This window comes from Borostomias antarcticus (assembly GCF_949987555.1).
Source record: "Borostomias antarcticus genome assembly, chromosome: 11".
NCBI lineage: Eukaryota > Metazoa > Chordata > Actinopteri > Stomiiformes > Stomiidae > Borostomias > Borostomias antarcticus.
In genome coordinates, this window is record NC_140244.1 from 8,444,705 (window position 1) to 8,516,793 (window position 72,089).

The 72,089-nt window shown below is 43.8% G+C and overlaps 3 protein-coding genes across 3 annotated transcripts; 2 read left to right on the forward strand and 1 right to left on the reverse strand.

The window, feature by feature from the left end:
- Positions 1-1,165: 1,165 nt before the first annotated feature.
- LOC311315180 (odorant receptor 131-2-like) lies at positions 1,166-4,623 on the forward strand (the record flags this gene model as incomplete). Its single annotated transcript, XM_084445780.1, has 2 exons — positions 1,166-1,321; positions 3,820-4,623. The coding sequence occupies 2 exons, from the start codon at positions 1,166-1,168 to the stop codon at positions 4,621-4,623; spliced, it is 960 nt and encodes a 319-aa protein (XP_084301906.1).
- Positions 4,624-5,942: 1,319 nt separating this feature from the next.
- LOC311315181 (odorant receptor 131-2-like) lies at positions 5,943-13,954 on the forward strand (the record flags this gene model as incomplete). Its single annotated transcript, XM_084445781.1, has 4 exons — positions 5,943-6,125; positions 6,222-6,430; positions 10,668-10,848; positions 13,139-13,954. The coding sequence occupies 4 exons, from the start codon at positions 5,943-5,945 to the stop codon at positions 13,952-13,954; spliced, it is 1,389 nt and encodes a 462-aa protein (XP_084301907.1).
- Positions 13,955-15,719: 1,765 nt separating this feature from the next.
- Positions 15,720-19,046, reverse strand: LOC311315182 (odorant receptor 131-2-like; the record flags this gene model as incomplete). The annotated part of the gene is made up of 2 exons (XM_084445782.1): positions 15,720-16,544; positions 18,891-19,046. 2 exons carry the CDS (start codon positions 19,044-19,046, stop codon positions 15,720-15,722), a joined length of 981 nt encoding a protein of 326 aa, XP_084301908.1.
- Between the last annotated feature and the right edge of the window lie 53,043 nt (positions 19,047-72,089).

The following is a 72,089-nucleotide window of genomic DNA, read 5'->3' on the forward strand; positions in this document are numbered from 1 at the left end:
AGAGGGACGTTCAGGCAACACATTCAGATCACAGAACTGGTACATTATTCCTCCAGACACAACCCCCTCACCTGCATGAGCAATATGTGCTGAGTACATTCCCCCCCATCCCCTTACACACACACACACACACACACACACACACACACACACACACACACACACACACACACACACACACACACACACACTGTGCTGAGTACATTCCCCCCCATCCCCTTACACGCACACACACACAGGCACACACACAAACACACATGCACACACACACATGCACAAACACACACACGCCCACGCACACACACACACACACACACACACACACACACACACACACACACACACACAGACACACACACAATGAATCTCAGGAGTGATATCAAGGTATACAGTATAAACTCATGACAGATAGAGGTTGGCCTCCATAGCCTGTCGTATGACCAGAGGTGAGTACTGTATACTGGCTGCTTCAACACGCATGGTGCTGTTACCTGTAGCACTGTAGACTTAGATTTGATTGATTCTACAGGTATTGCACTCTTATACTCTATCTATCTATCTATCTTTCTATCTATCTATCTATTTACATGTATCTAGATATCTGTTTACATATCTATCTCCTGTACATGCATCTATCTAGATATATATCTCCTGGAGCAGATGAATAAAACAGTATCATGAGACACTAGGAAACAGAGCCCAGTTCTAGACTAAAAAACCCTTCAATAGAGAATGTCCATGACTTTTCTAAAATACTTACAGTAATTTATTTTTTATTAGTTTCAGTATTAGTTTTAGTCTTTCTTCTGTGCAAGACCTTTTCTCTATAATTTTGACGAAAGCAGACATTTCAAAGAATGTGCAGACTTTCAAGTTATACAGTAGCAATGGCAGCTGGGTTGACAGTATGTATGATCTGCAATGAGAAATTCTCTCATAAAAAGAAGAGCAATAAGATAGTCTAAGCTTGCCACACAGTGTTTTTCATCTTTCCAACTCCTAGTTTTCATCCATTGTGGTGAGATACAAATTATTTTCTCAACAGTGAAATAGTGGTTCGTGCTGTCATAAAAGATCCCAGCCCCTGGGCTAACTGAACCATACGAGATTTCATTCAACCCATGTATCGATCACCTCTTTGCATCTAGATCGTGGTAAAGGAGAGATGAATTTCTCAGTGGGCAGCAGCAACCTGACCGTGGTAGTGAAAAAACGTGACACATTTGAAACAGCCCTGACCAAGAACATCATCGTGGTGGCGCTCTGCATCTCCATCAACTACATCAACGGCACCCTGGTGCACACCTTCTCCAAACACCAAGTGAACTATCTCACCCTCCTGTTGTCCTTTATGTCCTGTTGTGTTGTTCATTTGTTTTTTTTACCTTTGTTTGTGAAGCCTAGTGAGACCTTGCTGAATGAAACCTCTCCAATGCCCAGGTGGGGATTTAGCGCTGGCTTTAGTCGGTGTATAGTTACTGATCTGTAGAACTATATAATCAATGTGCTCTTTGGCAGAACAGAAACTAATACCATAGGGATATGGGTTCTACACGTACACTCTCCTTAATTTAACACCTTCACATGGTCTGCCCCTCCTCCAAGCTCGAGACAGACATATAGCTGGCCCTCATGTGAACATTGAATTTCCCTGTGCATTAGTGACCTTAATAAGAGCACTAGTATAGATACACATACATTATTCCTTTTCTGTGTCCTTTTAGAGTGAACAATTCACTCTCCTTCAGTATGTCTTTACTGTATTCAGACAGGGGACCTGGAGGACTGGGATAAGAACATTGGTCCTCATTCCTGAACATTTTCTTAAGTGTCTTCTTAAATGTCTTCTTACGAAATTCGTAAGACCAATCCTAAGAAAGATCCCCGCCGGATTCATGAACGGGTGGAAATGTGTTCCTACATTAAACCGCCAAAGTGTTCTCAGCTGTGCTCCCCTTATTAAGTTGAATACGCGTTCTCGTACACCTGAATTTGCATACATAAACGCCCCGCCAGCTCCTTACTACAGGGTCGTGTGCACACAAAATCCCCAGACAGCGCGGAAAAAGTTGAGACGTTCCCAATTGACATGCTTGATGTTCAAGGTCACGTGCAAATTCGACGTTTTATTCGTCACATGCAACATACCAGTAAAATGAGCAGTAAGATGTTTCTCTGCTGGCTCTTAACGGGCACATTAAGCTTAAGCAAGGTGAAACAAACTAATACAAAATAACAAAAGAAAACAAGACGGTATAAATGGACTTTTAATACAATATGCAAAATATATAGCCTACATGAAAGGGATGGGATGTGCTGAGAGCAGATTGAATTGTAGCCTACAGTTTAGTTAAATGCATGAGTAGGCTACTTATGGATCTTGATAGGCCCTTTATCTATATTATGTAGGATCATATGATATATTTTAGTTAGGGATATCCACGTTTACAGTATTTACAGAATGTAGATGTGTCCATTCTGACTATGGAATATAAGGTGCTGTTGTGCTGAGTCTGAGTATAGCGACTGAGTTTAGTGCTTATTTATTAATTCACTGCCATTTGCAGTGTTTGTGTAGTGCCTTTATTTATTTTAGGACACCGCTATGCCTTGTAGAATCATGAATGTGAAACGTAATTGGAAATGATACAAATATCCTCGTATTTATGATTATGATTGTTATTCAAGCCTAGGATGTCGGTAGAATTGATGTGAACGCAATCACCTCGGATTTCTCATAAATTCAGCCCTTGCGAACGGACGCACTCCAATCTGGCCTACCTACGACTGCATTTCCGCGTTCTTAAATCCTGTTCTTAGATAAGAACAAATCCGAGATAAGAAACCATTCAGGAATGCCAGAATTGTCCCGGGAACGTTGTAAGTGGAGTTAAGAAGACATTTCTTCTTAACTTCTTCTTAACTGCATTCAGGAATGAGGTCCATTGTCTTAAAGGGTATGCATACAGTATGTGGTGGCAGACTAAGCCACACTTCACACAACTAAGCAGAATCTGATGTCTCTCCTGCGCTTGTATCTCTAAGATCAACCCTCACTACATCCTGTTGAAACCCTGTCTAATCCATATCTAAAACATCTACATGTGTGTACAAAATCCCCTGATTCCCTGCTAGTATGTTTCAATGTTTCTCCTGCCTCTAAACTAAACCGGGCTGAGCTCTCAAACTTGAAAGCAAGCCGCACTACGGTCTATATAAAAGACCAAAATCTCAAAAATCTCTGCTGACACTGCTGAAAGTAAGCAGGCAGTCCATTATGCAATTGTTGCCGCCATGTTGCTGTCTCCACCACCCCGACCTTGCTACCATTCTTACTAGGTAGCTACTGTTCTTTAGCTAGTGTTAGCAAGCAAGCATTACAGCTAGTATACCAGCTAACTATTCACAGTGTACACAAGCATCATCCACGTCAACACGGGTCAGATGTGGACCAAGGGGTCAGGCTGACTTACGAAATTGGACCCAGTATTGGAGCAACTCGGATGGCGCTGAGTAGGTGCACTTTGCATATCGCAATACCCCGTATCGGGCACGCTTGTCTGGAGCCTTGCAGGGCAGCAGGGGAATTGCTCAATGCTCGCTGACCGAGCGGCTCCTAGCGGTAGTACAGTATACCTTTGGTGTATGGATTGGGATTTTTTCAGTTGGATTTTCAAAATCTAGCTTAGGCTTCTCTTCCTGGTCTCTCCTAAATCACCTAGCCTACCTTTAATGCTAAGATGAAATGTATTACATTTGATCTAAAAAATCGTTGAACCAATTCTTGAGTTTGCATATTTCTATTCTTTCTCTCCCCAGATCTTCAACATCAACCCTCGTTACATCCTCTTCATCCACCTGGTGGTGAACGACATGCTCCAGCTGACCCTGGCTTGCCTGCTTTTTGTCATTAGTTACATCCTCTTCACCATCAACGTGTCCTTCTGCTGCCTCCTGCTGGCCCTCACTACCTTCACCACCTTCAACACGCCTGTCAACCTGGCCAGCATGGCCATTGAGCGCTACATTGCTGTCTGCATTCCGCTTCGCCACACTCAGATCTGCACCGTCCGCCGCACCCACATCCTGATTGGCCTGATCTGGGTGCTGAGCGCCTTCTTTATCCTACCCGACATCTTTACTGTACTGGCCACGGAGCCCCTGTCCTTCTTCAGTTCCAGGATCTTCTGCAGCGCTGACACGCTGATGCGGAGCACGTCCATGATCAAGAAGAGGAACATCTCCCTCTATGTCTTCCTGTTCCTGGTGTGGATAACGCTCCTCTACACCTACTTCAGCATCCTGTTTGCCGCGCGGGCCGCCAGTGCTGACGCCAGGAAGGCCCGGAACACCATCCTGCTGCACGGCCTGCAGCTCCTCTTGTGCATGTTCACCTACCTGCGCCCCATTCTGAAGACCCTGCTACTCTACATGTTCCCCAGCAACCTGGTGGAGATCCGCTTCACCAACTATGTTTTCATCCAGATCCTGCCACGCTTCATCAGCCCTGTGGTGTATGGGCTGAGGGACCAGACCTTCCGCAGGTATCTGAGGAGGTACCTGCTTTGCAGAATGGGCACCAGCACTCATCCACAGAGCGGCAGAGCGGAAAAGACGTGGTAGTTGAGAGGACAGACTGTAGAACTGTTCACCTGCAGAGTTGGGGTTGAATTCTTAGATACAGTCAACACCAGGTCAATTTGGTCTATGTACAAGCCTTCCATTGTTTTATCTGTTCAGAATCAGTGTATCTATTAAACAATATTTTTCAGTTATTGAACCTTCATTTTGATGTATGAGTGGGTGAGGATGAACTGACCACAACCCTGCTGCTTCCCTCCTGTTGATGCACAGCTACAGTGTGGCCCCTCTATCATTGTTAATATAAAACCTCAAGTACTGAATCACTCTCAATGTCCCCTTATAAATGATCCAACGTCTCAACACTTTGGTCATTGGTCATCTGCGCAAGTGTTTGTGTGTTTGTTAGCAAGATTACACAAAAACTGATTTTCACGTAACTCGGTGGAAGGGTGTAGCATGGTACACCTTACCCAATAAATTTTCCGAAGCACGGGTCGGGTTCACGGGCCGCCCAAATATGGTTGACCATTCACCTCCATTCATGTTTTAAACCAGGATTAAGCAAAAACGATGGTTACGTATTGCAATTGTAGTTCTATGAGGGGTGCGAAGCCCCACAGAGCAAGCTCTTATTGGCTTGCGAAACCTAGCCAGCTACAATTAACTGAAGAAAAAAATACACACACGCACCTGTGTCCAATTGAGTCCGATGCACCACTTGACCAGGGGATGCCCATAAACCGTAGTTTTGGCAAACCCCTCATGACATGCGGAAATAGCGCATGCATGCACTTTAATATTGGGTGCCGCTAAACTGTCCCCACCATGGAAAAATACCCAAAGCGTCTCGACCGATCAAGACTTGGGAGCGACATCTCTCTCACCACACCAGGAGAGGGCATCCACATTGGCATGGTCCCTGCCGGGCCGGTGCTGGACCTGGAAGTGAAACTCCTGCAGGCTGAGGAACCATCAGATTAAACGGGCATTAGTGTATTTTGCCGCGCTAAGCCAGCGGAGGGGAGCATGGTCCGTTATCAGTGTGAAACGCCTACCTAGAAGGTAATACCTCAACTGCTGAAGGGCCCATTTAATGGCAAGCACCTCCTTCTCAATAGTAGAATAGTCTGGTGGCGATCAGGGCCAAGATGGATTACGGCAGATTCCTCGATCTGATGCCACGATCTCTGGCACAGCCTCTCTTGACCTGCTTCACAGTCTGGCAGGAGAAGTGCCTCCTGGACAGCTGGCTACAGCACGTTCAGAAGGAAGGTTATTCAGTTCACTTTCACTGTTCCCCTCCACCCTTCACAGGCATTGTGGAGATAGTGATGCCGTGTCCTGATCAAGCCGCAGCTATGTCAGCAGAGATTGCGGAGCTTTTATCAAAGGGAGCGGTGAATGTGGTCCTGTTGGAACAGAGGAACAAGGGATATTATTCCTGCTACTTCCTCGTGCCAAAGATGGGAGGCATGAGACCAATTTTGGACCTCCACCTTTTCAACAAGGCGGTGGCGAAATTGAAGTTCCACATGCTTACAGTGCGACGGATGTGACCTGAAAGTGACCTGAAAGACGTTTACTTCCACGGGCCAATAACTCCTCGGCTTCGGATGTATCTGCGCTTTGCCTTCCAGGGAGTGGTGTACGAGTATGCCAGACTCCTGTTTGGATATGCGCTTTCCCCCAGGACTTTCTCCATTTGTGTGGAGACGGCGTTGAGACCGCTGCACCGGCAGGGCATCAGGATCCTTGCATACTTGGATGACCAACTGGTTCTGGCTCCATCGCCTCTTCTAGGTTTGATGCACGCCACCGTGGTGGCGAATCATTTCACTGACCTGGGGTTTGCTGTCAATTGAGAAAAGAGCGCTCTGTGGCCGGCCCGTCAGATTGTCTACCCGTCAGATTGTCTATACCTAGTATCAATCTGGACACGGGCACCATGAGAGCGAGTACACTATATTGCCAAAAGTATTCGCTCATCTGCCTTTACACGCATATGAACTTAAGTGACATCCCATTCTTAATCCATAGGGTTTAATATGATGTCGGCCCACCCTTTGCAGGTATAACAGCTTCACCTCTTCTGGGAAGGCTTTCCACAAGGTTCGGAATGTGTTTATGGGAATTTTTGACCATTCTTCCAGAAGCGCATTTGTGTGGTCAGACACTGATGTTGGACGAGAAGGCCTGGCTCGCAATCTCTGCTCTAATTCATCCCAAAGGTGTTCTATCGGGTTGATGTCAGGACTCTGTGCAGGCCAGTCAAGTTCTTCCACACCAAACTCGCTCATCCATGTCTTTATGGACCTTGCTTTGTGCAGTGGTGCGCAGTCATGTTGGAACAGGAAGGGGCCATCCCCAAACTGTTCCCACAAAGTTGGGAGCATGGAATTGTCCAGAATCACTTGGTATGTTGAAGCATTCAGAGTTCCTTTCACTGGAACTAAGGGGCCAAGCCCAGCTCCTGAAAAACAAAGCCACACCATAATCCCCCCTCCACCAAACTTCACACTTGGCACAATGCAGTCAGACAAGAACACCAAACCCAGACTCATCCATCAGATTGGCAGATGGAGAAGCGTGATTCGTCACTCCAGAGAACGCGTTTCCACTGCTCTAGAGTCCAGTGGCGGCGTGCTTTACACCACTGCATCCGACATTTTGCATTGCACTTGGTGATGTAGGGCTTGGATGCAGCTGCTCAGCCATGGGAACCCATTCCATGAAGCTCTCTACGCACTGTTCTTGAGCTAATCTGGCAGCCATATGAAGTTTGGAGGTCTGTAGTGATTGACTCTGCAGAAAGTTGGTGACCTCAGCATCCGCTGACCCCACTCTGTCATCTGTTGGATGGGTGAGTGAATACTTTTGGCAATATAGTGTATGTCCGAACCGAGGAAACGGTCTGTCCGAACCGAGGAGAGAAATGCTGGAGAATTTCAGAGTTTTCCATCCTTCTATGAAGGTCTCAGTTCTATCAGTTGTGAAAGCTGAATTTAATTTGCTAGAAAAGTCTAGAAGTGAATAAAGATTAAAACGTTTTGCAGAGGTTTGATCTGAAAGTTCAAAGACTGGTTTTTATTCCCAAAATACATTCAGTTGCAACTGGGCTCTTGGCAAGAACACAAAAAGAGAGATTCACCCAAGAACTGAAATTTTCCTCTTGGGCACAGCTCTATATTCAAAGCTAGGCCTGGATATGGCATTCCTAGAATCTGATTGGCTAACACATCCTTTACACGTCATTAGCAATGGCGACACATCATCAACAATGGCGAACGAACAGGGTTAAAAGTTCAACACCTCGTACAGCAGAGTGATATGACCAGGTGGTTCTGCAAAAACAATGACACAATAGGAGACCACAGTTTAGTAAACACTAAGATCATGAACTTGGCCTGGAGATGTCATTTTAATCTACCCCCTAGAGAGGTTATCCTGCCATCAACCATGAAATGCCCAGTCGGACAACCAGACCGCAGTGGCTCACATCAACCGGCAGGTCACCGAAACTTCACCAATTGGTGGTGGAGCTGTGGCAAAGGGCTCATGTCAACCTCCGGTCTCACTTCGAGAGCACAAAGTGTCCCCTCTGATTCTCTCCCAATACTAGATCTGCGTGTCCTAAACTCTTATATAGTTACCCATCCCGTCCGCATGCTCACGGTCAAGAGACTTCTACGGGCAGTCTGAGAGGGCAACTTCTGTTCAAGTAATTTGAAGGACGCCTACTTTCATGTAGACATCGTTCCAAGGCACTGGAGATTTCTTTGTTTTGCTTTCGAGGGGGTGGCGAGGCCTACCAGTACTGCAGGGTGCTGTTCGGCCACAACCTAAGCCTACACGTGTTTTACCGTCAAGCTAGCCCTCCGACCCTTGCGCCTCAGAGGAGTCAGAGTCCTGGCCTACCTAGACCATCTTTTGATCCTAACCCTGTCTATGGCAAGGGCAGCAGCTCACACCAAGCTGGTGATTATGCACCTCCCAGACTTAGGGTTCACCATCAGATGGATGACTGGATGAAGAACACGTCCATGCCTTGCCAGCAAGTGACCTATAGTTAGCATATAATGATAATTTTCCCAAAATGCAAGCACTCTGGGTTGGGGTTGCACCTGCTCTGTGTTAGTCACTGCAGTCACTGCCCTGTTTTGTGAAAGACTAATTGGAAATCAGTGCAACAAGGATGTGCATTATGGCACTACCAGTTCCTATTTGCGCATGCTTGGAACTGCACTTTACAGGGTCATTATTTGCAGAGTAGGCACCAAAATAAAATGACAATAATCGTTCCAAAAGGTCACCCCAAAAAAGCAACTGCTGATTGGACTCAGCCAATCACCAATATATTCGTCCAATCACCCAAGCCTAATCTCCACCCCTTTTAAACCAATAGGAGGGAAGGGGAGGGAGCCTCCCGAAATACAATACCAGTTATTATCGTACAGTAAATGTAATTCTATGAAGGAGGTGGACCCTTCTCAATGAATCCCAGGACTCATATCAAGCTCTATAAATTCAGAAGTAAACCTGAAGATGAAGGTTAGTCTCCAGATCCTGACGTACAGTATCACTAGAGGTGAGGACTACTCTATACAGGGTGCTGTATCACACATGGTTCTGTTAGCACTGTATGGAGGCAGTAGAGAGGTTAGATGAAGAAGAACAATACAGTAACATCAGACACAGCCCAGACAGACTAAACACAGATCTAGACTAAAGAACTGTCAATGTTGAGCAGCTAAATGAAACAATCTAGATTTCATTCAACCCATACCTGACAGGTAGGGCAGCCACTGTTGACTTCAATTGTGATGAGGGATTTGTGTAGGGGGGTCGCGTTCACCACCTTTTGAACAACTTAGTGATTACCTTTGATTCTGTAGGCCAGCCTATAATATGGTATAATACAGTATATATTTATTTCTATTTTTTTTTCCATTTTTATATTCTCATTAACCTTTATTTATACAGGTGAAATAACCCATTGAGACCCAGGGTCTCATTTTCAAGGGGGACCTGTTTCGGGGTAGGCAGCAACACAAAGTTACAGACATACAAGACATGCAGGACAATATAAAAACACAGTATACATTAAAACACAGTCGATATAAAAGTGACAGAAAACAGGATCCAAACTAATTACAAGTGCAATTAGTTTTGATCCTGTTTCTCTCTCTCTCTCTATATATATATTATTATTATTATTATTTTTATTATTATTATGCACACAGGTTATATTATAACCTGTGTGCGTAGCCTGTGTGCACCTATTCTTCTACTCTTTTGTCACCACCAAAACTTGCTGTCCCACAAGTTCGCCTCAATAACTGTTTTTGCTTTTAGTGTAGTTGTTTAGGTGTAGGTTAGGTTGTATATTATGAACAGTAACACTTGAATTCCAGTAGTCTCACCCTGTTTTTCCTGTTTTTAACGTACCTCTCTGATAAACCAACTGGTCTCTTTTTATTTCACCTTTTGCATGTGTGAGCGTGATGATGTTAATTGCACTGTGATTTTTCCCTTTCTGCACTGGTTTGCTGTGTTTCATAGTTAGTGTACTGTAGCGTGTGTATCCCTCTATAAGAACTACAAGATAAATATAAGGTAATCTAGCTGTCAGCATTTGGACAGACAGTAATAATGTATGCTGATGTGTGAGGTGCAATATTCAGTATTTAGGTAGCCTATTTTCTACTTAGAGCAATCATTAATTGCAATTAAATAAAATGTATTCATGCCTGTCTTTCCCCAGTTTCATTTGCAGCTTTCTTTATTAGATAACCAACTGACCACTTTTCCCCACAGCTGCTTCCAGCAATACCTTTTAAAACATTTTTTATAAATATAACCTTTTTGGATTCTGAATTATTCTGATTCTGATCTCTGTCTTCCTTACACTTAAAGAATACCGTTTTGTAACCTTTAAGGTTTTTAAATAATCCTCTGCTTGAACTATTCTTGGGGCTTGTACAATTCTCAAAGTGGCATTGCCTGGCTAAATGTTGGGTGCTCAACCACACACATCCTAATGTTACAGATGTACTGGTCACCCCATTGTTCCTCTGTGTCTCCAGATTTCTAGAACCCGGTAACGGAAAGATGAATTTCTCAGCAGGCAGCAGCAACATAACCATGGTAGTGCTAAAACCAGACACGCTTGAAACATCCCTGACCAAGAACATCATCGTGGTGGCGCTGTGCATCTCCATCAACTACATCAACGGCACCCTGGTGCACACCTTCTCCAAACACCAAGTGAATCATCTCCCCCTCTTATTTTCCTTTACGAAGTCTGGGGCCATTCACTTTGCATTTTGCATCCGGGTGAGGTTGCATCTGCCCGATGACATTTTGGAGTAGGCCGACTCTAGATAGTCTGAGGCATTTTACCTGTCTAAGGTGATAGTCTGGGGCCAATGGCTTTCCACTGGAGTAGACGGGCTCTAGACAGGATCTGAATCTGATAGTGAATGGAAACCAGGCTGTGCGCCCCTGAGGAGAGCCTAGTGCCGTGAGGTTACCTTGATGTCCTGTTGTTTCTTTATGAAGCCTAGTCTGGTCTACAAACTCCTCCAAGGCCCAGGCTTTAGTAGGTGCACAGTTCCTGATTTGTAGAACTGCGTTATCAATGTGCTCTTTGACAGATTTGAAAATATTAGGACTATCAGCTCTTGCGTGGAAGCCTCTCTATAATTTATCATCTTCACTATAGTCCGCACTTTCTCCAAGATGTAGGTGGAGATAGATATACACCTGGCCCTCGTATTAACTTGTAATGCATGTGTATTTTTGTGACCTTGATAAGAACTACTTTTGACAAAGTCTAATGAGTCCCTCTTCTTTTTTCTATTAAGAGTGGGCAGTTCACTGTCCTTTAGCCTGTCTTTACTGTATTCACACAGAGGGAAGTTCACTGTCCTTTATTGTCTTTACTGTATTCAGACAAAGGGAAGTTCACTCTCCTTTATTATGTCTTTACTGTATTCAGACAGAGGGAAGTTCACTCTCCTTTAGTCTTTACTGTATGCACAGAAGGAAGTTCACTCTCCTTTATTATGTCTTTACTGTATTTAGACAGAGGGAAGGCTGAGAGGGACCAGGAGGAGAGAGGAGAGCAGTAGACTGGGATTAGAACATTGTCTTAAAGGGCGCACATGTGGTGGAGATAGAGAGAGCCTTGACAGACTGAGCTACACCCTAACTGTGCTGGAGCTGTAATCTCTCCTGTACTGCACCTCTGCAGGTGTTCAATATCAACCCTCCCTACATCCTGTTCAAACCCTGTCTGTCATCTATATCTAAAACATCTCTATATATAAACTCTCCAGCTACCATGTGTCTAATGTATCTCCTGTCTCTAAACTGAACCGGCTAAAGCTGGTTCAGGCGGTAGACTCTCAAAGCTACAGTAACAGTAAGCCAGGGTGGTGTACTGTATCTAAAAGGCCCAAAACTCAAACAACTCTGCTGACACCGCTGATAGTAGCAGCAGTCTATTATCCAATTGTTGTTGCTATTTTGTTGCCTCTACCATCCACCCTCCATATTTTGGTCTATTGGTTTGCTCTGTTAAGTCTAATGATGGATATTATCTATCTCTCTGATATTAGACTTTAGATTGTTGTTCACGCTGCCAGCTTATGCATTCTCGGTAGAGAGCTTTCTGAAGTGGAAGCTTAAAGGAGTAGTAAAGGGAAAAATCATGTTTAGCCCTGTTTTAAGGTTACTTATGATCATATACAATGGTTCAGATCAAAACGCTGACAAAACTAGCACTTTTGAGAAAGTCTGATAATTGCTCTACCACCGTTTAGGTCATACAATGGATGTGGTTGGGCACCGTGAAAAATCTTTCAAAAACATGTTAAACTCTCGATTTCAAAGACAAGAAACTCACTGAGGGGGTAATTGGTGTCTGTTGGTGTTCTGGCATCAAATTCGCCGCAAAGTATGAATCCTGTAGGGTTTTATTGATCATTTTATGAAATCCATTGACTTGTATTAAAGCGACCGTTGTAGATGTGTAGATCAATCCGCAGAGGGGATTCAAGAAGCGGAACTACTTCAAGGCATTGCGCGAGATCGGAATCAGTTCAAGCGGAAGTTTACACACGTACAGTATGTGCTGCGACTAAATAGTTCTATGCTAAATATTTTAAAAAGCCTTTCCAGATGAACTAGAATCCTACTTACGAATTATATGTCAGAACGCCAACTAATACCTCGGTGAGTTTCTTGTCTTTGAAATTGAGAGTTTAACATGTTTTTTGAATGATTTTTCACGGTGCCCACCCACATCCATTGTATGACTATCAGACTTTCTCAAAAGTGCTAGTTTTGTCAATGTTTTGATCTGAACCATTGTATATGATCATAAGTAACCTTAAAACAGGGCTGAACATGCATTTTCCCTTTACTACTCCTTTAATGCTGAAATGAAATGCTAAATATTTGATCTATTAAATACTTCCAAAATACCAATTCTTGAGTGTGCCTGACTGAACTTCTTGTACTAACATATGTCTACTGTACTGTCTCTCCACAGGTCTTCAACATCAACCCTCGTTACATCCTCTTCATCCACCTGGTGGTGAACGACATGCTCCAGCTGATGTTGGCCTGCCTGCTTCATGTTATCTACCACATCTTCTTCACCATCAATGTGTCCTTCTGCTGCTTCCTGCTGTTCATCACCCTCGCCACCACCTTCAACACTCCTGTCAACCTAGCCAGCATGGCCATCGAGCGTTACATCGCTGTCTGCATCCCGCTTCGACACGCCCAGATCTGCACCGTCCGCCGCACCCACATCCTGATTGGCCTGATCTGGGTCCTGAGCTCCTTCGTTATCCTCCCCGACATCTTTATCTTATTGGCCATGGATCCTCTGTCGTTCTTCAGCTCCAGAGTCGTCTGCAGCCAAATCTATGTGTTCCGGAGCCCGATTATGATCAAGAAGAGAAACATCTCCCACTATGTCTTCTTGTCCCTGGTGTGGATAACGCTCCTCTACACCTACTTCAGCATCCTGTTTGCTGCTTGGGCCGCCAGTGCTGACGCCAGGAAGGCCCGGAACACCATCCTGCTGCATGGCCTGCAGCTCCTCTTGTGCATGATGACCTACGTGCACGCCCTTCTGGAGACCCTGCTATTCTACATGTTCCCCAGCCACCTGGTGCAGTGGGTCCGCTTCACAGTCTACATCTTCATCCAGATCCTGCCACGCTTAATTAGCCCTGTGGTGTATGGGCTGAGGGACCAGACCTTCCGCAGGTATCTGAGGAGGTACCTGCTGTGCGGGCTGAGCATCAGCATTCCTCCACCTCTCCTGAGAACGGCTCCCCTGCAGAGCTGTGGTTAAATCCTTACATGGGGTCAAAACCACTTCAATTTGATCTATGGAGAAGCATTCCATTGTTTAATGTGTTCAGAAATCATTTTATGTATTAAAGTATATATTTTCAGTAATTCAGAACCTTCATTTTGATCTGATTTGAGTCCCTGAGTGGGTTATGTTGAACTGACCACAACCCTGCTGCTTCCATTATCATTGGTGATCAGTCAAAGTTGAGGATGATGATCCCCCTGGAAGAGGATCCTTATTTTGGGACTTCAAAGGGGTGAAATTGTGGAGCCACATACTTTAATGCATTGGGCACTGATGTGAGGTGCTGGAAGTGGAGTGTGGGACAGCCTTTTTGGTGGAGACTCCTTACTTATCATGGGGAAGTTTTGCAGATCATATGTACTCAAATTTGGACTTTGGCTTAAGCATTGCACGCCATTTGAAAGTGTGTTATTTGTAGGTAAGAGATGGGGGTTGCATGGAACACGATCGTAGCACATCTTGTATATTTATCAGCATCAGCCAGCCCGGAAAAAAAAACATTACCCAGCATGCATTCCGATTACTGACACATAAACAATAGCCTTTTAGCCTATTATCCGCTCTCATTTTGTCTCACTGTAGCCCGTCTATTTTTGGGAGTGGCTGGCCACACCCCTAGAAATGTCTTTGTCTGGTTATCCTTCCATTCCTCCTTCCATCCCTGGGTCGGGAAGTAAATGTTGGCCCGCATCTCTCTGTTGGCACCACAAGAGGCCGTAGTCCCTCCACAGATTAGTTCTGTCAAAGAGTATGGAATGCCAAGAGGGGACACTCCATTGATTCTGCTATGGAACCAATACACCTAGCTGCTGAGCCAGACCGCTGCTATTTTGGACTGTCAAGTTGATTGCGCAACCTGTGCTGCACTGTTGCTGACATGCACTCACTTTTTCATGTTGACACTTCAGTTTACTAAATGATAAATTATCAGGAATTCCCATTATTACGATCTCACTCTTTATTTTATCTTCATGAAAATATTGAATTATTCTGCACAAATACTATACAAGTCACTCATTCAATATAGACAGAAATTGTTTTCATATTGACATTCATGTTCATATACACATATTTACATAAAAATTACCTGACAGTGCTCCATGATGTGGGCTACGGCTACCATACGTAGGCTATGATATCCAAGTAGAAATTGCACAAATTGTCTTTTTACCCCTATGTATGACCAATAATAAAACAACATTTCCTGACCGTGTCCTCGGTGTGTCCTGTAAACATGCTAACATGATAGAATGGCTGTGTTCGTTGCTACTGTATTACAGACTGTAGTTTCATTGGTTGTTCACAACACTACACAGTGGTAGTAGTTCTACACTACACAGATGAAACATCACCGGCCCCAATATCATGTTATTCATTATGATGATATGGGATTATAGCATAACCAGATTCAAAAAGAGTTGGTCTTTCCTAACCAAGGCCTGAGTGCTGAGACCTTGGTTCATTTATGAAGGAATGTTGAGGGATTCATTGTTTTGAGATTTTATATTAACTATGATAGAAGGGCCACACCGTACCTGTACATCAACAGGAGGGAAGCTGCAGGGTTGTGGTTGGTTCATCCTCACCCACTCAAGGACTAGCCTAAATCTAAATGAATGAAACAGATTTCTTTATTATTATTAGATAAAATGATTTCGGAATGAACAGATATATGATCAAAGAATTATCCATTGATCAAAATGACATGGAACTGACTCAATGAAGGGTTTCCTCTCACCTACCGAGTCTTCTCCCCTCTGCTCGTGGTCTTAAAGAGAGAGATGTTCTGTGGATGAGTGCTGGTGCCCATTCTGCACAGCAGGTACCTCCTCAGATACCTGCGGAAGGTCTGGTCCCTCAACCCATACACCACAGGGCTGATGAAGCGTGGCAGGATCTGGATGAAGATGTAGGAGGTGAAGCGGATCTCCAGCCGGTGGCTGGGGAACATGTAGAGTACCAAGGTCTCCAGAAGGGGGCGCACATAGGTGAACATGCACAAGAGGAGCTGCAGGCCGTGCAGCAGGATGGTGTTCCGGGCCTTCCTGGCGTCAGCACTAGCGGCCCGAGCGGCAAACAGGATGCTGAAGTAGGTGTAGAGGAGAGTGATCCACACCAGGGACAGGAAGACATAGTGGAAGATGTTCTTCCTCTTGAGCGTGGACGGGCTCCGGAACACATAGTCTCGGCTGCAGAAGATCCTGGAGCTGAAGAAGGACAGGGGCTCTGTGGCCAATAAGGTGAAGACATCTGGTAGGATGGGGATGGCACTCAGCACCCAGATCAGGCCAATCAGGATGTGGGTGCGGTGAACGGTGCAAATCTGGGAATGGCGAAGCGGGATGCAGACGGCAATGTATCGCTCAATGGCCATGCTGGCCAGGTTGACAGGTGTGTTGAGGGTGGTGAAGATTGTGAGGACCAGCAGGAAGCAGCAGAAGGGCACGTTGATGGTGAAGAAGATGTAACTGATGACATGAAGCAGACAGGTCAAGGTCAGCTGGAGCATGTCATTCACCACCAGGTGGATGAAGAGGATGTAACGAGGGTTGATTTTGAAGATCTGGGGAGAGACAGTAGACATACTGTATATTAGTACAATAGGTTCAGTCAGGCACACTGAACACTTACTTAACACACACTTAACAGATATACATCTATTTTTGAGGTTAATTCTTGTCTTGTTTTTAAACAAATTATAACAACTCTCTTGAGGCCTGAATAATTCTTGAATGCGGCGTTGAAGTAAATGATAGTTGGCCTTATAGATTACAATTAAAGTGCTTTTAAAGTCAACAATATCTTCTAGTTTTAAAGTGCGTAAGTTAATGAACAGTGGGTTTGATGGTTCATGGTAGTCGTTTTGACTAACAATTTTTATGTCTTTCTTCTGTAATAAGAAAATTGGATTTGTATTAGTTTTCTATGTGTTCCCCCATACTTCCACACAGTAATTAATGTACAGTATGGAAGCACGAGGGAGCAGTATAAAATATAGTATAGCGTTTTACACATTATGGCAATAGCTGTTGATAATTTTGTTTGCAAGACAGTGTGGTTTCCAGTTGAGTTTATTATCAATTATGATGCCCCAAAATGTGTTTTCATACACACGCTCAATTACAGCAACATTGACCTTGATTTTGACTGGTATATTGATTATTCTATTGCCAAAGATGATGTATTTTGTTTTGCTTAGGTTCAGTGACAGTTTGTTAGTGTCAAACCATATTTTTAGTGTCGCTACTGTAACTCCTGTTCTACTCTGCAGAAGTTGTTGTAGATCAAATGCATTGCATATCATCTCAGCATAAACGTTCTGCTCCAGAAAGCTCTCTGCCTGAGAATGCATAAGTTGGCAACGTGAACAAACTAATACCAGAGGGATGGGTAATACCCATCTCTACCCCTCACAGAGAGCAAGGCAGAACCCAAAGGTGGAGAGGGGTGGTGGAGGCAGAAAGATAGCAGAAGCTACTGCATATACTGTAGACAGCATGTGTACTATTGGTGGTGTAAGTAGAGATTTTGGTCTTTTAGATAGACAACCCTGGTAGGATGGTTTACTTTCAGGTTTGAAAGCTCTGCTCGGTTCATTTCAAGAACAGGAAAGACAAAAGAAACATATTAGCTGGGGATTTCAGGGGAGCCTTAAAGGACCATACCGGTCTAAATAGGATTTGATCTGCTTAAACTAGTCACACAACGTTTATCACATTACCGCAATCCATTTTCCGAAGTAAAGCTGAACATATTTTGAAACTAACCGGGACGAGTTTGTCAGCACAACAAGGGGACAATTTAAAGATATGTTTTGAAGCTATCATGTTCAACTTTTGAAATGTAAGTAAAACGTGAAAATACAAATATCTTTTAGCGTGAGCTTTACTTCGGAAAATGGATTGCGGTAATGTGATAAACGTTGGGTGGGTAGTTTTAGGAGATCACATCATATTTAGACCGGTATGGTCCTTTAAGGTCTGCTGACCAACTGCTGTTGGAGGCGCCTAAAACTAGACTTGAGTCTAGAGGCGACAGGGCCTTTACGGCAGCTGCCCCCAAACTATGGAACAGCCTGCCCCTCCATATTAGATCCTCCCAGACCCTTGAGTTTTTTTTAATCCTCCCTAAAAACCTCCTTTTCTCCCTGGCCTTTTAACCAGTCTGTGCTCAAACCTTGTTCATGTTCAATGTCTGTATTGTTTGCTGTAATTTCCTTGCTTTGTTGATAAATGTTTTTACCTAAGACCAACCTTTGTACAGCACTTTGGTCGACTGCTGTCTTTTTTAACATGCTTTATAAATACATTTTGATATTAGCTGTGGAGTTTGCATGTTTTAGATAAAGATGACAGGGTTTGAAGAGGATGTAGTAAGGGTTGATTTTGCAGATACAGTATATGCAGAGATACAGGTGCAGGAGAGGCATCACACCCAGCTTAGTTGTATGTAGTGTAGCTCAGTCTGTCAAGGCTCTCTCTCTCTCCACCACATGTGCGCCCTTTAAGACAATGTTCTAATCCCAGTCTACTGCTCTCCTCTCTCCTCCCTCTCGGCCTTCCCTCTGTCTGAATACAAGGAGAGTGAAATTCCCTCTGTCTGAATACCTGAAGACTAAAGGAGAGTGAACTGCCACTCTAATAGCAAGAAAAGAGGAACATGTTAGAGTCTGTCTAGAGTTCTTATCAAGGTCTATGTCCTATTCATTTCTGTTTTGTCAAAGAGCACATTGATTATGCCGTTCTCAAACTCAGTAACTACCTACAGTACAGTACACCTAATATGAAAGCCAGCTGTGAATCTCCACCTGGGCCTTGGAGAAGCTTCACTGAGCCTTTACAAAGAAAGGTTAATAAACACAGCAAATACACAACAGGCGATAACGGACAATAAGAGAGAAATGGTTCACTTGGTGTTTGGAGAAGGTGTGCACCAGGGTGCCGTTGATGTAGTTGATGGAGATGCAGAGCGCCACCACGATGATGTTCTTGGTCAGGGCTGTTTCAAACGTGTTACGTTGTCTCACGACCATGGTCAGGTTGCTGCTGCCCACTGAGAAATTCATCTCTACATTACCAGGTTCTAGAAAGCTGCATACGCAAACAGGTGAATACATTGAATGAAATCTAGATTTAGCAGTTCAACATGTACTGAAGTTTCTTTAGTCTAGAACTGGGTCTAATTCTGGCTCCCAGTGTTTCTACTGTTACTCTATTGTTCATCTTCTTCCTCTAACGGCACTGCTGCCTCCATAGAGAGCTGAAAGCACCATGTGTGATACAGCACCCTGTATAGAGTAGTACTCACCTCTAGTGATACGGCAGGATCTGGAGACTAACCTTCATCTTCATGTTTACTTCTGAATTTATAGTTTGATATGAGTCCTGGATTTCATTGGGTGTGTGTGTGTGTGTGTGTGTATCTGTGTGTGTGAAAGCACATTGGGAGGCAGTGTTGAAGAGTGTCCATGCAACATCAGTAGGTATTGACCAGTATCTGTTATTGGTGATGTCATAGGAAAGCCTGTCTGCATGATGATGCCTGAACCTCCCTTGACTCCAGCCTCACATTGAGGCTGCTTCACACAGCCTTAATTCCAGAGGCCAAAGTCAATAATTTACAGTACAACTTCACCTCCAGTGCTGAACCCCTGCCTTGTTCTTTGTAAAGTCTTTATTCTGATTCTGAACACTAGAAATGGTGCTCGGAGACCACAGACCTTCACCCATGACTGCATTTCATAGATCTGTGTGCACGTGCATGCGAGGATATGTTGGGTTCTACTAATCACCATAAAGTACCACAAAGAACCCCAAAGTATCACAAACTACCCCAAAGTATACCGCAACATACCACAAAGTACCACTGAATACCCCAAAGTGCCCCAAAGTATACCCCAAAATACCACAACGTACCACAAAATACCCCAAAGGGCCTGGAAATATACCACAAAGTACACAAAGTAGAATAGAAAGTTTATTCGCCAAGTCCAGGTACATTTGAATTCTTGTAATCGCTTGTCCTTACAGTATCAGTGATACTATCAGTGCTAATCAGTTCCAGTCCTAGGTATGCAGAGATGCTGCAGTGTATTGGAGAGCTGCAGTGTATGCAAGACTACCACATAACACCAGTAGCACAGCATGCTTCAAACTGCGACTAGTAATGTTATAGCACCATCTGCAGTCTAGAAAGAAAATAGCATTTGATTTCTCTCTCCTACCTCTCTCTCTCTGTCTCTCTCTCTCTAACTTCTTGGTCTTGTATAAAGACAGCCCAGTCAGATGTATTCCCCTTATATTTGGTTACTTGGACTTTTTGTATATTTTCTATTCAATAACCATTGTTCTGAGGAGTCTGTATTCTGGCACAGGAAGCAATAAAGACTGAAATTTAGGTTGTTACCATTAAAAGTAGGGATGCGCCGATGTTGGCCTTGTTGACTGCCATCGGCCCATCGGCAAATAAAATGACATTCACCGATGGTAGTGGCCGATGTTATGTCGCAACAATTACGTCTTTTTTTATTGCAAGTAGCCTACTAAGCTGCAGATTCGGAGAAGATCTGTGACGTAACGCCACAAACGCACATGTGTAGTTTGCTTTCAAATTAAAGTGAAATAAAAATCACCGTTTTGGAACCAAACACTTCATTTCTTTGTTTCCCTGGCACAAAAGGGGGAATAAAAATTAAATAAAATAAACATCGGCCATTGGCATCGGCCATCGGCTGGATTGTTATTCTAAACATCGGCATCGGCCCAGAATTTTGCAATCGATGCATCCCTAATTAAAAGGGGCCTCTTTGCCTGAACACACACACACACACACACACACACACACATCTCCCATGGTGGACCTGTAGATAAGAGTAGAGAGGCACTACTCATGTATCGTTAGTCTGCCAGCTAAGTGGCCATGTGGCTCTGTAGAGGCCTGCTCTCTCCTCAGTGTGTTGTTGTCAAACTCAGAGCTCCAAGTTGGTGCTGAACTTTAGCTCTCCTCTCCACTGAGGGCCTAATAAGTTCCCATGATGCCGTGTGTTCCTTCAGTAATGAGCGGCCCGCCGTGCCTGACCTTTACCTCCACCTCCTAATGAGGGCTGATGGGAGACGGTGTCTCTGTCCTCCTACCACCCTCCACTTCCTGACTACACTCTACGGGTCCTGAGAAAGGTCAAACAGCCCCTCAAGCATTGTGTCTAACCTTTACCCGGGCCCAGAGGTTTATATCTCTCAGAGGTTTACATCTTTCTCTCTCTCTCAGGGAGAAGTGTAAAAAATAATGGGGTTTTACGATATGATACGATATACTTTATTGTCCCCTTAGGGAAATTTGTCCAAGTTTGAGTTTTCAAGTTAACCAGACTGATGATGTAACACCACAGAGGGCTGAGAGAATCTGTCACACACTAACATGCAAGCAATGCACATTTGTAGTTTCCATGCACCACACACTTTAGGCACTATTGCATTGTACTGCTTGTATTATTATTGTTATTATTATTCTGTTGTGGCTGCAAGATGGAGGTGCCATAACTTAAGAATTTTACTCCCTTATACTTGTATAATGGATTTAATAATACATAATCTTGAAATCTTAAGAGGATAGACAGGAAGTAGAGATCAGACCAGGATGTCCTATTGTCTGTAGCTGATAATGAACTGTACTGTGGAGAGACAGAACCTAGACACCACCCTGGTCCTGGAGAAAGACAGAATATGAACACCATCAACACCATCCTGCCCCTCCAGAGAAGCTCCCAGCCATGTACTGTAGGTAGACCAAGACATGGTGGCCTAGATCACGGACCTCACCGGCTTACCACAGTAGGTCCGGCTGCAGGGCTGCCTGTCCGATGTTGTGATGAGCAACACTGGTGCCCCCCAAGGAACCGCACTGTCACCTTTCCTGTTCACCCTCTACACCTCTGACTTCAGCCACAACTCTGGAATCTGCCACCTCCAGAAGTTCTCAGATGACTCTATCATGGGCTGCATCAGTGAGGACGAGGAAGAGGAGTACAGAGAAGTGGTCAGAATATTTGTTAGATGGTTTGAGGAGAACCAGCTCCAACTCAACATCAGCAAGACCAAGGAGCTGGTGGTGGACTTCCAATAGAACAGGAGGCTCTCCAATCCCTATTACCATCCAGAGAGAGGAAATTGAGATGGCGGACTCATACAAGTTGCTGCCTGGGAGTGCACGAACAACAAACTGGACTGGACAGACAACACTGAGGCCCTCTATAGTATCATGGTTCTGGGTAGTATCGCGATACCACGGCAAAAATTGGGCAGATGTGCCTTTTGCCAGTTATAAAAAAATAAATCGCACTTGCTCACACTCTGAGCAAGTGTCCATTTCTAGACATAATTTTTTAAAGAAACTTTACCTCCCTCTTTTTTGTGTGTCACCTAGTATAGCGTGTTATCACTCCCTCCCTTACTCCCGACAATGTTGGCCTTCATCTCTCTGTTGACACCACAAGAGGCAGTAGTCCCGGCACACCAAAATCAACCCATTGATCTCCACTGCACAAGTAGAGTAGTGGTCAGCATTGGACTCCCACTCGGGAGACTGGGATTCAAGACCCGGGGGGCATGACTTTATGGGACTATACCTCAAACGTCCACATGTTCATCCTTTCACTCCAACCTTCACCCCTTGCCTTATAGGTCAGATCCTGTCCCAACCCTTATTCTAACCCCAATGAATGTTATGGAAGCTGCTGCTAGTTGTTGTGAGCTCATAAGCTAACTGGCTATCCCGCTCTTATTGTGCTGGATTAGCATTGGAAGCATTGGAACTGATGTGTCCAGGCGACACCTATCTTAATTTATCAGACATTATTTCATATAATTTCAATTCACAGTTATTTCAGTGGCATGACTAGCTTCCGTCCTACCAGTCCTGAACAGAAACAAGCCTGGACCTGGGTTAGGGTGAGGGGATCTGAGCCCAGGACTGGTGTATGTCTGTGTGTGTGTGAGTGTGCCTGGGTCCAGGTAGAGGCAGGGGTCAGGGTAGGAAAAGGATACGGACCCGGGTTAGGGTGAGGGGAAGGTCCAGGCCTAAAGCCAGAAGTGGACTGGTGTATGTCTGTTGTTATAGAATTTACATCCAAACACCTTAAACCTTTTGTTCTCTCTCTCCTTTTGTAATTCACCACCTCCTTCAACCGTTCACATAGCTGTGCTAACCTACAGAATGGCCTCCAGGAGGCCATACACCTAGAAATCTGTCTACACCCGAATAACCATCCTTTGTCCTTTTGTCTCCAAGAATTGACGCCTTTTCTCATGTCACATGTCTGTATTCTCGGCCACGCCTGCCATTTCATATGACGTACAATAGATTAGCCAATCACATCCTGGAAGCACCATACCTGTGTTTTGCTTGAATAAAAGTCAGCCCAAGAGGCTGAAGGCTTCACTTCGCTGGATAAACCACTCTTGTTGCATTGTCCAGGAAGTCCTTGCGCTCGTATGTTTTCACAATAAACCAGACTTAACCTTTTGAGCGAATCTTGGTAAATCCTTTTTACTAGATCAGTAATTCCATTACAATTTGGCGACGGAAATGGCGAAAAGGGAGAACTATCTCAGGTTGCTTCGGGATTCCAGTGGATGAATTGGTCGACAGACGTGTCGGTCCATAATAGTGGGCTTGGAAAGTCAATCTTCTCTCTTGCGCCAGAGCGCACGCTGAGATTATTTCCTCAGTTCTTCCACTGGCTTCTTGAACTCACAGGTACGTTTGAACGAACCCTCTTATGGTTCTGAGTTGTATTTGCCTTGTTTTAGTTTCGGATTGTGTTGGTCTGGCGTGTTCTGAAAACAAAGCCCCGCGGGGGGAGTTGGGTGTTTCCTACCGAGGGTAGGGCACTCGTTGTTGTTGATGCTTCGTTTTTAGAACGATTACCAACTAGCTTAAGCCCCATTGTTGATGTTTCGTGTTAGCACGATTGCCAACTAGCTTCGAAGTGATTGTTGATGTTTCGTTTTAGAACGATTACCAACTAATGTAGCTACGGGAGTGATTGGTGTGTCCAATCCGCGTTTCTTGGAGAAACGTTTTCCCCTTTATCCCGGGTGGTTGGGTAGCTTCCAACCAAGAGGGCTGGGGGTCAGCCGAGTGTTGTAACGTGGGCCTTTGTTCGTCTTTTGTGTTCCGTGTCCCTACACGGGGTTGTTCGTTTTGTTGTTTACTGTTTGAGCTTCGGCTCTTGCCTTGTATTGTTTGTTAAGCGCGCCTATTATCCAGGTTGGTATTGTTTACATTTTGTACACTGTTTAGACTGTTAAATTCTAACTGCTAGATCTAGTAGCTGGTCGCCTGGGAGACGCAGAAAAACACCACTCCACTCTCCCGTGATCCGCCATCGAGCCAGAGGGAGAACAAAGGACCAGTTGCTGGGTGAGTTTCTTAGCGGTTTAATGTGTCTTTGTTTCTTTCGAAATTGTATTCTTTCCCGCCGTGAGTTAACTAAGGTTTCCTTTCATTGCTGTTTTGGGGTTTTAGGCTGCGTCGTGTTCATTAGGGATTCTACTGCTAGCTTGCCGCTTGATATCGTCAGTTTGTCTAGCCCTGATGAGATTGTTGCGCTGAAGCATTATTGTGAGCTTTTGTTGGCAGATTTCGTTATGCGCTAAAGCATTTTCGATTTCTTACATCCCCATCCGACACTTGGTGTTAAATTTCTAGCTAAGATTCGGGCTCAGCTAGAGGTGTTTGAGATGACTAGATTAGGAAGGGAGCCTGGAAATGCGATAGATTGGAATGCATTCAGGAAGTGAGAAATAGTCGCACATGAGTGTTTTTTCAAGTCAGAAAGAAGCGTAGCTGAGGAAGTTAATCAGAGAGATGAATATTCAGAGTCCCTTCCCCCTCCTAGTCATTCCGGTTTGAACTCTATCACGCCGACTCGACACTCAGAGCTCACACATCCTTCCCGAACCATGTCTGTTTCACTCGCTGTTGTAGCTGCCGCCCCGCCTCCCAACTCTGTTTTTCCGTCTGCTCCCAACCAACAACGACAACAGGGCCGTCACATGAACAATAAGAACCGTAGTGTTAGAAACAGAACAGATCACAGGATGAAAGACAGGAAGGGAAACAGACCTGATACATGTTTTAATTGTGGTAAAGTTGGTCACTGGATTAGAGAATGTCACAGTTACCGCAAGATAAAAGAAATGGAGAATTCTCAAACCTGGGATTCGGCGCCACCTGCTGGAGTTCCCTTGAACAACCCACAAGGTAGATTTTTAATAGCCAATATAGACCCTTTTTTTTTTAATAAACAGGACAAGACAGATATAGCTGAGGACGTAAGGTTTGTGCATGATAGTGGGGGGATAGATAATGTTTGCCAGTGTCTTAATCTGAATACAGCATCTCCTAACCCAATTATATATTTTTAATGTGTATGTTAAATATCTCATGTTTATAGTTTGAGGCACATTCATCGGGTCTGAGTGTTTTTACAGACAACTGTCGTTCCGGGAGTGATGGGTGAATGCCGAACCAGGAGACGGGCACGGGACCGGAGGTGAAGATGGAGGTTACCGACCTGTGGTTCGTGGGATGCAGGGCCAACGCCATGTCACCGACTCACCGTGAACGACAGATAAGTATGACATAGGGAAGAGACCATTTTGTCCGAAGCGTGCCCAATACTCTGTCCTCAAATGCAGAAGAGGGAAGTTTTAGATATACAATATTTAATAATTAGCTATACAAATAAAGCTTTGATTGATCGATTGATAATTGATGTTTTGTTAATTGTAAATGAAGCGAGTTCATTTCAGTGTTATTTTATTTGAGTGATGCATTTTTTTTCCCCCCATCTCTGTTTTATCCTGACTTCAGGGAATTTGTTTTTACCCTTAGGGGGGGTTATTTTGTTGAGACGAGAATGTTTTTATTTTATTTTTATTTCATAATATCGCGAGAGAAATTCTAGAGCCAAATCCAATTGCCTTGATCACGACTGGGGACTGGGCGTGTTAAAGTAATTCTTACACTGCCCCTGATGTCACTGTAGGCTACTGCAGAGCCTAGATCCCTGCTACTGTCCGATTCGGTAAATGGACAAAAGCTAGATCCCCACTGACAAACTACATAGACTGACGAGCCCGACTGGCTCTAATGACACTTGAACCGACACCCTGTTTAAGTTTTCCTGACTGAATAACACCATTTTCCCCCAAAGCAGGATCATCTCCTGCCAGGAAGAGGGGATGATAGAATGTGGCTTGCACTTTACGATGTTTCTGAGTATCTTCAACAGACTGCTGATAACCGTTCCTGACCAAAGAGGGGGTTCCTGACCAAAGAGGGGGTTCCTGACCAAAGAGGGGAACAGGGAGACCAGACCAGAGGACTCAAAGAGGGGAACAGGGAGACCAGACCAGAGGACTCTCCTTTTGCTCTTCTGTTTTGTCTCTGTTGTCTCTCTCATCTGTGGATTCACAGGTCTCTCCTCCCATGTCTCTCAAAGACATTGCTGACCTGCCCCGTATGAAGTCCCCACTAAGGAAAGGTGACCATTCCAGACGCCAGAGAGGGCTTCTTCTTATCATCTCCAACCAGGCCGTTGGGTCCTGATCCGCGACCTGGGGCCGTACCAGATTCAACTCACCACGCAGACGGCTGCCAGAGTAGCTGAGAGAACTTCGACGCCGTTGCGTCCCAAACCAAGGAGCAGATGAGCAGCCTGAGAACAGGCCAGAAAACATGGAGTCAAAGAGATGTAGCGGGGTGAACCTACCCGTCAAAGAGATGTAGCGGGGTGAACCTACCCGTCAAAGATGGAACAATCAAGACCATGGCATTCTGGCCTGTGTGGAATAGCTGTCAAAAGTAGCTGAGAGGACGGTCCATGCAGCCGAACCAGAGATCTCAAGGGCAAAGCGGTCACCGCCACACTGTCCTCTCCTCTGATGAACAATCGGAGACTGACCTTGCCGGTCCCCTCCTTCTCGTGGTTGTTGTTATGATAACGTGGACAAGCTCAACAGCAATGACTGCACCTCCAACCGCACACACTGGAACCTACATTAAACATTCAGAGACGCAAACATGGAAGCTATGATCCAGAAGAAATTACATGCGATTATTCACAACAAGAGTGAATGAACTTTGAAATTATCTTGAAAAAATATCATATTTGTTTACAAGAGTTACAATGGTTGAAACATGAGTTGATAAATAAGTTTGGGTTTTTCCTCTAAATTGACCAAGAGGTTTTTTGCCCTTCTTACACTGGTAACCATTCATCTTTTTACCTTGTTTCAAACTTTAAATCAAGGTTTTTGGTGAATGGTTGTCCACTTTTAGACTATAAATAGTATATAATCATGTCATCTTTTTTACCTTGTTTCCTGTCATATTTCTGAAACAAGGGGTTTTGGTGCGTGATTTTGCACTTGGAAAGAAAATAATCTATTTTTTGGTTAAATATTTCACAATAATTTTTTTTTTTTTTTTTTTTGCTCCACCTAGTGGAGAGATTACTTACTTTCCACATGTATAGCATAGCTGAATGTTTACACTTTGTGTTTGGATTTTATATTTTATTTTTGTGTACCTGTTCAGGCACAAATGGGGGATTGTTATAGAATTTACATCCAAACACCTTAAACCTTTTGTTCTCTCTCTCCTTTTGTAATTCACCACCTCCTTCAACCGTTCACATAGCTGTGCTAACCTACAGAATGGCCTCCAGGAGGCCATACACCTAGAAATCTGTCTACACCCGAATAACCATCCTTTGTCCTTTTGTCTCCAAGAATTGCCGCCTTTTCTCATGTCACATGTCTGTATTCACGGCCACGCCTGCCATTTCATATGACGTACAATAGATTAGCCAATCACATCCTGGAAGCACCATACCTGTGTTTTGCTTGAATAAAAGTCAGCCCAAGAGGCTGAAGGCTTCACTTCGCTGGATAAACCACTCTTGTTGCATTGTCCAGGAAGTCCTTGCGCTCGTATGTTTTCACAATAAACCAGACTTAACCTTTTGAGCGAATCTTGGTAAATCCTTTTTACTAGATAAGTAATTCCATTACACTGTGTGTACGTGTGTGTGTTAACTAAATGCTACGACATCCACAGCAGACACAGGGGTATCTATCGGACTCAGGGTGGTCTGCTGGTGACAGTGGGGCATCCACTGAACCTGGTTAGAAGGTAGGAGAGAGAGAGAGAGAGAGGCACTAGGGAGAGGGGAGGCAGAACAGGGTTAGTAGCACACAGAGCCATAAAAGCAACACAGATATTAAAACGGGCAACCTGGAGCAAGCTCCTGGAATATATTTGTCTAACGGCTAAGAACATTTATAGAGCAATAAATTACATTAAATTACATTTTCAGAGCAAGAAAGGCTAGAGCATCATGGGAGCGGTATGGTAAACACATGCTAAAATAAATGCTCTAAATATGACTTGCAGGCTGCAACAGCATCCTCTTTTCACTTCAGCTTTATGTTGTTAGCTAGCTAGCTAATCAAAACACATGGCTTGCTAGTGACTATTGTGCAGTTGCTACAGTATAGCTAGCTCTAGGCTTGTGCTTGCTAACGTTAGCAGCTAGCTAGCTAAACACACACATGGCTTAGTGACTGTTGTGCAGTTGCTCGCTAGCACTAGGGTGGTGTTAGCTAAAGTTAGCAACTGTGGTTACAACAAGTCTTTCAAAGTTTCAGAATCCCCATTATTGTATTGACACAGCATGCAAATATCTTAGCTAATTACTCCTATAACAGTATATTCCTAACCGCCATTGAGTCCTCCTCAACCGCCTGCAGGCAGCTGCTCACTTTTCACTGTTTCACTTTGAGGTGTTTCACGAGGTTTGATGTATTCACCCCCTTGGCTAATATGGATTTTAAACACTTCCTGCAAATGGTCACCGTAGTCAACAGGTTTGTTTTCTTCATCGGCCAAAAACCCCAAATAATTCCAAATTGTACTTTTGGAGTAATGTTGGTGGCGCGGCAGCATGAGCTCGCACCCCCTCCTGCCATAGTTGCTCTGACTCACCTCACGTCCTTGACAGCAGGTGCCAGCTAGCCAGCGCGAGCAGTTATTGGACGGCGCGTAGACACCCGCTTGCTATTGGATTTTGTACTTTGATTTTAGTAGTATCGCTGTTGATGTTGAGCTTATCCCACAGCAGTGGTACCGTGCGGTACCACGGATGTTAACGGTCAGGGACGCGGGAAGGTATTTTGAGTGGGGGTGCTGAGGTGCTGATCTTAAAATCTGAATCTGGGATAATGGGGGGGGGGGTATATTTCTCTTCCTTGCTCATTCACACACACACACACGCACGCACACACACACGCACACACAGTGGCATAACAACGGACTCCAGTGCACGCCATTACAGGCACTGTAGCACGCAAAACCGAGCGAGCACACGCAAGGACAGGGATATGCTGTAAATAATGGTCTGAAGGTGATCAACCTAAATCAAGGTTGTGAACAATACACAACCCCGCTGACTGATTGTGATACGGGTCACGTTTAGACTGAGCAGTCTACCGCTAACAGCCCATTAACGTAGGCTATTCACCACACTCGGCGGCAATATGCTGATACCAGTCATATTGCTATTTTATTTAAAAAATCTTACCCAGACAAACTACCGTGGCCTGTATTCAATATTCACATACTCACACAGCTACTCATGCTGCGAACCACTGTATGCTTTTCTCTGTTGGCATTCTTCAGCTTGTCTTTGAACCCTGCTTCACTCCCCTACTAACACAGTGGGTTGCAGCAACGTTGCACATAAGTTGTACTTAGGTAAGTTGCAACGTTACCATCAGGCGATGTTGTGACAATGTCCATCTATGGTCGAAAATAACTTTACCATCCTAAGTCTAATTAGACTTTACTGCAACGTTGCAGAAACATTGGCAACATGGGTCCCTGCAACGTCATTACATAACGTGTAACATTGTATTACAGTAACGTTGTATTACAGTCCTATTAGGCTAGCAATCGGGCTATCCCGTGACGTCACTGCTTGCTGGTTCACAGTTAAAGTAGGCAGGATTCTTTGCCAAACTGCTCCTGTATTTTTTTTTATTTTTAATTTTCGCTTATATCCTTCATATTGTACTGTATGTTGAGGTTAATAACTCATCTTAGAAATGTTATTGATTGTATATTTCCCTGTTTGTTATAAATTGAATGCTTTTTCATTCATTAAAAAAAATTCTACTAACTTTTCGGTGTCGACCAAGATATCATTTTTCAAAAGACGTGTCGAGAAATCCCATTCATTCTCTCGGCATTATGGAACGCTACCACTAGGGGGCGATGAGATTACTTTCCCTCCCTATAGATGGGTTCGCCGCCTACGTCACAGCAGAGTAAGCACGCAGCCTCTAGGCAAAAAGGCAAACGAACTCGCTAGCCACAGTAGCAAGGGGCTCCGTTTCATGTAGCTAATTATGCCTCAAAGCTGCTGTGCTGTGAACTGTACAAACAGAAAAGGACAAGATGATGGCCTCAGATTCTTCAGCATCCCCTCGAGATGTCACCATTTTCAGAGGAACCACCGAAAGCTGTGGTTTAACACTAGCAGCGCCAAGCATTTGAAACTTACCAGCTTCGCCAGGGGGTGGGTCAAAAGCACCCGCAGTCTTTAGAATGGGAGGCTGTTATTGACACACAATGGCTGCTAGATGGCGCTCGTGTGTGTGTTTGTGACACCAAATGCGTCTGTATCGGCTTGGGCTACAAATAGATACACCTGTCTAGAAATAAGATGGTCGTGTCTGGGACTACGTTTTCCCAAGCCCTATTATCAAATAGAGAGCATATCACTGATAACACTTGAAAAATAAGAACACATTGGCGCAGTATGATGTAGGACTATTCACCTATTGAGCAATTTATAGATGGATTTATGGATAAATTCCATGTTTACTCAGGCCCGGTCGGATTTCTGGCTATAAGCCGCTGGGGTAGGCTTGTGTTGCAGTTTTACCACATTAGTTATTATTTTCGGAATTTGAGCTGAAAGGCATTTTTCTAAACATGTATTATGATATATAGATATATTATACTAAATAAATATATAATATTTTGGAGGGTTTTTATCGCATTGGGGGGATTTGGAGCACTCATTGGGGCTGGAGCACCAATCTGGCAATCCGGCTTGTTTACATCCGGACGTGAAGTATGTAGCAACATTCTGTGGAGGGCAGTAATAGTTGCATCGACACTGCTGGAAAGCCGTAAGAAGAAGTGATTGAATACATTTTCCGCATGTTTGTTGTATTCTATTTGACATGTTCCTTTGCCTCATTTAGCACCAGCTGCAACAATCTCCTCCAAATCCGTTCTCTCCGTTAGCAGGGCTAACGTTGCACTCAGTAGCTTGTGCTTATTAGCTAGGTTTGGTAAAACGCTTGTGCAGTGGAGGGGTTCTTTTGGGGGAATTATTGGATTATGCCAGCTAACGTTAGTTCCCAAGCTTGTTTGATAACTATTCGATGCAGTCTGCCAGGTTAGTGCCTGTCGCCGTCATGAATGAGACGGCCCCACTTTATAGACGGCCCCAGCTTTTGTTTGCTTTTAACTTCAAATTAACGTTTTTGTGTTTTGGGGCCAACTCTTAAAATAATATAATACGTCATGCATAGCTAGCGAGAGATATTGCCCCCCGCATCATTTTTGAAGTGATACGCCGATAGGCCTATAAAAACAAACATTTATGTTAAACTCTTATATCCTAGCACGAACATTACAGTTGATAATAGTGAAGGACATAAAGTGAAGGCCTATAAAACGTATAAAATAATGGTCTCATAAGCATTTTTCGATTGTGAAATTGTGTTCACTTGTTTTAGTTTGCAAACATATGCAATTTTCTTAGCACATCTACTGGCTAACATTTGTCACACCCCCTGGTTCCAGTCTTGGATTATTAGCTACTTTCATTTACAATGACGTTACCTTATGAACACAAATAGCTTAACCTATAGGCCTACATAAACACAATACCTAAATATCCTGTTTATTTACATTGTATTTTCTTTCATTGACAGCGTGTCAATAGGAAAACGACGCGCGGTCTCTTTAGCCCTGAGATCATCAGGCAGGCAGCTCTGGAGGTCGTTGAAGGCTATATATTATTATGATATGGTTGATAATAGTGAAGAACATGTGCAAGTTGTGTCATAAAATGTAAAAAAAAAGTACACATCAGCTTATCACAGAGTTGGCTGAAATATAAGGTTGCTCCCTGTCCTTTGACATTCGCTACCCGCAGACAGACGGCATATTTGCATGTCAATGTATGCTCAAACTCATTTGAATTTCGTGGGGGTTGGGGAGGTTAGTTAGGGTGAGGAAAACGACGCGCGGTCTCTTTAGCCCTGAGACCATCAGGCAGGCAGCTCAGGAGGTCGTTGAAGGCTATATATTAGTATGATATTATGTCTAATCATACATTTGTTGAAAGTAACGAGAATTACATGCCCAAAAAACAGAGATAGGACACGAACATTACAGTTGATAATAGTGAAGGACAAGGACATAAAATGTGGAATCTCTATCTTATTTTCGTTGTAGATGGAATCAAACCAAAAAATGCGACTTTTGAACCGGCTCTCCCCTACCTACACCGAAACCAATTCAATTGGGTGATAAGTGATACGCCAATGGGCCTATAAAAACAAACATTTATGTTAAACTCGTATATCCTAGCACGAACATTACAGTTGATAATAGTGAAGGACAAGTTGTGACATAAAATTTGGAATCTCTATCTTATTTTCGTTGTAGATGGAATCAAACCAAAAAATGCAAATTTTGAACGGGCTCTCCCCTACCTACACCGAGACCAATTAAATTGGGTGATAAGTGATACGCTGATAGGTCTATAAAAACATACATGTTCAAATAAAATGCCAGATCAGATGCCACATAAACTAAAGTAAACATCATCTTATTGCCACCCCTGAAAAATGCCTTGCCAACCCAGTTGCCACCCTAACTGTAGGCAATTAATCTTATTTTTTATTTTTATGTTGATTGTAAATGTTGGTGATATTTCTCCGTAGTTCATGTAAACGTTTTACTCACCAGTTTACAATTAACTTTGCCCCCCCCCTAAATAGAGAAAAAAATGGTTGCACCCGTGACCCGCCCACCTGACTGACCTGCAGAAACCACAACAATACTAACGTAACGTTACGTGGTGACTGGAGCGATCCTCACTACCACAGGATATTTCCAGAGTGAGTCAGGTAAGCAAGCTATAATTTGTTTGTTGTTGCTTTATGTTTAAAATGTTCAAATGTGGGGGGGGCGCTGTTGGACGTTGACGATGTAGGACGTGTTCCCCTATCGCTCCTGAGTTAGTGGCGAAATTTATATATTTTATTCTTGCCAAACTGAACATATTTCTGTTGATCAGATGTCCGAAGGGTCATTTAAGTAACTTTGAACGAACTTGTTGAGTTAAGATTCATAATGACGTCTACTCGACCGAAGTCAGAATCTGTAAGAGCAGGCCGTAATAAGCCTGCACCCTCGCCTGATTCATCCCCGCCATCAGATGCTGCTGATACCAACGACACCGGAACTCTGACTGCGGGGTTGCTACAAACAATGATGGGCTCCCTCAAAACTGATATCTTCAGCAAAATTGACTCTCTTTCAACCTCTCTCAGGTCAGAGATGTTGTCGGTCAAAGAGGAGCTTAAGAGATCTATCGAAAATGTGCAGAAGAAGCTCGACACACACAGAGAAGTTATATCGGAACTAGAGCGCGGCGCTACAGATAATAGCACGCGCATTAGTGAGCTGGAAACTAGTGTCGGCTCTTTGATGACTAGGGTAGAGTACCTGGACAACAGATGCGAAGATATGGAAAGCAGGATGCGGAGAAACAACATCCGACTTCTAGGTGTGCCAGAGGGAGTAGAGGGTCCACGACCGACGGAGTTTGTGGCCGGGTTGCTTAAGGAGCTGCTCGGCCTGGAGGAAAAGCCGCTACTGGACCGGGCCCACCGCAGCCTGCGAAGTCGACCTCGAGAAGGAGAGCCCCATGACCATTTGTCATCAGGGTGCATTTCTTTCACATTCGCAACGACATGCTGAAGAAAGCGGGCGAAAAATCTCCTCTTCTCCACAAGGGAAAACGGATCTCTGTCTTCGCGGACTACACCACGGCTGTGGCCAAGAAGCGGGCTAGCTTTGGGGAGGTGAAGCGCCGACTACGTGCTTGCCCGGGCGTGAAATATGGGCTCATGTACCCTGCCGTCCTGAGACTGACTCTGTCGGACAACTCAAGATTCGAGGACCCGGCTTTGGCGGCCGACTTCATCCAAAACAATCTGAAAACAGCGGTTGTACCTGGAAGGTAGTGCTAAGATCAGTTAGCTGGTTTTGTTGGCAGGTTAGCTGACGGGCTAGATAGCGAACTAATTAGCTGACGAAGTTGGCCTAACAGGGCCCATTGATAATACTTGAAAGCTGTTTTCTCTCATTTCCTGTTCTTGTTGGTGAGTATACAGCTGATTCCCTGCTGTAATGTGATATACTGCAGTCATGCATATTATGTAGCCTATCTTCTGCTTTACCCACAGTAGGTCTACTGCCTTCTAATTATATATCACCGTTAGCCTACTCTTTCATTTTGATTTAAGCTGCCTCTGATGCCAATGTTTGGTTGTTTACATAGTTTGGGTACAATCTTATCATTTAAGCCACATACAGGCATGTTTGGTCTATTCTAGTTCAATGGTCACTAATCTCAGGTAGCACAGAGTGAGGGTTAGTTACTACGCTTTGCTCTAGATTTTGTGCGTATTTAGGGTTTTGCTTGCATCTCAGTTGGGGAGATGCTTCGGCAAGGGAGGGTTTGGGGGAGGGTGTTTTTGTGTTTTTTGTATTTTGTTACCTGTCCCTGTTTTTTTGATTCTGTACTGTTAAGGTCAACCAAAATCTCTAGTTTACATGGTATTCTGTCCTTTACACATCTTCTCTCTTTTAAAACATGTCTCAGCCAGGTGTAGCTCATTCAGCTGGAGGAAGTGGTTTTAATTTTGTTACTTGGAATTGCAGGGGCATCAATAATCCAGTTAAACGCAGTAAGGTGCTCCACCACCTTCATCAATTGAAAGCTCACATTGTCTTTTTGCAGGAGACTCATCTCAAGGTTTCACAGCACTCTGGTCTTAGGTGCAGATGGGTGGGTCAGGTGTTCCATTCCTCATTTCAGAGTAAGGCCAGAGGGGTGGCTATTTTACTTCACAGATCAGTGCCTTTTACATGTTCCAATGTGATTGCAGACCGCAATGGTCGGTACGTAATTGTCAGTGGTAGGTTGTTCAACACAAATGTACTTCTGGTTAATATTTATGCTCCTAACTGGGACAATGGTGATTTTTCTGTTTTCTCCACAATTCCTGACATGTCCTCCCGCATGTTGATCGTAGGGGGTGACTTTAACTGTTGGTTAGATCCGCATTTGGATCGTTCCTCAACTAAACCTACTGCTTTGTCAACCTCAGCCAGGGTGGTCCGGACCTTTATGTCTGACTATGCGGTTTCAGACCCATGGAGAGTGTTTAACCCATCATGAAAAATATACTATTTTTTCTCACCTGTCCACCACACCTTTACACGTATAGACTACTTCCTTGTAGATGACAGACTTCTTCATTCCATATCCTCATGCTCATATAATCCAATTGTTATTTCTGACCACGCCCCTGTTACCATGGTAGTAGTTTTTCAAGATATTATTAATTTGCGACCACCTTGGCGTTTAAATACTCACCTGCTCAGTAATGAAGACTTTGTAAATTTTGTTTCGACCCAAATTTTTTTTTTTTAAGTACGAACAAAACCCCTGACATCTCTGCATCTACTCTCTGGGAAACTCTGAAAGCCTATCCCTACTAACACAGTATGTAAAACTGACGGGACACATTGGTGTAATTGTGGTAATTTTGCGACGTCACCACCAGCGGACCTAGCTGACACCTAGCTGACACTTGCCTTTTCAGTCGCAAAATAACCAAAATAGCCGTCCTCAAGTACACTGTAAGGGAACGTAGCCGCCACTGCTGCTTTAATCCGTAACTACGATGTAATTAAATAACGTGACAATGTGGTTACATCACAGTCCCAATCGGACTTTATTGGAAATGTACATTTAGCGTCACAGTGGGTCAGAATGTTTGTATTAGGCTACTTACGTTTTAAAATAAAATTTGAAGTCTTACAGTACAGCAGCAATGGCGTAGGCTACATTGATACGTGGACCAACAATCTTCAACAAACTTCAACAGTACTACAACAATCCTCCCACCTAAGCACTTATTGCACTGTACTTTAGATTGTGATTCTTGCACTTTGCCTTCAGCACTAGATTATGCTCTTATAAGACTATAGTCACTTGTTTTAGAAAGAAGATGCACTGAGTTCTGGCAAGTATTGGCTTTTTCCTACGTTAAATGCAATTATTGTTAGTCGCTTTGGATAAGAGCGTCTGCTAAATTACTGTAATATAATGTAATGTAATAGCATCGCGATCAAACCTGGTCTTAATACAAAACGTAAAAAAACAACTGTGGGAGCGGAACTGCACATGCGCATATGCGCTTCAGTTTCACATTTGCTAGCTCGGGCTGTCATGTGACGTCAATTAAATTACACATCCTGCTTTGTTCGGTTGATTTATATAGTTGAAGCACACTTGGCGTCCAAACAGAATTCTCTATGGACACCCATGGTGAAAATCACGTGTGGAGACGACACCCTTGTCATGAGCCACTGGACTTTATTTTTTACATTTTCTTAGTCACAGGTCGTTACAGCATGTCTACGTACGAGATTACAATAGACAAGACATATCACAATTCTTTATGTAAACAGGTACAAAGGTAGAGATTACAATATTACATGCAAGCTTCATTTACAATGTTGGCCATCTAATTTGTAAATCCGATTAGTAAACATTTGCAGACCATTTGCCCCATCAGTAAACAATAGACACCTCATTTGTAAATCTGATTCATAAACATTTGCCTATCAATAAACAATAGACACGAGGGAGTGAGGGCTTTCCCGTTTAAGACCCCATGTAGATTCTACAGATTGTCTCACTACTAGGGAGTGTTTACTAAGACACATTTCATCAATACATTAAAAGAAAAATAACTGTAAAACAGGTTAACCTCGCTGTTCTCTCAAAGGACAGGCATGAATGTAATCACACAAAAAGTCTCCCAGATAGACCCAGAATAAATCCTCCTGAACTACATGAATCACAATGCCAGCTTGTCTAGGAGCTCACAGCAAGACATTTCTCTGCTTGTTGCACTTGTAGTATGTGAGAAATACATTCATCACATTCATCAGGCACATTCATCACATTCATCAGGCACAGTCAGAGGGTGAATGAATGGAGCTCAGGCTTGTCCGGAGGCCTTCAGCACCTGAAACAGAGACAATCAAGGTTAGTCTGACGAAAGAGACAACTTATTCAGAAGTGTGTGTGTGTGTGTGTGTGTGTACCTGTTTTGGTGGAGCTCCATCCCTGAGCTACTGACTAGTTCTTCAACTGGTGTCTCATGGGCTTGGCTCCGGGGGCCAGATCCCAAATCTGTAATCATGATCACAGGGAAACATTCATCAGCCATCAGTCACATTTGTTTTCACTCAGCCCAGTTCATGATCTAGAGGTGGTTGCATTTACATGACACTGTGTGTTACATCTTACATAGCCTCCCAGTAGTGTGTGTGTGATTTACCTGAGCATGAGGGCGGCAGTGCCTCAGATGAAGAGAGCGTCCACTCTTGGGCTTGTTCTGGGTCCGTCTGGAGAGCAGATTTTGGTTCCTGATTGTGGGCATCTGTTATCTACTGTCTCTTGTTGGGCCAATGTGCAAATGTTAGGATTTACAGTGTCTTGTCAAAAACTGTGTAGGAGTCCCAAAAACACAGTGTAGCGTGGCCGATCAATCTTGATTGCTCTTTTTGTCAGCTGTGATTTTGGTATGAATTTCCTGTCTGCGTCCCTCTTCTGAAACCGGAAGGCATGAATCACGAAGGAAGTGCATGGGTGATTGAAGAGAGGGGCAGGGTTTTTGTAGACAAGGCAAAGAGCTTTGCCATCTGCAGAGATTTCAACAACTTCCACACACTGTCCATCCTCTGTGATGTATGCACAGTCCTTCTTCTGGCTTGACACTTTCACTTTGTGTGGTTTGACATGCGTGTTGAAATTCCTTTCCTGCAGTCTTTTAGCCACCTGTTTGATGGGCCTGTTCCCAGACCGCACCAGCCGCTTGACGCCATGAAGGTAGTTTTCAAACTGGAATGCACTGCAGTTGTCCAGACCGCCATATTTTTTTGCCTCAGCAGTTATGTGAACCAAAGTGTGCACATTGTACACCATGAAGTCATCGCCATAGTGGAACCTAGCTTCCAGAACAAAGTACTTCAGCAGCTCGTGGGCATAGGTACTGTGAACTTTCAGGAGCTTTGGACACGCCAGAATGCCCATAGCGACACTGAACACCATAAAGTGCTTGTATAGTTCATCTTCCAGAAGACCTTTCAGCACAAGTTTTCCTGTGTAGAGCATGAACTGCCGGAATTCTGTTGCTTTCCATCTCTCCACTTGATCAATCGATCGAGGCGACCTTGCAAAGTCTGATGGGATGCTGTCCTTGAGATCACGCATTCTGTCGCTGAGTAATGCACATTGCAGGGCAGACATTCTGACACCTCGCTTTCCTTTTCTGGTCCAGGTGAGGAGCAGTTTCTTCATAACCCCAAGGCAACACTGGTGCATGTAGTCAATGGGGAAAGCTGCAACCATGTCAATTGGCAAACCGGACAGTGGGGTGTCACCATGATGGTGTTCTTCTTGTGTTTTGTTTCTGAAGGAGTGATCGTCCCTCAAAACCAGGTAATCTACTTCTGGGTATGTAACTCGACCAGTATAAGCACCCTTTTGCTCACACTTGTCACATCCATGATAGCCAGTGCAGTATTTTGTGTTCCTCACAAGAGCACGGGCAGGAGCATCACAGACAATGCATCGGATTCTAACCTGGATCATCTTGCCCCTGAACAGAAGGCCATTACTCATCACAGCATTCAGGTCAGCAACCACCTCCTCCAAAAAATCCAAGTTTTGGGGTTTGCTGTCCCCAGCAGTGAGAACTAGAGGGAAGATCTTGACAGGATGAAGCTGGACAGCGCAGAGAACAGGCCACATACTATTGCCTGAGCTTTTGAACAGTGGTAGGCCATCCACATTAATGGACAATTCAACCTCTGTGATGTTTTCAAAATCTCCATGTGGGTATTGCTCAAGTGTATCAAGTAACTGCTTTTCCAGGGAAAGATGGATGTATTCCATCCCCGACCTCTTCTCAACAATAATGTCCCTGGGAGTTTGCATTACTGTACGGCTGGTGGAAGGCAGTTCTTGGTGGCCATGTTGTTGCAAGATCTTGAGTAACGCATCCAAGGCATTATGCTTGATGAGGTACTCATTTGTCCAGTCCCGCAAGTCCTCACGCAGAGAGGCCGGATGATCAGAGTCGGTATCATCATGGCAATGTTCGGAGTCATCTTTGTGGTGATGATCCGAGAAATCCTCTCGCCGATGCTCCCAGTCATCCTCTCCGCTGTCTGCAAGGGCATCGTCATCGAAGTCTCGGACATCAACTCTCGCCATCTCATCATCATCTCTGCTGCCTGTAAGGGCATCTTCATCCAAGCCTGGGACATCAACTATCGCCATCTCACCATGATTATTATGGCGCTCAGGAATATCCATCTCCTTACAGCTTTCTGCTGTGCCATCTGAGGATTGAGTGTCACTGTGTTCAGCATTGTGGAGGGGGCGTTGAAACTCCCTAAGTCCCTTAAGCCTTTTGTGTCCAGCCCTCCAGTGCCTTTGATACTCATTCCTTCTCTTTCTCCTTTCGTCCAAGTCCATCCTATAAAAAAAAAAAAGAAAAAAAAAAAGAGCTCTTTTATAAATAGTCTCAACATGACTGACAGACAACAGATTGTGATTCGAAATCACAGAAACCCGACTACTGGAACTGCGGTGTGTATCTAGCACGTACACAGAGCCCCAACACAAAGCCATGATGGCGGCGTACACAGAACAGCATCATTTGACCAGCCTTATTTGGGCGGGCTAACTTGACAATATGTAACAACTATCACCGCCGACCAACTGCATAATATTCTATAGTCACTCGCCTTGTAAATAAACTATTGCTGGTCGGATAGCTAGAGCGAACAATAACAGCGTCGCATAGCAGTGACGCACTACAACGGCGACTCACTGCTATGCGACGCTGTTATTGTTTGTTGGCTCTAGCTAGGCTATCGCCATCGACCAACTGCATAATATTCTAAAGTCAGAGGGACACAACGAACATGCGGGAAAGTGTATTCAATCACGACCAACTGCATAATATTCTATAGTCACTCGCCTTGTTAATAAACTATTGCTGGTCGGATAGCTAGAGCGAACAATAACAGCGTCGCATAGCAGTGATGCACTACAACGGCGACTCACTGCTATGCGACGCTGTTATTGTTAGCCATCTTAGCTCATGCGGTTGGTTGCTGACGATAACTTGGCGTATAAACAGCACACTTTTACCAGCAAAATTTGCCCAGACTTGCCAATGTTGAGGATTCAAAGCCATTGCAATCATAGCTATCAAAAACAGCTATATCACTTACTTCAGTGGGCTACAATCGTTGAAAACCTCTATTATGTGGTTCTGGCTGTATGTTCACACTGTACTGACCTGAAGACGGTAGACAACGGTAGTGTTCTTTTTCTTCTTCTTGTTTTCTCTATGGCAGAAGGCGAAGCGCTGTTTCAGTGTATGTGCCAAAAGATCTTCTTTGTATTCCTCTTCTTTGCAAAACAACAGCCTCCGCTTCACTCGTAGAACTGGGGAACAATACGTAACCTTCCCTTCTTGTAGCAGTACCGGACATCCGTCTGTATCGGTCTGGTGGGATCCTATTGGCTAATGTTAGGCTGTACGTTTTTCATTGGCCACGTTTTCACAAACGACTGACCAATGGCGCGGCGACAGATTTCAGTGGAGCATTTAAACCCCACAGTAAAGCGAAGACCACAACGAACAAGAGCCAAGACCAAGAGCAAGAACCAAGAGCAAGAGCAAGAACCAAGAACAAAGAACAAAGAACAAAATACATTAAAAGCCAAAGGTAAGATTGTTTTACATTTGTGCATAGTTTTCTGGTTACAACGGCACAACTTTTCAGACCGTTCGCTTATCTTTGCCAAAGTTTGTTGCCAACACAATGCTTTGGCTTTAAGCCCGACCGGGCCGCCGACAGGCCGAAAATAGCAACGCCATGTTCGAGCCTGTTTGCTGAGTTTGAACGGAGCCATGTTGTAAATGCAATGTTTCCCGCGTTGCTTTCTCGTGTCAGGCTAATGCCGTTGCGAATCCTAGATATTAAATACAGTGAATAACTGCAACGAGATGTATTTGCGTCCTGTACCGCCTAAGATGGCTTGTGCTTAATGTTGCCCGCACCGGTGGTCGCCATTTTGTAGCGATCTGTAGTTATGGTGCATTCGTTTATAACTGGGAGGTGGCAAATTGCGACTTGCTACTAGGAATGATTAAATAAAACACCGCATGAACTCGCACTTCCTTGTCGCAAATTCGGATTTGTTTCTCAGCCCCCAGTTGCTCGAATGCACTAGATATAACTAGGTAACTGTGATATAATGGTATATAGCTCGAATGCACACAGGTCGGAGGTAGGTATTTTGCCACTTGCGACTTGCCACCTCCGACCACAAACGAATGCACCATTACTGTTGAATAGTATAGTTGAATTGGTCCTTGTTTTAAATCCAGTGGTCGCCATTTTGTAGCCATCTGCGTAAAGTTACTGTTGAATTGCATAGCTGAATTGGTCATTGTTTTAAATCCAGTTTAACTATTCATGTCTTCCTCTCTGCTTTCCAATAGTGTATTTGCGTCCTGTACCGGCTTGTGCTTCATGTTGCCCGCACCGGTGGTCGCCATTTTGTAGTTACTGTTGAATAGTATAGTTGAATTGGTCCTTGTTTTAAATCCAGTGGTCGCCATTTTGTAGCCATCTGCGTAAAGTTACTGTTGAATTGCATAGCTGAATTGGTCATTGTTTTAAATCCAGTTTAACTATTCATGTCTTCCTCTCTGCTTTCCAATAGTGTATTTGCGTCCTGTACCGGCTTGTGCTTCATGTTGCCCGCACCGGTGGTCGCCATTTTGTAGTTACTGTTGAATAGTATAGTTGAATTGGTCCTTGTTTTAAATCCAGTGGTCGCCATTTTGTAGCCATTTGCGTAAAGTTACTGTTGAATTGCATAGCTGAATTGGTCATTGTTTTAAATCCAGTTTAACTATTCATGTCTTCCTCTCTGCTTTCCAATAGTGTCCTTATGCTTATGTGTTTAACCTAAATTCGTTTTTTTGTTTATTGTGCAGAATGTACTGCGTTGTGGAGTTTCTGGAGGAGGGTTCTGTGGCGGCTGTCCCAGTGTCGTGGCTCCGGGAAGAGGTAAGCGACCAATGTGGTTTCTGATAAGAGTGCTGTTTTCCGATTGTACAGGGGAGCAGGTACTAACAGTTATCACTCACAGGGCAACTTGTGTTACTGGACGGAACACAAAAGCAGCCAACGCATTAAGAACAACGTGGAACCAAATCCTGCCTGGAGACTCCACAAAGTTCGCGTGTTTAAGGACTCCAATACTCGTAAGCTGTGTTCATGTACACTGTTAATCATTATTAATTATTCAGAGGAAATAAGATGGTTGAAATGTATTGATTATGGTACTTTCTACACAGCGCTTTATGAAATAGCCAGGGCCATGACGAAGGTGTTTGAGCGGCAGTCGTCAATGGAAGACCAACCAGGCACAAGGAAGAGACATCGCAACACACGCTATGACTCCAGTGACGAAGGTAATATAGTTAAGTTAATTCAACAGTCCCTAAAGAGAACTACAACCTAAAGAGTGACTAATCAGAGCTAATGTACTCCTCTAGATGTTCCAGTGACCAGGAAGCGGGTCTGCAGGGGGTCTGACTCCAGTGGCGAAGGTAATATAGTGAAGTTCATTCAACGGTCCCAAAAGAGTACTACTTGAGTTGACTAATCTGAGCTAATCTGATCTTATTTACTCCACTAGATGTTCCAGTGCCCAGGCAGCCGGTCGGCAGAACTCAGGCCAGACCAGCTATGCCAGGTGCCAGAGCCGGAAGGCCTGTCCTGCCAGTTATCAGTGCAGGTATACATGCATGCATGTTTATGTTGGTGAAATGGCTATGCATATTTGCACACTGACAGTTAACTCAGGGCTTTCTGAAGACTCATGTACTCAGTTCACTAATTCGCTCATCTCACTACTTGGCAGTAGATGTTCATCGCCCGGGTCCTGTGAGCCCAAGCCCTTCAGCCCTTCAGACGTCCAGGCACGAGCAGCGTGCCTCAGCGATCAGCCCCCCGACCAGACCAGGTCAGGATCTGACATGTCTCATGCCAACGGCTCCATCAGTGTTGCCATCAAGCTCTGGAGATGCTGGTATGCAGAATTTTGTGAACTACTTCATGCTGCATGTAGGGATATACTTTGAGTTGAATATCCATTATGGGACCGTACAATTACTTATAGCCACATCTGTGTTTAATATCCAGACTTCCAGAGGATGATCTGTCAGCAGCTCTCCAGCGTCATGCAGAGTCTGAAGGAGATGGCACAGTCGATCCAGAGGCTGGAGCAGAGACTGTCCGGCGAGTCTGCAGACAGCCATCGGGGAGCAGTACTGGACGACCTGCACCCTGCTCAAACGGAGGAGGAGCTGCTGGTCGTGGAGGAGCAGCTGAAGGACAAGGAATATCAAAGGAAGATGGTGAGTAACTTCAGGGCAGAACTTTGTTCCTTATTTTTGCAGGGACGTGTTAAGGAAATGTTTAAGTAAATGATTGTCTTTATGTTTTGCAGACACGATATCTGAGTTCAATTGGTGGCAAAGATCTGCCAGATGTGGTCCGGCGGGTGCTGTCAGCCGTAGCGATACACAGAGTGTGGTGTGTGTACAGCGTCCATGGGAAGAGGGGGAAGAAGCCTCTGAAAGAGATGACCCTCTACAATGTCATATTACGTAAGGGATTGTTCATATTTTCGCAAAATAATACATTGTCTTTGCTTCATGCCATGTGCATTGACACCATTCCATTTTTGGTTAAAAGGTGCAGTTATGGCCTGTAAGCCAAGTACCACTGTGACAGAGGTGTCTGCCCAGCTGCAGGAGACGCTGAAACATGCCCCTGCTCGATGCAAAAAGGTATGTGATGTCAGGCAGTTAATTTTCTCGTATCCAGTGACATGGCACGCTTCCAATGAACGTATGCGACTTGCTTTTACAGCCATTTCATTATGTCCTTAGGCATCTGCTCCAGCCCAGCTGACCTCCCCAGCCCAGCCCCTGACTGCAGCTCCAGCCCTGACCACAGTGGAGTATTCAGATGAGGATGACCTCTTCAGCCCAGACCGATTCAGATGAGGGTGACCCCCAGCCCGTCTCCCTAAACCTGCCTTTCCAGCCTGCCAGGATGGATGCCTTTTTTGTAAAAAGTTTTTGTAAATTTTTTTTTTTTTTTTGAGGGATACAACGGTCTGTTCCCGGTCTGCCTGCCACAGAATGCGCACTTTGTTTAATTTTTGTTTTTAGAACTTTTGCAGATAATGGGTTGCTAGCCAGAGCTTGTACATACTTTTTTTTGCTTTTCTGGCTATGCGTAATGTGACAGACCGTAAACCTTATCCTTGTAAATATGTATACTTTTAATTTGTAATGTACTTTGTGAAATAAAATGTTCTAAACTGTTAATGGTGTTCAGTCTTATATTGGTTTGTAGCATAATGCTTGCTGCTATATCCCCATATAGCATTAATTCGTTTTTGTACTGGTAAATGCTAAATATAGCCAGTGGTCAGGGTTTAGTAAGTAAGTGACCATAGTTTTTGTCCTGGTAAATGCTAAATATAGCCAGTGGTACTGAAATGCTAAATATAGCCAGTGGTCAGGGTTTAGTAAGTAAGTGACCATATTTGCACCGTGCGAAAAAGACGTGCAGACCAAGTCATATAAATACCTGTAAATCTAGTGTCAGCCAAGTGAGTTTATTACGGAAGTTCCTGCCCACGTTTTTTGCACGCGGCCGCACCGTATTTGCACCGTGCGAAAAAGACGTGCAGACCAAGTCATATAAATACCTGTTAATCTAGTGTCAGCCAGGTGAGTTTATGACGGAGGTTCCTGCCCACGTGATCACGTGCGTTCTTTGCACGCGGCCGCAACTTCGGAATGACGTGTTGTTCTTACGTAGCGTCTACTAAACGGCAGATCTCGCGTTTCCGTAAATGGCCGCGTAATTTCCGCACGCGGCGCACACGAATCGTCACCTATAGCGGCCGTATGTCGAACGTTTGCGCAACCTGCGTGTGTTAGTAGGGATCTCAGAGGCGAAATTATTTCCTATGCCGCGTATGAGAACAAACTTAAAAATGACAAACTCTGTGTTGACGCGCAGTATTGCCCAATTGGATGAGGTATATGCTGTGTCACCATCTCCACATATTTAAAAGGAACGGTTAGCTTTACAAGCAGAACATGATACATTATTGACAGATCAGGTTACTGAACTGCTTGTCAAATCTAGAAGCACTTATTATGAACAAGGAGATAAAGCTAGTAAATTATTGGCTCATAAATTACGCCAGATCTCATCATCACATCTGATCCCTAAAGTTCGTACGTCGTCTGGAATATCCTTAGATCCCAAGGAGATCAATGATGAGTTTAAGCGTTTCTACCAGTCTTTATACACGTCTGAAAATGAACCGGATACTTTAGAATTAGATAGTTTCTTCCATTCCCTTGCTGTACCTTTAGTTAGCCATGATCTGAGTGAGCAATTAGAACAACCAATTACTACTGAGGAACTGTCCATTGCTGTTAAATCTCTTCAATCCGGGAAAAGTCCAGGGCCGGACGGCTACTCAGCCGAGTTAAAAAAAAAGCTTTTTCCTAAAATAGCCCCTATCTTAAGTGACATGTATAATGAAGCATTTGCAAATGGCACTCTCCCGCAGACTCTTACTCTAGCCACTATCTCTCTAATCCTTAAAAAGAACAAAGACCCTCAGGAATGTACATCATACCGCCCAATTAGCTTATTAAATGCTGACTATAAAATTTTAGCCAAGCTTCTAGCAATGCGTTTGGAAACAGTCCTTCCGTCAATTATCTCGCCTGATCAGACAGGATTTATTAAAAATAGACACTTATTCTCTAATCTTAGACGTTTATTTAATATTGTATATAATCCTTCTACTACTAACACTTCTGAGGCTGTCATATCCCTAGATGCAGAGAAGGCGTTTGACAGGGTGGAGTGGAAGTATCTTTTCTACACCCTGACTAAATTCGGCTTTGGCTCCAAATTCATTGCTTGGATGAGACTTTTGTATGCTTCCCCTCAAGCCTCAGTCAGGACTAATAAAACGCAATCCAGTTGTTTTCCTCTGCAACGGTCAACACGTCAAGGTTGTCCGTTAAGCCCTTTATTGTTTGCCCTTGCCATAGAACCCCTTGCAATAGCACTTCGCTCCAACCCTCTTATCAAAGGTATAGTCAGATACGGCCACGAGCATAAGGTATCGTTGTATGCCGATGATTTATTATTATATATATCTGATCTCTCTGTTTCTGTCCCTGTTGCCCTTACCACTATCAAATCCTTTGGTCGCCTGTCTGGGTATAAACTGAACCTCAATAAGAGTGAACTGATGCCACTTAATGTAGCCGCAAAAAACTGTCCTTTACATATCCTACCATTTAGAATAGCTCATAATAGTTTCATTTATCTTGGGGTGCATGTTACGGAGAAATTTGATAAACTTTTTCAGGCCAACTTTGTCCCCCTTTTAACTCGTACTAAGGATGATTTTGAACGCTGGTCTTTACTACGTCTCTCTCTGGCAGCAAAATTAACAGTTAAGATGAACACTCTTCCTAGATTCTTGTATCTCTTTCAGTGCCTACCTATTTTTCTTCCCAATGCATTTAAAAAAAAAAGATTGGTGGTCTGATTTTACCTTTTATATGGGATAAGAAGCCTCCCAGGATACGGAAACAGTTCTTGCAGAGGCCCAAACCAGACGGAGGTCTCGCACTACCAGATTTCAGGTTCTACTACTGGGCTCCTAATCTTAGGATCGTTCAGTACTGGTTGCAGTGTGGAGAGATGTCTTCACCCCCAGTTTGGTTAAAGATGGAAGCTGCCTCATCTATATCGGCATCACTATCTTCTCTTGCCCACGCCTCTATTTTAGGTCCTTGTCCCTCTTTCACAAAAAATGTATGTGTGAAATCAACGTTGAAGATCTGGAACCAATTTAGACGCCACTTTGGCTTTCAGACAACTTCTTTTGCCACTCCAGTGGCCTCAAATCCGGCTTTTCCCCCATCTATGATTGATAATGCTTTCTCAATTTGGACTAGTCTGGGTATTAGAAGATTTAAAGATCTCTATATTGACAGTACCTTTGCTACGTTCGAGCAATTATCAGTTAAGTTTGGTCTCCCCAGTAATCATTTTTTTAGGTTTTTACAGATCCGGAGTTATGTCCGCAGATTAGATCCCCGGTTCCCCACCCTTCCTGGTGGAACACAGTTTGATACTTTTCTTACCCCTCTTCTCACTCTAAAAGGTTCACTATCAATAATCTATAGACAATTATGCTCTTTACAGTCCACCTCCTTAAGCAGCATTAAGTCCTCATGGGAGGAGGAACTGGGGGCAGAGATATCTGACGACATGTGGGAGAAAGCGCTCAAAAAGGTTCACACCTCTTCTATCTGTGCTCGGCATGGTCTCATTCAATGTAAAATCATTCATCGGGCTCATTGGACCACAATGAGATTGTCCAGAATTTACAAGGATGTGACTCCTAATTGTGTAAGATGTAACCAGTCTCCTGCAAATCATGTACACATGTTTTGGAATTGCCCATCTCTCGTTGGTTTTTGGAAGGATATCTTTGATACACTCTCTGCTATAAGTGGCATACAGGTTGAACCAGACCCTTTGACTGTATTATTTGGGGTCTCCTCGCCCACATTACAACTGACAAAGATGAATAAAGATGTTATTGCTTTTACTACTTTGTTGGCAAGACGGCTAATTTTGCTTAGATGGAAATCCTCTGTACCTCCTTCTCATGCTCTTTGGATCAAATGTGACCGCCGCTGGTAATTTGGTCCTCAACTAGGCAAAGGTCATTTTTCAGTTTTTAACAGATTATGAAAGTGCAGATTGTAAGCTTTCAAATGAGGTCTCATACATTGAAATCTGAACATAGTTGAAGAAGATATGCTTATTTGAATGCTAGTACTGCCAAATCAACTTAGCTGAGAATTCCTCCTCCAAAGTTCTCCAACATTTTCACACCTCTGACTGCCAGGTAATGGGCGTGAACAATAGCCTGGTAACCGCACCCCCAGCCACTCCCCCACTGGACGATCTGTCATTATCTGTCAGAGTGGCTGTCAACTTGGGGTATTACCTGAGAGTGGCTGCCAAGTGAGGTGCTCTCTCACTGATGACCCCACACTCATTGAGTCAGTATTAATCTTGTTCTCAACTGCATTCACAACACAATATAAGATGAAGTTCAAATTTAACGTTCTTTATTGTCACATACATGATATAAAGTACAAGCATAAGTAGTAAAGTGTACAAAAAAAGGCAACAGTCTAAGTGTTAAAGTGTACAGTCAGTTGTCTGTTTTATAGACAAGGTGCATAGTGTTCATTGTGATCAAGTGTACAACAAAGTAATAACAGTCCCCAGCTCAATACTCAAGGTAATAACAACAGTACTCGGCTCAGTATTCAATAGTCTGACAATGCAGTCTGTGCAAGTGTGGGCAAGTCTGTGCAAGAGAACAAGCAACGCTTCAGTATACAAACAGGAAAAGGCTGTGGCCTTTCTCCTGCAGTGCTGTCCGTCCTGATGATCTGCAGTGAATCTACAAGCGGACAGTCTTGTTCTGAGCTGCTGTGGAGTTTGGCGGGGGACATGTGACGTCTCGTCCCTCATTAGAACAGAACTCTCTGATCTTGTCAAAGAGATACGTCTGTCTGGCCATGTCCAGTCCGGGTGGGGCTTGCACAAGAAGACCTTCTCTGGGGGGCAGGACATCAGGCTTGCGCAGCAGCTGAAACTCGACTGCCGGTGCATCACGGTGTTCTCTGGCCACAACCATGCCAGGTCTCTCAGCATCAAAACTGCAATAGAATAGAAGGAGGAAAGTACATTAAACTATTGCCCACAGTACTGGCACTCCATATAGATAAAATAGTACCAGAATGTGTTGATTAAATAGACTAGCTGGCTAGTTTAGGAACAAAGGGCTAGCTCACTAGCTTGCCATGTCCCTGTGCTAGGCAGCTGGCTGGATATTAGCTGCCTCGCTAGCTAGTTTAGGAACAAAGGGCTAGCTCACTAGCTAGCCATGTCCCTGTGCTAGGTAGCTGGCTAGTTTAGGAACGAAGGGACAGCTCAGCTAACTAGCATGTTAGCTAACGTTAGCTAGCTAGCCTTTGTTAGTTAGTGCTAGTGCCTTTGTTATGCTAGCTAGACTTAGTCACTTGTTTAGAAAGGAGCTTCTGCTAAACGACTAACGTTAATGTAATGTAAACAGCACAGATAGTATAAAGATCAGCTTACCCCAAAGCAAAGCAGAATGCTTGGCGGTGGTGTGAATCTGGTACGTCGTTCGACGCAACTCTGCGCTTGGTAGCAACTTGCTTTGCTGATACAGTCATCTCTGTATCACAGGTCATCAAGAATAAAACTCTGTGTACGAACGAGTCCTGCTCTGCTGGAGTTTTAGCTGCTCTTAAAACTCTTTCCATGTCCTGGATGCCATCCCCGTCTTCTCTTTAGCAAAAGCTGTAGCATCCATGGTTAAACTTGGGACTGAATGTAAACAAAGCCGGCGTGTTGGGGAAGGGTGGGGGGCGGAGAACCCGGAAGCAATAGCCAATGAAACCAAATCATGCTAATCGATCTGCCCGCCCCCAAACCCGACTCGAAATCAGCTAAAAACGAGCTTAGTTTGCAGATTAATTATACGTATTTCGTGAACCTAAAACTGTTGTCTGTTATAGTAAGTGGGTTCTTCACAACTTCAACTTTGGTAATACAAAATAAAACAAAAAACGAAAAAAAAAGTTTATTTATTTATTTTGCCCTCTAGTGCATTTCGGGGTTTGCCGAGTTGCGGACCAAATCACCAGCCGCTGTCACAAATCTATTCTAAGTTGTATAAAGCTAGAGAAAATTAGGCATACACTCAGGGGATCTGTAAACAAATTCTATACAATGTGGGCTCCCTTCTTTTCTTTTGTTAAGAGGCTTAATTTCCCTATAGTTCCAGAGTGATGTGTATATTTATTTTACATAGTATTGTACGTGAACTTTTCTTCTTATTTTTCTTCTCTCCTTTTCGCCTTATCCTCGATACATCCTGCTGGTGTAAGAGGCCTGGGGCCTCATTTATCATTGAGGTACGCCATATTTTACACGGTCTTTTTCGCGATTTCAGGCGTACGCCATTTCCCCCCCCCACATTGCGATTTATCAAGCCGAAAGGGCGAAAATTTAGTCGCCTTTCTACGCGCTTTTGTAGGACACCTCTCAACTTGTCCTACCGATTTACACGGTTTTCTACACCCTTTTTGAACACAGGGGGAACTGGCGACGCAGGTGGTGCGTCGGTGAATTACAATGTTTGACGGAGAGAATAAGAGCGACAGTTCATGAACGCACAATCATGTAGGCTAATAGCCCAATTCAGCACCAACATATATCGCAATGCAAGATTAGACGTGTCCTCTAACCGGCTCATTCATGGTCCGATATGGATTTGTTCCCCAAACTGACCCTATGCGCTGTCCCAAACCTTTCCGCGCTATATGTCACACACCTAATGCAGGCACTCCATCAAACGGCAATAATTGACCAATTAGATTGTCATTAATATGTGATCATGTGGACCTGTTTGCTGTTTGGTAAGCATATAAATGACAGTCCTCCTGTGCGTAATGCGAGCCTAAATGAATCCGGCGCTACTCGGCCTACTGGCCGAGATAGAACTCCAAAGAGGTGACGGCGATGGCGACCGCACCCACATAAGGGCACCATTAGTGAATGAATACGTCTATGTGAATCGCTAAAATGTGCACACTATAAATACCCAAATCATATGTGACGCCGACATGCTCATCACAAGTGTAGTGGCACGGTGGCCTGGCTCCACGCATGACTCATTCATCCTGGCGCACAGCAGGGTAGGGGCTAGACTGGAGGCAGGCGCTGCGCGTGACGGCTGGCTTGTTGGTGTGTGCATAGCCAAGATACATATTCTTTGTCTTATTTACTTTAATCTTTATTAGCATTTTCCATCCATACAACGACAATACAATAAAACATAAAAACTTACAATAACAGCTTATGGGTACTTCCATCCATGCAGCTTTTTTTTCTTACTCAAATATGACAATTTTTATATTAGTGGTATCATCACACTTCCTTCTATAATCCATCCATTTTTCCCATCTCACATCAAACTTTCCTTCCTGCATCCTCAATGCATAAATAAATCTCATAAATCTCCTCCACAACACCCACCACTGCTCCTTGGTTGGGGGTTCCACCTTATACCAAGCCCTCATTATTGTCTTTTTACTAGCAACCAATAGTACTTTCACTAGGTATCTGTCCCCTCCTTGTACATCATTCTGTTATGTTTGCCAAGATGTATATTCAAAGCTGATAAGAATGAGAACCAGTCAAGACCCCACCACAAAATGAGGACCCAAGCCCTCAGCCCCCTCCCCGTCATGAGGTTTACCAGCGGGGCCAAAGGGCCCACACTGAGGTCATGCGCCAGCTATGAAGACACAAACAAGTAAGGTTCACATTTCTACCATTTTATTGTCTGTTGGTGGGTGACTGTGTGAGTGCGTTTGTGAGTGAATGTGTGAGGTCTGTGAGTGTGGTAGTGAGTGACTGTGTGAGGTCCTTGAGTGTGGTAGTGAGTGACTGTGTGAGGTCCGTGAGTGTGGTAGTGAGTGACAGTGTGAGGTCCGTGACAGCATGTGTGAGGGAATGAAGTGCAGTGAGGATGTCCTGTTGGCTCTGGTGGTGTAGTGTGGTGACCTCCACCAACTGCTGCACAACTGCCCCACAACTGCCCCAATCTCTTCTGCCATTTACCTCTGGGCCTCTGAGAGGAAGCCAAGCCCTCAGGGACCCTTGAGGCAGGGACGCTGGCAGCCGGAGGTGGAGGCGTGGGCGGTGGAGACGGAGACGGAGGCGCTGGAGATGGCACTGGAGGTGGAGGCACTGGAGGTCGTGGCGCTGGATGTAGAGGCTGCAACCGGCGGGGGCACGACCGTCAGGTCAAGGACCACTGCAGACTCCCCCTCCTCTGAGTCCCACCCCACGTCAGAGTCTGGAGAAACAATTTCAGTCATTTTCTTTGAGTTTGTCTGTTAACTTGATTATGCATTAAACATTTTATTGTGTAGCCATATTCAATTGATATGTTTTTCTGTTGGCAGCCAAATAAATGCTTAAGTGTGATTTACCGGGTGATTTAGATGAGAGTCTTAATTTCCCAGAGGGGAAAATGTTTAATGTGGTCTAACATTATGAAGTGATCATCTGTGTTATCGTTCCCTGTTTTTGGTCCTAAATCAATCATAGCCTACCAAAGAATGTGTGGAATGTTTGCTTTCCTCACAGCCACATAATACAGAATGTCCGTGTAGCCTACGCCAAATACAGGATGCACGAAACGTACAGTAGGCTACCTAAACTGTAGGAGCAATCAGACAAATGTAGGCTCGTACAAATAGCTTACCTTCCGAAGATGATTTTCTTTCCTCGCGTGGACCTCACCAACAAGCACATGCACCTCCGTCTCCGAAAAGTTTCTATTCTTTCCGCGTTTTTCCATAAACGTATTTGTCTTTCCTATGCTCCACGCTATATTATGTCGGTTCCTTCCGGGGTATCCACGTTGTGCGCTGTCATAGTTTTGACCATATATGGTTGAATTTGGGCGTGGAGAGGGCGGAACACGAGGCGCGTGCGCGTACGCTCTCTTCTCCACCACCGTCGGATTTTCTGTGGTGAATTTGGCGTACGCCATTTTTGATAGATCCGAAAAGCGTGTAAATATTCTCGTCGTACGCTACTTTTCGCATTTTCCTCGTTTTCGTCGTACGCCCTCTTTTACACCTGAATTTACACGCTCTTTGATAAATGAGGCCCCTGGTGTGTGTACAACATCTTGGATTGATATCAGAGTTGGTTGACCTGTAAATCATTGTATGAACCATTGTATGAATGTGTGAATGAATATTTTTATTTTCATTTTGTGTTTGTTTTTTCATTTTGATTTATTGTGTGTTATCTTTGGTGTTTTGTTGTGTGTTCCTATTGGATAATTTTCAAGTACAATTCCTTTGTAATTGTTGGTTATCCTGAAAATCCAATAAACAAAGTTTAATAAAAATAAAAAAAAATTTTTTTCAAATGTTCTGTCAAGTTTGACAATGTGAAATATGTGATAGAGCTCAACCACATGACTATTGTTATTGTATGACATGAGTTATTCTAAACTCTTTGGCGTACATACTGAAGCGGGGGGGAATCTAGCTTCACATCAACTAGCTAGCTAGCACTAGTGAAATGAGACAACTGTTTCCCTCAGCGTGCGCTGTTGTCAAATGGTAGCCTGCTAAACGATTAGCTAGCAGTAATGAAATGAGACCATCATGGTTTTCCTCTGCTAGGCCTATTTGCATGTCAATGTAAACCCGTGGGGGTTGGGGAGGGCTACAAGGTATGGCTTTTGGTTAGCCTACAGCCCTACCAAGAAATGTTAGTTCTGCCTCATTCCCACAACAATTTTTGGTAGGGAGGCTTTAGCGGCTCTCAACCTCAAGTACAAACCCTTCTCTACATGGCAGCTCAGAAGATCTACAAGTCCAACTGGGCAGCCAGGGTCCGTGCCACAGTGGTGTGGATGAAGAGGTCCCACAAGGCCAAAGTGGTCTTGAAGGAGAAGCAGCAATTGCTCAGTGAGATCACATCTCAGTACATTCTTTTGATTATAGATGCATGATTGAAAAATGAATGATATTAAAGTGTAATGCTAATTTATCGTTTTTTGAATCATGCTTTTTATTATTTTGTCATTAAAGATAACAGCAACATACAATATGTTATTCTCTCAGTTAGGCTATATGAAAATTAATGCTAGTAAATTGATAGATTTTGGGTGACTAATTTTGTTTGTGTGTGATAGCTTTGTGTTTTCCTGTCAGTTCTGCCCATCCACATGCTCATCTTGGATGTCAGGACGAGGTGGAATTCTCTCTTTCTCACGTTTGAGAGATTCTTTGAGCAGTTTCCCGCCATCCAAGCTGCTCTTATGGACCCACAGCTCAGGAAGTAGGTGGAGAAGGACAGAGTCAACAGCATGGACACAGGGGACTTCAGGAAGGCAGAGGAGTTTGTGGAGCCGATGCGTGTGCTGCACACATCCACACTCTGTGTCTCCAGTGAAAGAAATTCAACCTGTGGCCAGATCATTCCAATCCTCCAAAAGTTGCAGGCCCATTACACTGTGCGCCAGGGGGACTCTGCCCAGCTAGCAGATCATCAGTGGGCAGCCAGCGGCCCGCTGACGACCAACTCGGCGGCCCTACGTCCTCCGTCAGTGCATTGGTGGCTTGCTGCTCACACTGCACCACCCTCCCCACACACTGCATGGTAATGCGCTCTATACGTTGCTGTGCTAATGCATGTAATATTGCTAATAATGCATGCAATAAATGAGAACAGATGTGAACTTTTTTAAATTTTATTTAAAGTAGCACATCAATATAACAAAGATTAATGCAATACTCGTAAGAGGAGACAGGTACAGTAAAGAAAATGTTCAAAAGCAGCATAACGAACATACAGTACATAACATATATCAGCATACATATAGTACACTACAGTATGAACAGCATATGACATTATGGAGATGGACACTAGACATATGGTAGGCTATATAAATACTCTAGACAGATGGCATGTACAGTAACAATCAATAGTTTGGACACCTTCTCATCCAGTTGAATGCAAAGGTGTCCAATCTTTTGACTGGTACTGTAACTGTACACAACTGTGCACACAACTCAGGTGCACAGTAGTCTGATGGCTGTACAACAAAAGCAGAATAACCTGGGGGGTTGTGTGTAGCCCCAAGACGTCATGGCCGATCTAAAACACAGAATTCAAAATAAATGTGACTTTGTAAATGGCTGAAAGAATTGGTCGTTGATAAGTATATATAATTACAAAAATGTGAACAGGTCAGAAAAAACAAACACCAACCATAAGAACTGGCGTCGCATGCTGTGGTTTGTGGACGATGTGGCGTGGAGTCCCATTTTCGGGCCCCAAGGTAGGTGGTCTAAAATAAGATTAAAAATAATATTAAGATAAAGTAGGTGGTCTAAAATAATATTTAAAATAATATTAAGATAAAGTCTAGACCAAGTGCCCGGCTATAGAGTACCTGGTCTGCACGTATTCATAGGTTTCAAATGTAGTCCTAGACCTGCCGGACCAACACAGGTGTTTCAAATTAATGAATTAGTTCTACTGCATAAGATAAATTGAAACACCTGTGTTGGTCCCCAATATGGCAGGTCTAGGACTACATTTGAAACCCATGAATATGCTGGTCTGTGCTAATCTTCACTGTTCTGTGCTAGTATAACAGTAACATCCTGGTTCTACTCTGGTCTCCATACCTGTTCTCTGTACTGGTCCTCATGTCTCCTCTCGCCCTTCGCCTGCATCATCACCTCGAGTTTTTCCCAGTTTCTGGCACCTTCCAGTTTGGATGTGCCAGAGCCCATAGGCCACCTGGGCTGGAGGGAGAGACAGGAAAATTAACCAAGTGAAAGAGACAGAAATACTGCACACAGAAGAGACATGGATATGACTGTCCAGCCTGTGATAGACCTCTGAAGTTTTGCAGAATCTAATAAGATGGCTAATTTTAGCAATAATAGCTTAGCTAGCTAGTAGTGCCAACTGCCTACCTAGCACAGCCTACTCATTGACCAAATGAACATGGGAACTTTCACAGACGTTGCCAGAGCATTTGGGACAGTTAGCTATTCTGTTCTCTCTCAAAATGATTAAAGATTGGCTTATAGCCAATCAGACGACGATTACATTGCCAAAACTGTAGCTAGCTAACGTTAGCCGAGATTAATTTGCGTCAGGCAGCCTAATGGTGGCCAACGAACAAAGGCCCTCCACAACGCCTCACAAAAGTTCAAGAAACGGTCACAACTGAAATGTTTCAAAGTTGCCAACTCAACGTTACAATTACCACAAAAAGCAGAACGTATAACACTCATGGCGACAGAGTAATTTTAGCACTAGCCTAAGCACTAGCCTAGGTATGCTGCTAACGTTGGAGATGAAGTAAACATGGAGATGTTACAATGCCTGTTGCTCATAGCACTAGTGCTTATTCATGTATATTGTCCTCTTATTTCGGTTATTTCAGTTATAATATTTCAGTTATTCAGTCCCTCATCACCTTTGCGCTAGCTCGCTAGCTAGCTCGCACTCCACTGGAGAGTAAACAAACAGTGCGCCCCACAATGCACAGCGCATCTGACTACGGGTCTTTTTTAGGTCAAACATGTTGCGTCCGTCCGAGAACGGGCGGTTTCACACAACAACTGGAGCGCCCTAGAAATCACTTGTAACCGCTCCGAAAACACCTATTCAGGAGGGTCTCGGAGTGGCTGTTTTAGTGCACACTTGTTTGCGATTGTTGTGTTCACACAGGCCCATACAGAGCGCTCTCGGGCCCAAAGCTCGTTTGGTGCGCACAAACTGTGTTTGGAATCGCTCCCTATTCACTATTGAATCCCTATTGAACTATATAGGGCGTCAGACATTTTGGGCTGAACGAGGGAGCGATTCCGAACACAGCTTATGTGTGAAACCACCCTAAGTTACTCCCTTTACGCACAAATATAATGAGCGGATATTTATTCTTGATAAGTTCATGAGGTAACTTACAGTAGGATTGATCATTTTGTGTGCATAAACAGTAGCTAAGCATAAAACATAAACACACAGAGCTAGCTAACATACAGTGCTAACATAAACAGTGCTAGCTAACATAAGCAGTCGGCAACATTACAGTAACGTCAAAATTACCGGTAAGAATGGGCTAATGTTAGCGAAGCTAGCCAAACTTACATCATCGACGAGATCCAAATTGTTGTCACGTCTCCAAATCCCCCAAGCTCCTCTTCTGATGAACTGGACTCAAAGACAGCCTCTAAAACCTCAGCACATCTCCTGTTTTTGTGTTTGTTTGCTCATTTTATCTTCTCCGGTAGCCTAAGTTCATTCAGGTAACGTTAGCCCAGCCGGCTTCAAAACATCCTCCCTAGTTGTTTGCAAACCACATGGCCCAGGTTTATCCAATGGGGGGCTCTCTTGATAGAAAGTGGTGAATAATGTGGATGGTCATTGGTTTATTATGTCTGAGACTGATAGACAGCTGAATCCTTGGGGAAAGCTCCAACCAATGGATTCAGAGAAGGCGGCGTATGATGCCTTCAGGAACCAATCATAAACGCTGTAAATCTCAAGACACGAAACAGACCTTATACACAAAACAACGGTGTATAATTATGTATATGATTTCTGTGCGTGTTGATATGGCTGAAAAATCTATAAAAACGTACGACGCCCGCGCCACCGCGGGCGCAGACTCCAGAGGGATAAAGCACAGTTCTTTTTACTCACACCAATGCTCCTATATAATTATAATTATATTATACTCCCAGTTATATTATATATTTGCTTTGTCCAGATTGCCAGTTGAACAAAAACGATCCAAGTGCCAAGTGCAACATTGTAACATATTATTCCCTGAACCAATGCAAACGATCTAGAGGGTTGAATAGCCTGCACCCCTAGTAATTTTGCATTCATTCAATAGCCTACATAAGCATTCACATCCATAAACATAAGGCTGTGTTTTCAAGACATTGACAGCATTTCAAAATTCAACATTTGCATCATAGACTATTGAGTGCTATTGGTTTGAAGACATTTGACCTGTGTTGAGCTGATAGCATACGTTTTGAGATTAAACATAGTTTTATCTAAATGAGCCATTGTGTGAGTGTAACCTTTTGCATTCATTGTTGAAGTCACATATAGTCTACCACAAAAATATTATTGCTGTGCACATTCTTATATCCATATGTAAGGATGGATTATTCATTCAACCTTGATTCCTATTTAAAAAAACAACATATTGATGAACCTAGGCGACATCTGTTAAAGAATTTCAACTCATCACCATGTGTTCACGCCAAGATAGGTTTCTGTTTATCTTACTCTATTGATGTTCCTGTTTCCTCTGTTTAATTATTTTACAATGTTTGTGGGAATCACACCTTAACTAAGTTCTCACTGCCATATGTGTCTGCCAGAGCAGCTGGTCAAACATCATGTCACGACACTGTCCCCTTAAAAGGGCTCCGCCTCTATTGGACGGGGCTCTCTGACTAGAATCCATTTCCTGTTGTGAGAGACCGCTTGCAAACGTATTGAGAATAAAGCTCTCGTCTTTGTTTTACCCAGATTGAATCGACCACTAGCGTGCTCTTATTCTTAATCCAAGCATTAAGGAAAAATAGCATCAACAATATGGCGACGTGTCTGTAAAACCGAATTGCGGTTTCTGGGACAACTACGAGTTTTTTTCGCGTGCTCCGGAGGCGATGCGTGGATCCGCGACAAGTTTTGACTTGGGGACTCAAACGTCGAGCGGCTGGCGTAATTTGCTGGCTGTTTTCTCGATGCCCTTCTCCTCTGCAGCCCGCTGAAAGGTCTGGTACGTTGTGAATCTAAATCATAGTGGTACGATTGTGTTTTTCAGCTGGAGACATTGACCATAGTTTTATTCGCACCGGTTGTTGTACATGCATTTCTGAGGTTGTTCTTGAAGCCGGTTGTTGACCGCATGCCCGCTTAAAAAGCCTAATGTTCTCCCTGCCCTATATATCTAACCAGGGTTAGGTTTTTGTTTGCGACGCATTTACAGCGTTTCCAGTACTGAATAGTGGAGTACTACACAGCGTTATTACTCTCGAAAAGCCTTCTCTTTTGAATTTTTGGTTTTGGAATCCGCGTTGCGGGAGGTTGCTGCAACTCGACGGGGCTTTTGTTGTTCTAAGGCTCGTTATTTTGTTTTTGTACTCCGGTTGTGAAGGGCATGACACGGAGGTGGCTGTTACACTTCGAGAACTTTTAAACCCCGGGTGATTTGCTTTTGCTAAGTGAGTCGAGTAGGCCTTGTTTTGTTTCATTGTGTTTGTCTTGTCTTGGGTTTCTGATCCTGTTTTTCTGGGTCTTTGTTTGGTGTTGTCCTTCTGTACATATTAGCTACGGTTTGGTTGTGCATTTCAGTGTTTGGTGTTGTGCTGGCTTTGTTTTGTGTTAGTGTTGGGGTTATTTTGGGATTTCTACGGCACTCTTGTGCTCATCCTTTGTTCTTTTAATTCTGCTCCAAGCTACGTATCTTGTATTTCTGTTAGCTTTGGTTTTTGTGCTATTGGTTCATCCACGTGGTTGGTTCCACATGTTGATTAGCCCACGTGCTTAGCTAACTTTGTGCGCACGTGGTTTGACTTCCTGTTTTGCTGCTTGTGAAAAAAAAAAAAAGAGAGTGGTCCTGTTTTTCCTCAAACATTGAGGATCCACCATTTTGGTTTCTGAAGTCTGCCATTTTGGGAAAAAAAAAAAGTAACAGGAGAAAAAAAAAAAGAAAAAAAAAAAACCCTCTCAACACAGCAGTTATTGTTTTTTTACTGTAATTTTGATATTTGTTTGTATTTGTAAAATGGGAAGTACTGCTAGTGCACCAAAAAGGGAACCTTTAATGGGGGCTGCCAAGATAGTGGCATTAAAGTATGATCCCAGTGTGTGTGAGCAAATTACTTTATGGGCTAAAAATAGTGATTTTCCTCCTGTGTCTGGTACACTGTCTGTTAAGTTGCTAGGGACAGTTAAGAGACAGCTTAAGGAGTTTCAATTAACTAAGCTAGGTAGGAAGTCAGAGAATGCCATTAACTGGTCTCACTTCCTTGCTTGGGAGACAGCTGCAAATGACTCAATTGATAGAGCTGAAACTGCCCGCAGCAAAAGGGAGGCTAGGAAGAACTCTGTCACTGCTAAAGCTGTTTATGTTAAGAAATTAATTCCTCCTTCAGACAACGACGACCTTTTAGAACCGTGTCGTTTATATCCTGATCCAAATGCGGCCATCCCTATTCCAAACCCTCAGGCTCAGCAGGGCATCGTCCCTCCTCTAGCCCATGTGCTGCCCCCCCCTCTTGTGCTGCCCCCCCCTCTTCCAGTCCCGACACTTCCGCCAACCTCCATGGTTCAACACCCCCCCCCTGCTCCTGCATTGTCACGGTTTACGACCCCTATTGCTGGTCCGTCATCTGTCCCCTCTCAAGTTTCACATCTCCCCTCTCCCTCATCTTTAGCTGGATCTCCTTTTGGAGCTCACTCTCAAACTCCTTGGTTGCTTCAGATGTCACCCCCTCCAGGTTATTATTCTCATAGCAGTACTGATGTTAGCAGTCAGTCTAAATTGGCTATTTCCTTCCCTGAAACTTCCCTTTCTACTGGCTCATCCCCTTCATTGACTGGCTCTATGACTCCTGATGACACCTCAGCCAAAGTCTCACCTCCTTTATTGACTCCCCCTGATACTACTCCTCCCCCTGCTCTTGATATTTCTCCCCCTGCTCTTGAAACAGTCGAGGGCCATCAGCACTATAGTCTTAGGTCTACTGGTCAGGTTCAGGAACAACAACTCTCTTCTGCATTAGGCAAGATGCTATTGCCAATGATTAGATGCATTAATCCTGTACCTCAACCACCTCTGGGCCAACCAGGTCACGCCATATGGAGCCCTTTTTCTGATGTCTACAGACCTTTCCGTTGTGATGAGCTGCGGGAGCTGGCTTCCTCATTACCTGATCCTGCTAAGGACATTGACAGCTTTGAGAGAGATGTGAATGCTGCCGTTCAGATGTACAGACCGCACTCTGAGGAACTTGAGGCTGTAATGAGGCTTGCGCTACGTCTCAAATGGGCTGATATAAGGGGTAATTTTGATGATAAATTGACTTTTGATGATCCTTTATTTGCACCTCAGGTGATACACCTGCTGCAGAGAATCAGGCTCCGGTTCCCTCCACAAACTAACTGGGACCTGATCTCCTCCTGTAAACAGAAGCTGAATGAATCTTTCGATGATTTTTATGAACGCCTGGAGAAAACCTTTTCTCTTCACTCGGGCATGAATAAGCATGCCAATGACTACAATACTGTTTTGAAACAACAATTAATGAACAATGTTCTCCCTGCCCTTAGTGACCAAGTCAGGACTTTGTGTGTAAACTGGGAAACACAACCGCTAGTACAGGTCGTGGGTGTGTTCAGATTTGCCGAACGTTTCACTCTGCTAAAGGAGCAAAGGGAGGCTGCTGAAAAGAAGGACTCTGACGTGAAGCTGCAGGCTGCACAGGTTAGGTACTTCAACTCCAATGCTCGCACAGAGCCACAGCAGAGAGATGGACAGCGTCAACAATCAAGGGAGAATAGAGGGAATCAGGGTAATTCACAACCAACCAGCAGGTTTAACAAATCAAATGAGCGCTGTAATCACTGTGGGCGAAAAGGGCATTTCTGGAGGGAATGTAGACAATACGCTAGGGTACAAAGGTCTTCTCCTAACCAATGGGGATCTGCACCCCCTCCGGGAGTCTCTGTCAGTTCTCCGCAGGGAAATGGTTTCTGACTAGATGTAGGACAGGTAGGGAAAGCTAGGGAAAGTGAGTGTGTACATGAGGAGAGAATCATTCATATTCATCAATACCTTAATCTGCATACCAAACCATCTGATAATCCAACTGTAACTATGACTGTTAATGGGGAAAGATTGTTTTTTTTGGCTGACACAGGTGCTCATTCTTCTGTAATTAGTACTGCTAGCGTGACACAGCGTCCTCAAGTGACTGAGGAGCTGGCTAAAACTGTTGGTGCTGCAGGCATTGTGAAAAATGAAAGAGTTACTGTTCCATTGAAAGTGGAAGTAGATGATTGTCAGCTAACACACCAGTTCATTTTGAGTGAATGTTGTCCAGTGAATCTTTGTGGGCGAGACTTGTTATGTAAGCTAGGTTTCCAGATGACCTGCTCCTCAGAAGGTGTCACCATACTCAGATCATCAACAATGACACCTCCGGAGGTGACAACCATGTACACCGACGCGCCTACCGATTGGTCTTATAATTGGTATGTTGATTGTAACACTCATACATCACAACATTTGGAAAAGTTGTTTTCAAAAGTACGGACATGTTATAGCTACGATGCTCCGCTCAGCCCTCATGATAACTTGCTCTGTACCGCATCAACATCTTTTTTAAGCCAAGACCATGGGTTTGAGGACACTTGGATGTTGCCTCAAGTGGATGAGACATTGATGTGTAATGTGTTGTATGTTGGACCGGATCATGCAGTTCTTTCTGTCGACCTTAACGGTACACAGAAACAGCTGTATGATGGTCATTCTGTGCCTCATGTGTCTCTTGCTGTTTCTGAGTTTGTTAATAGGAGGGATGCTGATGCGTGGCTGATGGACATAATGACAATAACGGACTGGGTCGGAAATCCTCATCAAATGAGGTATTCCGCCAAGACGGGGGTAAGAGCATTTCCTTACACCTGGGCTATTCCAGTCACTAGGGGAATCCAAGGATCATGTTTCTTCCAGACACAATCTGATGACTTATCTGAAGATTTATCTGTGTTACAAGGACTTCCAAATTCATTATGGGCAAAGGACAAATTTGATATAGGGAAAATTCGAAACGTGAATCCTGTTGTGGTTACCCCTAAAAGTTCATTCCGACCAAAGCGCGCTCAGTACCCGCTCCCTCTAGAGGCTATAGAAGGTATTGCATAGGTACATGCATCTTTGTTAGAGCGTGGAGCCATTTCTGAGGTTGACAGCTCTCCTGTCAATTCTCCAATCCTCCCTGTGCGCAAAGCCTCAGGAGAATGGCGTTTTGTTCAAGATTTGCGTTGTGTTAATGAAGCTGTCATTGCTAGGACTCCTCTTTGTCCTAATCCGGTAACCCTCCTTGCCTCCATTCCTTCATCAGCTACTTTCTTTAGTGTTATTGATCTCAGTAATGCATTTTTTTCTGTACCTGTACACCCTGATAGCAGACATTGGTTTGCTTTCCAGTTCAAGAACAAAACATATGTGTGGAATGTTATGCCTCAAGGATTTGTTGATAGTCCTTCTATCTACAATGCAGAGCTCGCGCGCAGCTTAGAAGGGTTTATTCCACCACAGAATAGCATCATTGTCCAGTATATGGATGATTTGCTTGTTGCTAGCTCAGACAAGGAGTCATGTGTCAAAGACACAAACGCATTGTTGTTTTATTTAGCAGAGAATGGCCATAAGGTTTCCAAACACAAAATCCAGCTGGTGCGTGAACAGGTTACATACCTAGGTCACGTTATTTCTAAAAATGGAAAATCTTTAGGTAGCAGCCGTGTGGAGGCTATCCTTGCTCTGCCCATGCCTAAAACAAAAAAACAAATGATGTCTCTGTTAGGAACTGCAAACTATTGCCGGGCCTGGGTCCCGGATTTCGCTGAGCTCACACAACCCTTGTCCGATCTGGCCCACGGACGCAACCTTTCTCCCTCTGACCGAATCACCTGGACTGACGAAGCACGACTGACTCTAACGGCCCTTAAACAGAGGCTGTCTACAGCCCCTTGTTTAGGTCTCCCTGACTATGAAAAGCCTTTCCACCTTTTCACAAATGAAAAGGACGGTTATATGTCCGCCGTTTTAACCCAAAAGCATGGGGACCGGTACAGACCGGTAGCATACTACTCTAAAAGGCTTGATAGTGTAGTTAGAGGGTTAATCCCATGTCTTAGATCAGTGGCGGCGGCCACTGAAGCAGTATTGGGATGTGTCGACGTGGTAGCCATGCGACCACTAATCGTGAATGTTCCACATGCTGTCTCTGCTTTACTTTTACAGGCAAAGACCTCACACCTGCATCCAGCGAGACTGTTACACTATCAGAATGTGTTACTAACCATGTCTAATGTTACTCTCCAGAGATGTACTGTCCTGAATCCAGCGACACTGTTGCCAACACCAGATGATGGAGATCCACATGATTGTGTGGCTGTTATTGACTTAGTCAGTAAGCCACGCCCTGACCTCACTGATGTTCCTTTGTCTAACCCTGATTTTGAACTCTTTGTGGATGGTTCTGCCCAGCGATCACAAGCTGGTGAGCCTGTTGTTGCCTATGCGGTTACTACTGCTGTTACAGTGCTGGAATCAGCCAGACTTCCTAACCATCTCTCTGCACAGGCTGCTGAATTATTTGCGCTCACCAGGGCATGTATTTTAGCCAAGGGTAAGTCTGCTACTATCCACACTGACAGTGCATATGCGTTTAGCACAGTCCATGATTTTGCGATGCTATGGAGGAATCGTGGGTTCCTTACCTCAAGTGGTAAACCCATTGCTCATAATACTTTGATTAACCATTTATTGCAAGCAATGTTGTTGCCATCCAGTTTAGCAGTATGCAAATGTAAAGCTCATGCTAGAACCTCGGATCCTGTGTCCATAGGTAATACGGCTGCTGACTCAGCTGCTAAAGCGGCGGCACTCTCCTCTTGCGCTCCTGTGTTGTCTATGCTCTCTCTCTCATCTGTGGATTCACAGGTCTCTCCTCCCATGTCTCTGAACGACATTGCCGACCTACAGGAATCTGCTCCTCCTGATGAGAAGAAGAAGTGGAAAACCAAATGCACATTCAATGATGAAAGCAGGTTATGGCTAGGACCTAATAACAAACCAGTCTTACCTCGTTCTTGTTTCCAGTATGCGTTCAAACTAGCGCATGGTCCTGATCATATTTCAAAATTAGGAGTTGTGGATGATGTGCACAGGTATTGGTATGCGCCAGGGTTCACTGTGTTTGCAGAGCAGAGTTGTGCCAAATGCATCATCTGTATGCAAAACAACATTGGGAAAGGTATCAAAATGAAAATGTCAGCTCACCCGAGACCAGAGTCTCCGTGGGAACATGTGATGATGGATTTTATTGAACTTACACCATGCGAAGGGTATAAATATTGCCTTGTCTTAACTGATGTTTTTTCCAAGTGGACTGAAGTTTTCCCTTGCAGGCATGCCTCAGCAATCGCTGTGGCCAGGAGTCTCCTCCGAGAGATAATCCCCAGATGGGGATTGCCTTTGAAACTTTCCTCTGATAGAGGAAGCCATTTTGTGAATAATGTGATTAATGAGATTTGTAAGAGTTTGCAAATTGACCTCCGAACGCACTGCAGTTACCATGCTGCATCAGCCGGGATTGTAGAAAGAGCTAACCAGACATTGAAGGTTAAGCTCACCAAACTGATGGCAGAGACAAATCTGTCATGGATGAAAATTTTACCTTTAGCTTTGATGTTCATGAGGGGCCGTCCCCACCAAACTACGGGGCTCTCCCCCTATGAAATCATTTCTGGTAGACCTATGAGAATGTTTAACAAACCTTTTCCCCAGAACAAGCTGACTCTGATGTCCTGTGAACAGGACATGGTACAGTATTGTCTGGCACTCAACAACATACTAAAAGATCTCTTCAACAGAGTGAAGGCGACCATCCCGGATGCCAGAGAGGGTTTCTTGCATCACCTCCAGCCAGGCCAATGGGTGGTGATCCGGGACCTGAAACGGAAGGCGTGGAATAGTGCTCGTTGGCTGGGCCCGTACCAGATCTTGCTGACAACCCAGACGGCCATCAAAGTAGCTGAGAGGACGTCTTGGGTACACGCCACCCACTGCAGGCTGGTTCCAAACCAAGACGAGGCCAGCCGGCCAAAAGATTCCAACAACCAAGATGCATTACCCGGTGTCACCACCAGGGCGAAAGCTCACTCTCTGGTCTCCTCATCTGAGGAATCAGACCAAGGATAACACACCCTATCTTTTCCTCATTGCTGTCATGATGACAACTTTGACCCCTGCCCCAGCAACGCCCAATCATAATCCAACCACACTCCCCCTCACACACCTACTCGCACCCCCCTTGAAAGAGAACTCGGACCAGTTCTCTCCTGAAACTGAAACCATTGAACGAAGGAAAAGACAAGAACACACTCCAGTATTCATTTGTCCCGTTGAGCGTTGCACTCCACTTGACTGTTGGGTCTATACGATAAACGAAGATGGATGGAAGATGCTGCATACTGCTTATGTGAGATTTGAAAGTAACAAACGATTCCCAGGTTCTACTATTGTAACTGTGACTGAAGTTAATGTAGAGAAAGACTCTCCTTATTGGTGTGTTTTAGCTAAAGATGTTATGCGAGTATCAAGAACAAAGAATTATGGAGTTGACATTTGTAGATCTGTTCCAGATTATCCTCGAGGTACTGTGTTTAACTGCTCTATGCACCTAACCAAATCAGCTAAGTCAATTGGACAGGAAAAGAAGCATCCAAATGAAGCTATTAGTATAGTTAGAGACTTTGCACATAGAATGAACTACGCTAACTGTTGGATTTGTCAAAATGTACCTCTTAGTACTGCTGCGCCCATATTCTATCCAATTCCTTTAACCCAAGCAGAATGGTCACACTATGACTGGCAGGGTTTAGCTACTCATGTTTTCTCTGCTCCTGGACAATCCTCTGCTTGTCATTTTCATGTAGGATTAGATAGACTAGGTAACTCCTATACAGGGATTGAAGAGGTTATTCTAAGCAAATTGACACTAGAGGTTAATGAGAATCATAGACCTTCTAATTTCTCCCGCCTTATTCTGTTCAAGGTTACACACTTTTCTGAAATAGCTGGACAGGGATTGGTTCACAAAATTCAAGTTATATTAGTCCAAATAGACAATCATGCACCGAGTACTAGGTTAGCTTGCACAGCTGTATCTACTACAGTTAATTGGCGAAATTCAATTACCATTTCTGGATTAAAATGTCAAATTATCGATTGCATCATTAAAGCACAAACAAAATTGCATCCTCAAGAAATGGAACATCAAAATCAAGTCGACCAATTCAAAGTAGTACCTCTTCAACAGGTTACAGCCTGTATTGATCTTTTCAGATACAACACACAAATTAGGACACAAATTAATGATCTAGGCACTAGCTCCTGCGTTGCTCCTATCTACGAATTCTTATATCCAGGTTCAGCGATAGGCCTTCCAAAAGGGGTATTTTTAGTCTGTGGCGATACAGCTTATTCAAACCTAAATAGCAACAGTGTAGGAAGATGCTATCTTGCTCATTTAATTCCCATGATTAGGAAGGTGGATCACGCTGAAATGCAGGTAATTCATCATCAATCCAATTATAGACATCGTCGTGCTATATCGCCCTTTCAGTTTATTTTTGGTGTATTTTTCCCTAACTATGGCATGTATAACACCCAAACTGAACTCATGACTCTCTCCGCTGTCTTGGCGGATCACTTGAATGCATCGGACAGAGTAATTTCGGCCTTAGCTAAGGAGGTGAATGAAATGAAGAAAGTTGTGCTACAAAATAGGTTTGCCTTAGATATAATTATTGCTAGTAAAGGAGGAACATGCGCGATTGTAGGGTCAGAATGTTGTTCGTTCATCTCAGATCCAAATGCCACATTAACAGAGTTCCATGAATCAAACATGAAAGGTATTCAGATCTTAAAGACTGTCCATGGGTTTAATGCTTGGGGAATTTTCGATAATGCTTTTTCAAGTTCTGGAAATATTCTCAGATCTCTAGGTATCATTTTTATGATTATTATTTTGATTATTATTATTATTGGCATTGTTCTTAAGTGTATTGGAAAGTGTTTGAATACTGTTACAGAGATACCCATTACTGCATTAATGTTCAAAGGAGAAGTTGAATTAGACCTTCATTCAACTCAAGAACTTAGTCAAGTCTGTGCCATTGGAAATAAGGATTTTGAATTGTTTTGAAACTTGAAGTTAAGTTTTTTTTCCTCTCAAAAGAAAGAGGTTTTTTTTTCCACTCATGAATATATGAAATCTGTATTAGATTAGTATCATGTTATCTTTTTACCTTGCTTATGATGATATTTTATAATTTGATTCCACATGGTTGATTCTTTCATTTATTATTGTTGTGGATGTTTTACCCACAAGATTGGGGAATTGTTAAAGAATTTCAACTCATCACCATGTGTTCACGCCAAGATAGGTTTCGGTTTATCTTACTCTATTGATGTTCCTGTTTCCTCTGTTTAATTATTTTACAATGTTTGTGGGAATCACACCTCAACTAAGTTCTCACTGCCATATGTGTCTGCCAGAGCAGCTGGTCAAACATCATGTCACGACACTGTCCCCTTAAAAGGGCTCCGCCTCTATTGGACGGGGCTCTCTGACTAGAATCCATTTCCTGTTGTGAGAGACCGCTTGCAAACGTATTGAGAATAAAGCTCTCGTCTTTGTTTTACCCAGATTGAATCGACCACTCGCGTGCTCTTATTCTTAATCCAAGCATTAAGGAAAAATAGCATCAACACATCTGCTGGGAGAAAGTAGCATTGCAGCCTAAAAGTCAGGTAAAAAAAGATGGCTGACCGGCTTTTAGCCAGAATACACTAAAAAAATGACCAAACTACCTTTTCCTGGTGGGATTTCGAAGTTTCAAAAACACTGACAAAGCGCACATATCTAGGAAAAGTCATGAAAGCAGGGCGCTGTAACTTGAACGGTTGCAGAGAATTATTTTTTAATGTAGTTGCATGGGTCACCTTGACCCACCCTCAGCTATTCTAGTGTTAAAGACATAAAGAGAACAGATTGGGGACCAACAAACACTTTTTTGTGTGGTGCGCACTTCATCTCTGGTAAGTTATCTAGCTAACGTCACCTCGGGTTTTTTTTCTCATCAAATTACATTGATTTGACCGTTGGTTTAGCTATTTATTTGTTTACTTACCGGTAATATAAGATTTAAGTAAACAGAAGTAACTCATAACCTGCACGCTAAACTAAGTTCAGGAATTGGAAGCCTAATGATAGCTAGCTAACGTTAGCTAATGCTAGCTAGCACGCTACCTAGTGTTAGCTAGCTAAGTCAAGGCCCGAACTTGGCTAACGTTTAGACAATATTGCAAATACTCCGACAAACTATTGCAAACCTTTTTTCTGTTACTGCTAGCTTGGTGTTCGCCGCGAACATTTGCAGAAACATAAGCGAACGGTCTAAGCTGGTAGTTTGTGTTAGTTAACGTTACTCTAAAATGGCCGCTGGACATGTGAATTGTTTGTTTGTTTGGCTCTGCTGAATTCTGACTCACATTGGGAGCTCGCTCGTGTCAGGCTTTCTAAGGCCATCACGAATCTTAGGCTAATTTTACATAGGCAAAAGTGAAGACGAAGCCAAGATAATGCTTTATATATTTTCCATTTGTCTGGAAAGTGGGAGACTGAGAACGATGCCACCCACGAGGTAAGCGGGGTACCATGGACAATAACGTTAGCTCGAAACAAAGATGGAGGCAGCTTTGTTTGCCACATTAGTAGTATCGGTGTGTATTGTTGGAGTTCACGAGTCAAAAACAGGCGTTCCTGTTAAAACTGCGAGTAGTAACGTGTGATTCACGGGCCTTATACATTTAATCTGTGCACTGCAGTGGCTAATGCCTAAACTAGCTTCATGTTTCCCACACTGATGATTGACCGCATCTGTCCTGGGCAGATGCCGGCAGAGAAAAAAAAAAAAAAAGAATAGTATAGAATAGTGGCGTGTCACTAATTACTTATCGGCTGTAATGACTTGTTGAATTGTTGTTTTAGTCGCTTCTTCCCCTCTGCCTACTTTCCCATAGGGTCCTTATGTGTTTATAACCTTAATATTTTTTTGTTTATTGGGCAGACTGTATTGCAGTGTGGAGTTTCTGGGGGAGGACACTGTCGGTTGTCCCAGTATCCTGGCTCTCCAAAAAGGATGGGGTAAGAACATGTTTGTGTGAACAATGTTTCTGATTGGTGTGCTACTTTTCAATTGTACAGGGAAGCGGGTACTAACATGGTTTCACTCACAGTTGCAGATGTGTTCCTGGCCAATGAACAAAGTCAGCCAACGGATAAAGAGCTGTGTGGAACCTAACCCTGGATGGGCACTCCACAGAGTCTGGGTTTTCCCAAAGTGACGAAGGTAATATACTAAAGTGCATTCAACAGTCCCAAACGAGTAGTACTTTTGAAATCGAGTAATCTGAGCTAATTTACTGATATTCCACTAGATATTCCAAGCCCCGGGCAGCCATTGGTCCCCACAATGCAAGCCAAAGACAGTATGCCAGGTGCCGGAGTTGAATGGCCTCTGCCGGCTGTCCAGTACAATCCACATGTGCTGTACAATCTAGGTATGCATGTTTGTGTTGAAATGAAATGTCTATGCCTGCTGCACACTGATAGTTGGACTTTTTAATTTATTTTGAATACCATTTTACTCATCTTGCAGATTTTCCAAGCTCGTCCCATGTGAGTGAGCGGGGCCCAGACCCCAGGTATAGCACCCCAGCCAGACCAGGTAAGATTGGCATGTAGGGGAGAGCCGGGACGAAAGTAACGGAGGACGAAAGTAACATGCGCATTTTCTCTAAAACTACGGCAACCTCGAAGACGTGGTTACGTTTGTACATGCATATACCAGTGCCTTAGCTTCATACAAAATTTCGGCACCAACCGAGTTTGTTTGGTGGAGTTATAGCAGGAAAACGTTTTTAAGCGCCATAAGTATAAAAGTGGTCCCCTAAGTATTTTTCGATTGTAGAATTGTGTTTACTTGTTTAAGTTTGTAAACATATGTAGTTTTCTTAAGACATCTAGTGACTAAATGATAGCATAGGTTTTAAGTTTCATGCGATGAAGTCTTGGAGACTAGCCAGGGATAAGTGACGGGAGAGCGGAGAGGGGCGGAAGTAACAGTAGCCTGCGGGACGAAAGTAACAATAGCTATTTCGCTCCGTGATATTTGACAGTGACTTACAATGCATTTATTTTGTTACATTTACAGAATATGCCGAGAATTAGGGTGAGGTAGACCAGGAGAGGGTTATTCTTCCAAGAAACCTGCAGACAGGCAGCATAGGAGGTCATAGCTGGGCAGCTGTCTGTGCGCTGTATGGATTTAGAATTTATAGCATTTATTTAATCTATACAAACATTATATGGTGTATAATAATATATGTGTTGTGTGTAATAGTATATGTATTGATAGTAAAGAGACTTACAATCCTGAAATACAGAGATACGAGGACCCTTCGTTTGCTGTTACTTCCGCCCCACTGTTGTGTTACTTTGGTCCCGCTCCATAGGGACGAAAGTAACATTCCACTCGGTACGTTCCCAGCCTATTTATGTTAAACTCATATATCCTAGAACGGAAATTACAGTCAATAATAGTGAAGGACGTGTGCAAGTTGTGTGTCACAAAACATGGAATCTCTACCTCTATTAATTTCGAAGTAAATTGGATCAAACGAAAAAGTGTTACTTTCGTCCCGGCTCTCCCCTACTGCTGTGGTGTTGTGGTGTCTACCTGTTTCATGTCTTAATTTAGTTTCCCTTCAAATGCCAGAAGCCAAAGCCAACACCATAAAGTTTCCTGCTAATCCCTTTACTGCTAATCCATTTAGGTTTTCAGTTAGCTCTGTGATTGGCTTTTTTTACAATTGAAT